Source organism: Xenopus tropicalis, chromosome 4 (genome assembly GCF_000004195.4).
Source record: "Xenopus tropicalis strain Nigerian chromosome 4, UCB_Xtro_10.0, whole genome shotgun sequence".
Taxonomy (NCBI): domain Eukaryota; kingdom Metazoa; phylum Chordata; class Amphibia; order Anura; family Pipidae; genus Xenopus; species Xenopus tropicalis.
The window spans coordinates 62550875-62622963 of record NC_030680.2 but is presented as its reverse complement, the minus strand read 5'-3'; the positions used below and the strand labels follow the sequence as shown (position 1 = coordinate 62622963).

General features: G+C 37.8%; 1 protein-coding gene across 2 annotated transcripts; it reads left to right on the top strand.

The window, feature by feature from the left end:
* Positions 1 to 12256: 12256 nt before the first annotated feature.
* slc66a2.2 (solute carrier family 66 member 2, gene 2) lies at positions 12257 to 50978 on the top strand. 2 transcript variants are annotated; one of them, XM_012960456.3, is made up of 5 exons: positions 12257 to 12531; positions 16726 to 16958; positions 22496 to 22629; positions 31768 to 31984; positions 47459 to 50978. In XM_012960456.3, the coding sequence occupies exons 2-5, from the start codon at positions 16765 to 16767 to the stop codon at positions 47628 to 47630; spliced, it is 717 nt and encodes a 238-aa protein (XP_012815910.1). In that variant the 5' UTR covers positions 12257 to 12531; positions 16726 to 16764; the 3' UTR covers positions 47631 to 50978.
* Positions 50979 to 72089: the final 21111 nt, after the last annotated feature.

Sequence of the window (72089 nt, the reverse complement as noted above, 5' to 3'; positions counted from 1 at the left end):
CCTGGGGGGTGTGTTCAGATACGATTGATTCATTAGGTGAGGGATGAAGTAGCGCATTAAATATGGAGAATAAGCGCCGCGGGTTTGATTTATTATTATTTATAAGTGTGTTATAGTATGCTTTCTTGGCCTGGGATAGGGCAGTATTGAGGCACACCATAAGAAATTTATAGTGGAGGAAGTCAGCTTTAACGCGTGATTTCCTCCAAATGCGCTCAGCAGATCGTGCACAGGAGCGCAGAAATCGCGTCTGAGGGTTAAGCCAGGGACGGGGATTGCGGGCACGACTGCGTTGGTGCTGCAGGGGGGCATGGGTGTTAATTGCAGATGATAAAATTTAATTGTAGGTATTTACCAGTGACTCAGGATCAGAGGAAGCACAGGAGGAGGAGAGGCTAGAACTAAGAGAGTTAGAGAGAGCAGTTATATCAACCATTCGCGTGTTGCGAATCAGGGTTTTAGGCTGAGAGTAAAGGTGGCCATACACCAGCAGATCCGCTCGCTTGGCGATGTCGCCAAGCGAGCGGATCTTCCCCCGATATCCCCACCTATGGGTGGGCGATATCGGGGAGCATTTAGGTAAAAAAAAAATAATCCGATCGTTTGGCCCTGGGGCCAAACGATCAGATTATGTGGGCGGCAATGGGGCAGTCGGATCGGGGACCGCATCAACGAGCCGATGCGGTCCCCGATCCGACCGGATTTTCTAACCTGGCCGATCGAGATCTGGCCAATTTCAGGCCAGATATCGGTCGGCCAGGCCGCTCTGCCCTGCCCATACACGGGCCGATTAGCTGCCGAATCGGTCCAAGGGACCGATATCGGCAGCTATAGTCGACCCGTGTATGGCCACCTTTAGAGGGAGAATGAGACACGTGCGAGATAGAAAAGGAGATAAGATGATGATCTGAAAGAGGAAAAGGCTCACTGTTAAATGTAGATAGATCTAGATTTTTAGAAAAGACCAGATCTAGAAAATGACCATCCTTATGGGTAGCTGTATTAGTCCATTGCCGGAGATCAAAGGAGGAGGTTAGATGGAGAAATTGAGAGGGCCAGGGCTGAGAGGGGTCATCTATATGGCAATTGAAGTCGCCTAAAATGATTGCAGGGGTGTCAGAGCATAGACAAAAAGAGAGCCAGGATTCAAAGTCAGAGAGAAAAGTAGCCAAGGATTTTGAAGAAGGAGGTCTGTAAACAACTGCCACCCGCACAGAGAGAGGGTGGAACAGCTGAACCGTATGCACCTCGAAAGAAGGAAACCTGAAAGTAGGGGGTATAGGGATTAGTTTAAACCGGCAATGAGGGGAGAGCAGAACCCCTACCCCTCCCCCACGGCCAGTAATGCGGGGAGTGTGAGAGAATGAAAGGCGGCCATAGGAGAGAGCTGCCTCAATAGCATTATCATTCTGAGAGAGCCAGGTCTCTGTTATGGCAAAAAGGTGAAAAGACTTGGAGCAAAACAGATCATGAATAAAAGCGGCTTTGTTAGTTACAGACTAACTCAGTGCGGAGGGGTGGGGGGGACAGGGTTATGTTGTTAAACACTTTCCTTGACAAGCTAGTTGGGGAAAAAAGATATTGAAAAATATATTAAAATATACTCGCTTTTGACATAAGATCATTCAGTGGGGCTTATGTACAAAAGATTCATAAACACTAACACTTCCATAACTAACATTTTATTTATTTATTTTACACAGACCTACCTGATAAACCATCCCAACTTCCCTTAGGCATAGTGTTTAAAATAAACTTGCACCATGTTCCATTGTAAAGTGATAGATTCTAGATAATGGGTTTGTTTGCTTTCCATAGTGGGTGGTGCACATATTCTCTAGAAAGGAAGTCCTAGAATCCATCGCTTCACAATGAAACAAAGTGAGGTAGGGGTTGCATGACACTATGGGTAAGGAAATGGTCCCTGGGAGCAGAGAAAGACTACCATTGTTTCCTTGTAGTCTTTTAATTAGGTCTGGGTAAAAATGCATATAAATTTATATATGGAAGTTCAGATAGTGCTTATGCTCAGTGTAAAACTGGGGTGTGTGGGGCCCACAGGGCCTGCAAACTCAGGGTGCCCCACCCCAGTTACACACTCTTCCAGCCTACACCACGTTCCCCAGCAGGGCACACACTATGTTACATTGAGTTCCTTGCAATGAAATGTTACTCCTATAGTATTTAAACTTCTACTACTGATTTACAAATTGGCATTCATCAAAAATAACACATTCCACCGAAATAATACACATTAAAATGACATGCCTTGAACATAGTTGAGTCCTAGGTCTTTAAAATCCAATTTTTCACATTTGTTTTCTTGTCATAATTTGTGTGTTTCATCACTGACATCTGCAAGGCACTTTATGAAATGCATATGAAAAAAAGCCTACTACCTAAAATGAGAAAACATTGTTTAATTAGGTCTGACTTCAGTGTGATAGTCGATGTTCATCAGGCTATTTGCATTGTAAAACCGAGCAGAATTCCACTGTATACATGAGTCATTCCTACTCATTGTGCTGTGATAGATAAGGGATGTGTAACATTCAAAGTGACAGTAAACTTAATTGAAAAATCTACGCATAGTGTGGCAAATTGTTTTCAGAATGGTTCATTATATGATTTAAAATACCAAAAGCCTCATTTACAAGTGCAGCGCAGTGTCCACTTTTCTAGTGCAAATCAACATGTTTTTCCCCATAATTTTAGCTAAGATGAAAGTGATATCTGCCGCAATTACACGCAACATGTGCTTTCTCATGAATCTCACGCAAGCTATTGCTAGCAAAGTGGGTTCAGCTCTTCTGCCATGTAGAATAATTCCATATGCATGGATTTGCTTGGTTATTGCTATTAGTCTATTGCTTCTATTTACCCAACCTGCTATTAGAACCATGGATTTTGTGGTGGTAATTGTAGGGTTTCTAGCATCAGTAGGTGCACTTGCACATCACTGGTAAGGGATCTGTTAAAAATGTTTGTAAACAATGTTTGTAAATCTGGTAAAAATGCATTATTATTTTCCTGCACTTCCTGCACAAATTATTCTACAGTTCAGAGAGAGTGTTCATCATTCATATTAGTCTCTGCATGAACACAGACTCTCTTGCACGCTCATACCTGACAAATAACGAGTTTAAGGAGGTAAAGTATATTGAATTTAATTTGAATTGTAAATAGCTCAGTAGTGCAATATACATTTCAGCCGGCAGGTGGCACCAGCCCTTAAGGTTGGCCTTTAGGGGAATTCCCCTTCAGAAGCCTGTATAAGAGAGTGAAGGAGCCAGACACTTAGGGGCCCATCCATTTCGCTGGTTAAAAGCACGATTGGAAAAAATTTAGATAACCACAATAATTTCTGATGTACGAAAATTCTTTTCTCTGTCGTAAGAAAATATTGTGGTTGAGATCTGAAAGTCACAAAATTTTCAGATCTGAACGATCGTAAAACGGCGCAAAAACCTTTCTGGCTTTGAAACTTCAATGCATGATTTTGGAAGCCTTCCATAGGACTCAATGGCACTCTGCAGCTCCAACCTGGCCAAAAGATAGTCACAATACCAAATCTTGAATGAATTCCGAAATGGTTGTAGTCTGCAAAAAATACAACTTTTTCGTGGAAGTTAACGAAAACCACGAAAAGTAATGCAGTTTTAACTATATTATTGTGGTCATTACAAAAAGTTCTAACAATTTGAAAAAATAAGATTTTTTCTGAAAAAAAAAATTGTGGTTTCATGAATAGGCCCCTTACTTTTTGGCTTGATAACATCAAAGGTAAGACAGACTGAAGAGCCAGACCAGGTGGGATGCTGCAACCTGCTAGGACTTGGTGAGTTAGTAAGGAGATCACTACTAGGTTACCTCAGAGGTGAAAGGTAGCTGGACTAGTTAGTAAGGGCAGCCTGTGGCCCCAACAAGGAGTTAGTTTTCAATGCAGGAACCCCGACAATTGTGAGATTAGAGTGTTATTGGAAACTTATGGTAGGTGTAGTGAGGCACCTGGGAAAAATCTTGTGAACTGTATGCTGGACACAACAGAGATGTGGGGAAACGTTTATAAGGAGATGAGGCACTTTTCTTGTTTACTTCCACATGACAGTGGCACTAGAGGCTTTTGGAAAGAACACTGACTTAAGTGGTAATTTTGTGTACCTGATTAATACTGAAATGTTCCGGTGTTTCTGTTCCTTGCCCTCCTTATAAGAAGCTGCTAAAAAGTCTGCCTTGGTTGATCACTTTCTTTGAGTCTGTTGGTAGCTATTAGTTACTGGTAGCCTCATTACATGTGTGTGTTATCCCTGGGGAGGTGGGGAGCCGAAGAGTAGTCAGGATAATTGAGCCCTTCTATCCAACAGCTTTCAGTTCAAACATTTTTTTAAAAAGTTGTAGAATTTTGAAAAAAGACATTGAAAACTTAAATAAACTTATAAGGATTCATTAATTTATTTTGAAATTCAGTTAAATAGGCAAACAACCAGGAGTTGTCTGTATCCCTTTATGACCAAAGTGGGGCTATTCCCTTAACCTTCTTTTCGCACTGTGGTTGGTTGAAATAATTAAAACAAACATAGGAGGGCTATTTACAAAATAGTAATGCGTTGACAGACACACAATAATTATTTTTCCTATAAATGGAATATAAGTGAACCATGCTTCTAGCATTTGTTTGCTTTTCAGTGCTGTGTAAAAACAGTATTTTCTCAGGCTGAGTTGCACACAATAATCATATATCACTCATCACAGCATTCACATCCATGGGATGAAAAACTTGGTACTACGAGTTAGGAATCACTTTTTCCACAAATAGTGAGTGAAAGTTACATTTGAAAACATATATGTATGAAGTATTTTTTGTGGCAGTGTCCCTTTCATCCCACTACATTTCTGGTCTACTTGAGATGCTGTCTATGAATTTGCACTGAAATCTTTTTCAGTGAGGTTTGTGTGTTTGTGAAGTCATAGTGGCGAAAATCATTTTTCAGTATTATAATCTAATATTCTGCACAAAATGTCCCATGTGTAGATTAGTGCTGTAATATTTATATTATTTCTTACTTTAACGTAAATGGTTTTATACTTACATGCAAATATAACATCCTCTGGAGTCAGGCTTGAGTTTATGTGTAAACTTGAAGAAGTGCAAGTGGCCTTCTTGCTCCCATAGCAGTGGTGTAACTAGATGTTGCTGGACCCCACAGCAAATTTAATTTAGGGCCCCCAAAACATTAGTAAATTGACCCGATCTACCAAGATATATTGAAATTGCTAATTTATTTAGGACCCTTCTTGGCTCATTAAACTCCAGGCCACCCAGCAAACTGCCATCAAGCTTAATATTTGCCAACCACGCTGGTAAAATGCCAGCCAAGTTTTCACCCTAGATGCTGCAAGCCAAAGTACAAAAATGTAGGCCTCTTGTTCTTCTTATGGCACCTTTCATTCTTTGTTGAGGTAATGTAAAATGGTTAGAAAACAGCACAGTATCACTCACTGTATTTGATAAACTGTGATAAAAAAGTAAGGCCTTGGTGAAAAATGAGAAGAACTTTAACCAATGGAAATCTATTTGTATGGTGTATAAAGCAGAATTCTAGGACCATTTGTCTTCTTTTTATGCTTTTTGATCCTTTGTTTTTCAGTGCATAGGCTTTGAATTGTAACTGGTTGCTAGGGGGTTAATTACTCTACCAGCCAGGGAGCAGGTTTAACATCCAAATAGAAGATGAATAGCAGATAACCTGAAAGAAAAGATAAGCAATATAAAATCACAGTTAAAGTAAAGCTGCACAATCAAACTGGTTTGGTTTTTGGGGTAAGTAGTCTTGACAATTAGATAGCATTATAGTAAGGCTAATTGATAAAAACATACACAATGAATAAAGAAGACCAGTTAGCAAGCTGCTTAGATTAGGTTTATCTTTAACATATTTAGTATAACTTAAAGCAAGGCTGAAATTCCCCTGTCAGTTGTAGGCATTCGAGTTGTTGTGGAATAAGAGCCATGAGATGCAGTTCTGCAACAGCCGAGGGCACATTGTTACTTAGCCATTAAATGTCTGCGTGGGTCAGTGCAGTCATGCTTATAGAGGTATATCTGATGTTAAAAGGCATTATTCATACTTTAATATATTCAGTTAATCTTCACAGTGCCTCACAGGGCTCATTTAAAACCACAGTCTCAATTGTGGGCTTGCTAAAATGGGTGCGATTGTTGCATGTATTGAACTATTTATTAAAGATCCTTCGCTCCTTGCACTTGTAGCATAGGTCTTTGCCAGACACAATTGCGCCTGTCACGTCTGTTATGATGAATCATACAAAAGCCTACTGATGCAGAGGAACCCTGGAGCTACCAAAAGCCATAGGTGGCGGTAATTACAGGGTTCCCACTGTGGGTTGCACAAATAGGCACTTGCAGAGGGACAGAAATGGTGCAATCCCCACTTTGACAAAGCTATGCACGGGTGCAGTGATACACCAGCACATATACATAACACTGTTTAGTAGCAGTTCAATTCTGCTAGACTGCTTTGTCAAGTTACTACAATAATCAAGCACCTTAAAAAGCACTATTTTGATATTTGACATGATGAACAAATCCATTTGTGCAGGTATGGGATTCGTTATCCGAAAACCTGTTATACAGAAAGCTCTGTATTACAGGAAGGCCATCTGCCATAGAATTCGTTATAATCATAAATTAAAATTTTTAAAAATCACTTCCTTTTTCTCTATAATAATAAAACAGTACCTTGATATAATTAACCCTTCTATTCATTCCTAGGGGATTATTAGAAGCATATTTATCAATGGGTGAAAGGTAGAACTCACCATTTGATAAATACACTTCTAAGAATCCTATAGGGATAAATAGAACAAAAAAAGGTAAGTTTTTATATAATAAGCTCTAATCTCACATTTTGATAAATCTGACCCCTAATGTGAGCTTGATAAATTCAGTGTTCGCTGTTGCCATTAGATGGTAAAATGATGATGTAAAATATAAGCCTGTAAGAATAATTTACTTGAGCCAAAAAGGTCCTGGTTATCGATAATCCATTTTAAAGCTGTCAGCATGTGAATGAAAGCTATTATTTTAAAGAACATGTATTTACTTTCAAGTGTTATTACGTTTTAACTTTGGCACTCTATCCCATGTAGCGGAAACCTATAATCCATCTAATCTGATAGGAACGATTATGTAAAGTCTCAAGTCGCTTTTGTCCTTGAGTTATAGTTAACAGTGTTCATGTCACTTTTACTAAAAAATACACAGAACATCTCACGAACAAAATAGTCAGAATTACATATTTCAGTAATCTTGCCAGTACCCAATTAAGACACCATTAAATGTTTTAAACGCCCACATGCAGAATGAGTAAGTGTATTCATTTGGCTTTACTGGCACCCTCTTCTAAAAACTTGAGAGGCATTTAATAAACCTTCTGATGGAAACCAAGAACCGTATATTTGCTTTCCACAGCTGTATTTCCATCAGGGCCCTATTAAACTGAATCTGATGTATCTGTAGGAGGTACATTATTCCTGCACAACATTAAGGTCACTCATAAAATGAAGACCGTGTTAGCTTTAATCTCCCATCTGCAGAAACAGGAAAAAATAATATATATACTCCACCTCTTAATCTGTTCTGTCAATTAAATGAATCTGGATAAAACATCAATAATTCATGTATAAGTGAAAGATGTAAGTAATATTTGCATAATTTGAAGGACTCGGTAGAATCTGGAAACATGCCTTGAATTCTAATAATGATACTAAGAGCCTAATGAATGGATAGTGCCTAGTGAAGTGATAATAGAACAAAAATTTAAAAAAAGGCTTTTACATCTTTGCATAGGCTCCCCTGTAGATTCGCCATTTGTTAAAATTAGATTTTTTTTCCCAGACTTTTTTACCCTGTTGGAAATAATAGGACTGAAGTGTTAAAAAACACAAAAAAAGCCAGTGGAGTGAATGGAAACATGCAAAATGTCAACAAAATCCCAAAATATCGAGAAAGGGTTAATGAATTTGATGAAAATTCAGACTACTGGGAACATGACAGTAATCCCAATACAAGCACAAAAAGCACCAAACTAAAGCTGGCCATACACTGGAAGATCCACACGTTTAACGAGGTCCCCAAATTAGCAGATCTTTCCCCACTATGCCTACCCTGAGGCGATATGAGATTGATCCAACCATTTGGCCCCAGGATAGAGGCCACTGGTATAAGGACTGCATCAACGCACCAGTGGTCCACTTCACTGGATTAGATTTACTACCCTAATACTCTGCTTGCCATTATAATTCTCAATATAAGATACAGGTAAGTGATCCCTTATTCATAAACCCATTATCTAGAAAGCTCAAAATTATGGGAAGTTTATATCCCATAGAATCCATTTGAAAATGATTTCCTTTTTTATGTGATAATAAAACAGCACCTTGTACATGATGGTAACTATAGGTGGCCATACACGTTGTGATCTGCTCATTTGGTGAGGCCCCAAACAAGCAGGTCTTCTCCTGATATGCCAACCTTAGGAGCGATATCAGGTTAATTTGATTATTTGACCCTAGGGCCAATGATTGAGTTAAAACTACGGGCATAGGTGCTGTTAGACAGAGAACAGAGCCTATGTGGTCCCTGATCCAGTGAAAAATCAAACCTGCCCGATCTGGCCAATTTTAGGCGAGATGTCGATTGGGTAGGCTTATTGGGGTGCCCATACATGGGCAGATAAGCTGATGAATCGGTCTAAAGGACTTAAATTGGCAGCTAAAATCTGCCTGTGTATGGCCATGTTTAGTTACATGAATCCATATTGGTGGCAAAACCACCCTATTGGGTTTATTTTATGTTTAAATGTCTTTTTAACAAACTTAAGGGATACAGATACAAATTAAAGAATGATCTCTTATCCAGAAAATACAGGTCAAACAATTTAGATAATAAATCCTATACCTTTCATATTTTTTAGTTCCTCTGGTGCAGCCCTCCATCCTAGTGTATGTACAGGGCACTGTCTCTAGGTATAGGGTATTTAATAAACAGGTGCATCAGTATCCTGCACACTATGTACCATACTACAGATGGTAACTGCAAGGTAAGGATTTTGTGGGGATTCTAAGTTGTTGATTTGTGACAAACAAATATATTTGGAAAATCATGTCAAGGGTCACCATTTGTTGGTATTGTTTCTAACCCAACATACCTTGTCATAAAACAAGACTCGGAGACAAGGTTCTCTCAGAAAGGCTGAGTTATTTATTAGTCATGCAAAATACAAGTCTTGTGGAAGTAGTCTCTATAGCACACCAACAGAGGCGACAGCATGTGATAGGAGAGGCTTCAAAACAATACAGTTACAGTCTGTACTTTTATACCCTTTCGTATATGACGATTTCCATCAGAAGCACAATATTCAGTTATTTCCATAAAAGGCAAATTATAGAAAACTTGTTAGTTGCAAAAAAAATCTATCATTATAAGCATACAACCGTATTAAACTTAAAGTTTCCTGTAAAAAAGAGGAACTTATTATCACCAAGGGGTGCGGGGTGTTTCTTTCAGCTATGATCTTAAAATAAGTATTAACCCATTTCTGCCTTTTACCATTCCAATTATTTCACCCTGCCTTAGGCCTATCTATACTGGGGACATAAACAGGTCTGTCTGAGGGTGAAAGTCTCTACAATAATCAACAAAGTGGCATGTTTGTGCTCACTAATGAAGGTGGTACAATTGCCCTTTCAATGTTTTGTTCTTTATTCTTATTTTTAAGTGCTCCGCCTTGCCATACTGTGAGCAATCACTTTATATTCACTTTGCATTTTAAAAACTTCATATCGGCAAAATACTAGTTCCTTTTTGGTTACTTGTTTCAGAAGCTGTCAGTTTTTGTTATTACAGTACTAAATGCAGTTTTCTTTCTTATTTCCTGTATTTGCTTAGGGCTAGAAGGAGCGCTTCACTAATTCCATGTTGGAGAGCATGACCGCTGATTCTTTACTGTTTTCAGCTACTACAGTGCTTCATTTCTTCCATCACTAACTATTTACTAATCACTGCCTTTTTGGGGGCATGGAGGGTCACTCCCAGTGTGATCCCAGCTTCTTGTAGAGTTTTCTACTGAATTGCATGTGTATAGCAAAAGAGTTCAAGTAGTTTTCAGCATGTCTTCTGGGATTACGTCTCTACATTACTCAAGAGCAAATTTCTGCCTCCTTAGGGGATCTACATTATATAAATAAATATATTTGTATGGTGTCAGAAAATGAAAATATAAGCATATCTTTCACTATGCTCTCTATGTACATAGTCCAATTTTGGACACAATCACTATTCTGCGTTTTTACCACAATGTAGTGTGAAGATGGCAGTAGCTCCAGGGTTCCCCTGGGTCAATCCTCGCACTTGCGTAAAATTTGTACCAGTATACAAGGCTAAGGCAGTGGCTCTGAGTAGAATTATATAAAAGGATCCTTTATCTGGAAACCCATTATCCAGAAAGTTCCAAATTACTGATTACAAATTTCACTTAGTAAGCAATATGATAAATCTGTGTTCTATGTTTTAGATTCGCAGCCATGTTTTAAAGACAAATTAGATATAGATATTAACTTTTTTTTGAATTATATATCTTGTGTCTCAACCTTTTTTCTCCTTGTAGATTGTAAGCTCTTTTGGGCAGGGCCCTCTTCACTTCTTGTATCGGTTATTGATTGCTTTATGAAACCCACTTATTGTACAGCGCTGTGGAATATATTGGCGCTTTATAAATAAATGTTAATAATAATATATACTCTGAAGTAGTCTAAGCAGCTTTACAACTGGTCTTTTCTCTTTTATTGTTTGTAAATTCTTTTCCTCTCTGTTTAGCCTCTTTATAACCATAAATCTATAAAGTGTCTTATTACTAAGTTCAGTGACCCCTGGCAGAATTACTGCTACAGTGCATTCTAATCCAGTTTAACCAATCCCTGCACAGTTTAGCTCAGTAGACAGCAAACTAGTACCTGTACCAGCAGACCTTCTGGCAAATATTAAGTGGCTGTGCCATCAAAGTCAGAGGCCCCTGCTTGCAAAGCATGGATCTGAAAAGCGGGGACAGAAACCTGGTTGGTCTTCCTGTGATGAGGAATTCAATGTAAGAGAAGGCAAAATACAAAGTAGAGAGCTTAAGGAAGAGAGTGTAAAAGATAAAAGAAGAGATGAGTGACATAAAAGGGGGCAAGAGGACACAGTAATGCTTTCGAGGGTAAGAACTCTGGGGAAAAACAATCTCTGCTTAAGTAAGGATTGCAAGCTCTTCAGGGCAGAGACGTATTGTGGCCAAATAACTGTGTGTACAGCTCTGCATATAACATATTAAAATAACAATAAAGTTAATATTCTGGTGCAGAAATATGACTTGTGCAGCACAGAATACTGTCAGTGTTTAAGCTATGGGACCATTATGCTTTGAAAGTGCCATCATTAAACATCACCACTCCACAACTATATGCTTCGACACTGATTAATGGAATTTTCTAATTACAGAAAGATTCACTGGGTGGTTTGTCAGTCACCAGCATGTCTTTTTAAAAGCGTTGCCTTCTCTGTTACATAATAGAGTGGCAGGTGTCACTACATGACAGAAGGTGAGATATCAAAGGGGAGTTCTGAGGTAGCATGTAACTTTCGTGATCACTTATAAAATCAGGGAAAAAAAGTGGAAGTAAGGGCATGTATTAAAGTATTCAGATACATTAACGATTTAATAGCCTGCAAAAACACATTTTTTTTAAAGCATAACATTTAAGAAACAGAAGTAATGTACTAAGGCTGTAAGACAGCAGACTGGGAGAAGTTACCTATTTTAACTAAAGCACTTAATAGCACAAAACTCTGATTTAGTAATCGTAAATTTGGCTCTTTAAGTTACCAGGAGCGGCTTTACTGCACATGCACTAGTCTAGCTAGGTGGGATTTATTACTCTGTGCAGTTGGGGGGGGGGGGTAGTGCCAACATATTGGCATCCCCTAGGTTACCATGATTTCCATCATCCCAACCTGCACTAATTTGGGTGTTATTCATTATTATCTGGTAAACTGAATTTATGGCACGATTTCTGCTTGCCAATATAAGTAAACGTATTACTGATTAAGCTAAAGAGAGTCTCAATCTATATCTAGGTTGTTTTCATTGTTAGAAAGTCATGGTTTAATAATTAGCAGAACAAGGTACATTCTTCTGCAGTAACTAGAACAGATGCCTAAACATACAATCTGCATTCAGCGTGTGCAGCATCATAGTGAATAATACCTTTGGGGCATCCCTAGGTGCCGGTGCTCTACCTCTTTTTTGTTGTGCTTCAGATCTGAGCCAGTAAGTTCTGTAATTCCATCCTAAGCAGGAAGTTCTGCAGCCAGCTGTTTACATTTGCAGCCCGGTCTCCTCCTCTTTTTCAGCCCCAGACCTGGTTCACTTTGAAAACTGCATTCCCTGCACCCTGCGTGAGCCAACAGCCCTGGTGAGTATCTGCCCCATGTGGGTACAATGAGATTCCAAGTCCATGCACTGTAGCAACAAGATATTCTTACTACACACACACAGTATGGGAGACTGGCTGTCATACCTGTATGTTGTGTTTGTATGGACCAAAGATTTAGTGAAAGCTTCCCATTACCTAATGAAGGGGAGAGGATGCATTATGGAGTTTCTAAGAGATAAATAGAAACAAATATTGATTATTTCCAATTTAATAGCATCTTGTGTTTTAATAACAGCATGGTTACAAAATGATCACTCTGGCAGTGTAGCCATAAATAAATATGCCTAATTCTTGAGTATTTATAGAAAAACTACAGAGAAAAAGAACTTTCATTTTGACTTTTATACAAAAAAAGTCTAAAGTACTGTAAGTAAAACAAAACTCTTTTTTTAACAAAGAATCTACTGTTATGGCAATACAGTTACTGGCACACCATGCTAGCCCTGGCTGCTGGGAATTGCAGTTCAGGAATGCTACAGTTAAGTGTCTGATAGCGTGCAAGCTTTTCCCAGAAGGAAAAAATAGTTGTTTTAGCTGTTCTCTTTGTATGCAACAGTTTGAACTTTCCCCTAGCTAGGATATCATTCGTGAAAGTTTCCATATGCCTAAGAAATAAACATACGGCGTGTTAAATACAGATAAAGGGTAATTGTGATAGGTCTGCAGCAAAATGTTAGGTATGAAGACATTTATTCGGTATGCTCTGTTCATGGAAGAAGTATCAGCTCTCTTTAACTTTGGTGTATGATCACATATGCTATGGTAAAAAAAAGTTCAGAACAAATTTTATTACAGAATCTACTGTTCTTGTATGAATTGAATAAGTATGGCACTTGTCCCCTTCTAAAAGAGCAGTGTGTTACACTAGTGACTGCAGCAATAAGAGATACAGAGAGCTGCTTTATTTTCACAAGCAGATCAGGAAGCTCTCAATTGCAGCCCTTCCCTTCCCTTCTGTATAAATGTGTCAGAACTTGTTTTCAAGGAAGGATCATAGAAAGAACGAGTTTGTTATCAGCCCTTCCTGTCAGTATGTATAATGTGCTTTTCAAAGAATTTAGCAATATGCTGAAACCTGCGCTTATGTACTTTAAAGAAAACACAGCCTAGAAACATACAGTAAATGATCAAAAGTGTCCAGATGTCACTTCTAAATTCACATGTCATTTGTTGGAATACTCACTGCCTAAAGCAATGTCAGCTTAAGAAGAATCCGAAGGGATTGTGGGGTTTTTAATGGACGAGCAACCGCAATGAGCACACACAAGGCAAACTTCATAACGTACAATAGCCTTGCTAACTTCATCACGGATTTGTTGTAAAGGTTGGTACCATTGGACTATGGAGCAGCAGATCTGCATTTTCTGGAGAGATGAATGCTGTTCAATTCACCATCTGGAAATCTAATGGACAGGTCTCATTGTGGTGTGGAGAACTGCCTACCTGAATTGGTAATGCTAACTGTGAATTGGTGAAGAAATAATGGTCTGGTCCTGTTTATTATTGTTTGGGTTAAGGCCCCTGGTTTCAGTGATAACAAATCTCAATTATGCATTCTTAAGATTTTTGTGCTTTTTCCTTTATGGTATCCATTTGAGGAAGGATGCATATTTTTCAAGAAAGAATACATTCTGTAAAAAGAATTTGATTGGCCAGCACAGAATGCTGACATCATTCCAAAGAAAACATCTGTGGGATGAATTGGAACACTAACTGAGAACCAGAGCTGATTGCTCAACCTTGCTAATTCTCTTGCGGCTGCCAAATGACAAGAGGCAGTAATAGCAGCTTCATATTAATAACCTTTGTTTCAGAGTGAAATGTTTGATACAGTATGTGGGTTTCTGGATGCTTTTGGTAATATGTAAATAAAAATGAATCATATGTAAAATTTAAATTTGCCATTACCTGTTTTGTAGTAGTGTCAAGTGCACAAGTGAGACATGCCTCTTTGTTTGTGCAAATGTAATGTAAAATGCTGGATGACAACAAAGTACAAACACAAGTGCCAAGCACACAAATCCTAACGTTTTTATACCCACAATGCGGTGTTCTTTCTCAGAATCCCAGCTTCAGTGCATGCACCTGCCAAACAGCAGGAACTCTAACTTATTTACAATTTACCAATACAGATACTAACATGCATCTGCATTTCTAAATTGTTGACATGTTGTGGCACCAGTTTTAATAAAAATGAATTAGGGTCAATCCTTGGGAAAAAAATCAAATATATATCATAGACATATACAGTAAATCCATAGCATCAGTGCAGAATATGCTTTAGAAGAATAACTATTAAATATAATTATGCACCAATGCTTAGCTTAAAAAAAATATATCTTTATTACAATCCATCAAAAAATATTAATACCCCATGCATATGGCCTAACACATTTCATGGTTACACAACACTTAATCATAGGCTACAAGGGACAGAATAATTTACATATATATATAATACTATTATCTAAAATTGCATTTAATACCCCTGACTGAGGGTTTCCTGCAAACTCTACCATCCATTATTTACTTTTTTCTATTTAGACTGAATGTTCTATTTTTGCTTATTTTTGAGCATTGCATACACCATCCATTCTTATAATTTTTGATTTTCAATACTAATCCCACACCAATTGTTTAAAACCAATCCGCATGTAACACAAAACTGATTATGTCACAAACTCTCTGGATCCACAGAGCTAACCATGTCTAGTAAAGCAAAAATCCAATCAAGAGTTAATACAAAAAATACATATCACAGGGTTAATCCTAACATCCAAGTAGTCCAAAAATATATAGGATTAAAGTAAAATACATCTCATCACACAAAACATGTCACATCAAAAGTAAAATTCATACCCAATGGTAAGCATGTATGCAGATAAAAAAATCCCCCAAATTTCTCAATTATGTAAGAGTAAGGGTATCTCCTCCTCTCACTGCAGTTTTTATTCGTTCTATTGCCTGAACTGAAAAAAATATTTTATCGCTATTGTTACATTCTGCAAAATGTCTAGTGACATTACTTTTGTGTGAATATTTTGTCTTAATAAATCACTTTTGCACACAAATTATTACACTAGCTGCTAATCCCAAAACAAAAACTGTAGTACCGTGTTATCCAATAGCAAATTAATAAATAAAATACACAAATAAAGAAGTATTGTAGAAATGATACCAATAAAAATACATTGCAAGCTTTCGGAGCAAAGAAAATACAAATGAAAGCCAGCGAAAACTAATCATTCATGTTTCTATATGATGTTATGTTTGGAAATAAAATGTAAATCACAAAATTGTTTGGAATGTTGTCTGTGTGATGAGGCCTACATTTTATTTGAAATTCACTTATGTCTTATTTCAACAGGTGAAAGTCTTATTTTTGGGAATTATTTTTATCTGCTTGAGGAATCACCAATCAGTGGAAACATTGGGCACTGCTTCCTAAACCTTTCGCTTCTCGGAATTTTTGTATTTTGTTCACCATAGCCGTACCAGTGATGCCCTGATCACCATTGAAAAAGCACACAAAATATATATATATATATATTTACAGTATATATATATAGATAATATATTAATGCAGTATTTTGAATTCTTCTTTTTACGATGTGTAACTAAAAAAAAAAAAAAAAGCAAAATAATACTGAACAAATTAACTGCATATATCAATGTAGCACACAAATGTAGCTTTCTTTTTGACCCAGTACAATAGCCAATAAGCTTTCAACACAAGATTTTAATGGTCACACTACTTATGCTGGTTATATTGTAAATGGTCAAGACTGAGTCATTTTTCTATTTCCCCTCATGCCATTCTCAGGTTGGGAAAATAGATTATGTCAATGAGATGAGCAAAAAGGGAATTGTCTAATTATGGAAAAACTTACAATACCAGTAATGATCTGCTTTTTTTTTTTTAAATCCAGTCATGTTTCATTTGACATCTATTTAGCGTTAAACCAAATAAATGTCTTTTATTTTTTCCTGTATTAAACCCCATGTCAGTACAGAGACAGATCACTAATTGCAAGTGTAGATATTGATAAATAATAATGGATTTTAAACACAACACAGTCAACACAGTTAAATTAGACTTTGCAAATTAAAGTAATTATGATAAATTGTGCCCTATAAACAATAAGCTGACAGCACCTGCAATTACATTTCCAGGGCAAAGAAGTTGAAAAGGCTTTAGAATATTGATTCAAAATGGAACAGATAGAGGTTTCTGATGATTCCTGGCCGTGGTTTTCATGGATTTCTTCATCTCTCATCGTCTTCGGTGGTGTGGTCCCATATATCCCACAGTATCAAGAGATTAAAAGGACTTCCAACCCTGATGGATTTTCTACTTGGGTATGTTTGGTCTTGCTGGTGGCTAATATCCTCAGGATATTTTTTTGGTAAGTAAAAATAAATGCGATTGAAACACTATACAGAGTTTTTTTTTAATGCACTAGTAAATGCAGCAACAAGAGCAATTTCTAAATGTAGATTAGGGATTCTTAACATAAGAGTGTATAGGCTGGTCCTCATGATGTCTTTTAATACAGTAGTTTTACCTAGTTTACATAATAGAATTTAAAAATGGTCTATTCATAACTCATTGTAAACAATGATTGGGTCACCATAAAAGCTGGTCCTATGATTAAAAATGAAACAAACAAAAAAAGACTAGGAAACCCTGGTGTAAATGATAAGAATTTAATCTGGAAATAGCAGAAGACAACCTCCAGTGTTCCTGGAAATTGTACTGCTCCTAGTTCGTATATACGAAAATAAGAGAATTTCTTAGAACAAGCCAAACAATCACCACATATCTCTCTAACTCTTTTACTTTTGCTTCTGCTCAGGTTCTAAAAGCATAGGGTTACATAATACTGTAGCTGCATGAGTTTGTTTCTATGAAAATATAGAAGGGTTTACAAACTGAATTGTATAATGTAATCAGACATAATGTTTGCACAGGCAGCATATACTGGTCACCTGTCATTGGCATAGGTTACTTTACACACGGATAGTTATGTTTATTCATATGAACAGGGCCTCCCATTTCCAATGGATCAGCACATTAAAATCAGATCGGCAGTCCATGTTTCATTAGCACCATGCTTTGGGCAAATTAAGTCAAGGGGAGCCATTAGTGAAAATCCTGCCTACTGTGTTTACAATTTGCAGTTTAGTCTTCTTAGTTTCAAACCCTTATCACAAAAATCATTTTTTACTAGCATCCTTTCAATGTCTGATTACAATGTAATACTTTCAAGCAAAGTTCCACAATGATTTTAGTATTTTAGATATCAGTATATTAGATCAGAGCAATCAGATGACTGACATAGCATTAGTAGGGAAGATTCTCGGCGGAGAGTCCTTTTCATCCATAAAAACATTTGGGATGCTTTAAATATATATGGTGTACAAAATATACAGTTTCATATCTGTTTAAAGAGAATGTAAACTCTACATAGAACCCTATAACTGAACTCTTCAGCTCTTCAAAGTAGACAGGTCATGGTTAACTAGAGATGCATGATATTACACTAATAAGAGATGTAGCTTGCAATGATTAAGGGTGAAGACACATGACGCTGCTAGCAGCAGCTACTTTTTCACAGCTGCTAAACTCTAAAAAATACCCTGACATAGACAATACTGAGAATTGCTTCTGCTAAAAAACACATAAAGACATTTAGCTGTAAATGATCAGCATTGTCTATTTTAGTAGCCACGACAAGTAGCTGCTACTAGTAGCTCCATGTGTCTTCACCCTAATTGGTCAAGTCACCATTAACTAACATTGGGAGATTACCGTACAGTTTTTGCTCGCTGATTTTATACCCTAATCAAACTTCAGAAGGATGGACATAGTGCTGTCAACTGGTTGGCACTAGAAAGAATATAGGATTGTATGTTTAAAGGAAGAGTAACATAAAAAAATAAAAGTGTATCAAAGTAATTAATATATTATGTACTGTTGCCCTGCACTGGTAAACACTACTATAGTTTATATAAACAATTTGCTGTGTAGCCTTGGGGACAGCCATTCAAGCTGTAAAAAGAGGAAAGGCACAGGTTACATAGCAGATAACAAGCAAGTTGCTTAGACTCCCTTTGTATTCTAAAGAGTTTATCTACAATGTAACCTGTGCCTTTTCAGATTAAATGGCTGCCCCCATGGCTACACATTAGCTTATTTATATAAACTATAGTTTTATTTCTAAAATAATCACACAAAGTTTATCAGTGCAGGGCAACTGTACATTATATTTTGATTACTTTAAAACATTTTTATTTTTTTGGTGTTACTGTTCCTTTAAAGGGACCATAAACCTTCAGTGTTGTTCCATTCATATATTGCTAGACTAAAACTTGCAGCATATTGTCAAGAGTTAAGGTGTGGTGCATGCTATATTCTAGCAACCATAGCAATGGACCACTAAAGCCCGAAAATGTTAATTCTTCAGTTAAACACAGCAGTTAATGGTGACATTAGTATGAAGAAACAGTTACTGGCATAGTATTAGAGTAACTATCTGACAATGTAAACACAACAAGGGACTTTTCTTGTCCTTTAAAGAATGGTGCTCCAGTTATAGAAATTCTCAGAAAAAAACACTTTTCTCAATCATTCCGGAGCATAGATCCCACATAGATCCCACATAGATCCCACATATAGATATGAAAAGTTCCCTGTACAAAGCAAGTTGATATGGTGGTAAAGAGTAATCTGTAGAAGCCATAGCCATACATTTTAATCTGAGATGGCAATTTTCTTTTTTTATAAGAAGTGAGAATGTAATTTATTAAATAAAATAATAATTATATGTAACTGGTTAGAATCAACTGTAGTCTATTTGTCTATGCACAGAGTTACTGCAGTCATACTCCTCAGTTTGTGAAAAACAGAGCATGTGTAACAGAGACAATAAACTCTGTCCAATCTCATTGATAGAAAAAGTGCTCATAATAGATCCCCACAGTGATTCTACATGAAGCCTTACAGAGAACCAGGATCCCCTACATTGATTTTTCTCTGAAATTGTTTCAACCGCAATGCTGATATTGTATGTAAGCTCAAAAGTATAATAAGCCTCTACATAACAAACATGTTGTGTTAACATGTTTGCAGTAAACGCATCAGTCAAACACTAGATTCGTGTTAGACTGGGACAAAAGATAGCTGAGTGGGAATTTATAGACAGGAATTGGATGAACTTTGACAAAGGGTTATAAGGAAAGCAACATGCTTTATATATTTAGGATTTGAACAAAGTGAGTTTGTGCTTTCCCTGTAATAAATAGAAAGTGCATTAATTCAGTGTTCCAAGTACTCCTATTTGGAAGGAGGTGCATCATGTATAATATATTTCAACAAGGAATGATGCATCTTAAAGGTCTTAGGGGCAATTTACGACAACATTAAACCCCATACTTGCATCAAAACGCTTTCTTTGCACTTCTTTATAATTGCACTTGGCGCCACCCAGTCCTTTATACCTTCCATTCTGAACTGAGCAATGCTGTGCCCATTAATGCAAGGCTATTAATGCAAGGGAACCCTGGAGCTACTGCAACCCCCTGACCAGGTGGCAGCCCCAGGGTTCCCTTCATGACCAGTGTCAATAGGTGCAGCATACTTGCACCTAGAGAATCAAGCACAAATGTTGCTTGCACCATAAACACTGGAATTTATGCCTACCAGACTTCCATGCAATTGTGCCCCATTTGCGGTAAAATGTGTGCAGTGCATTGCTGACTAGGAGGGCAGTGCAAGGCGCAACTCCCCCTTTAACCTGCAGTGATGATGAAATTCTGAGGAAATTCTGGAAAAAATTACTTGAAATTGCACTTTGCGCGCTGTACTTGCAGATATATATATGAACCCTCTTACCCCTTTCTGTTAAAAGTAAAGTTAACTCATCTTTTTGTACTTTGGGTTTGACCTGATACAAAATAAAAAATCATTAGAAAACTCTTCTAACTTGCCAAAAAATTCAAATCAAACTAAATACATACATTTTTGTCGTCGTTTAAAGCTACACTTGAAAAAGAAAACTTTTTGTAAGTCTTTAAGCCAGGGCCAGTGGTGTAAAATTATATAAAAAAAAATATATATATATATATGACAGAGTTTTGTGTCATCTGCAAACACAGATACATTGCTTATAATACCCATCTCTAAGTCATTTATGAACAAGTTAAACAAAAGTGGACCCAGTACAGAACCCTGAGGGACCCCACTGAGAATGTACCATTAACAACCACCCTCTGTACCCGATCCTGTAGCCAGTTTTCTATCCATGTGCAAACGACTTCACTAAGACCAATAGACCTTAGTTTAGAAAGCAATCGTTTGTGGGGAACGGTATCAAAAGGCAGGTTATATATAGGCATTATGGTTGAACGTGATGGACGTACGTCTTTTCTCAACATAACTTTGAACTATGTTACTATATATGTTACTATAAATGTTATATATATATATATATATATATAGTTTTCAAAGTTTTTCAAAGACTGATTTGTAATAATACTACCATAGTAAAAACAACTACATTTTTCTGTATGATATTTGTCTGGTAAGGAATCAAATAAATGAATGCAATAACTTTAACAAAGTGACTTTCAGTAATGTGAGAATAATTCCATGCTAGTAATTAGAAAGTTGATTTAGACTCTCTGGTTGTTATATCTTCTTTCTATTAATATATACTGTAATCATTAAACCTGATGGCATGTATATTCATTCATTCGTAACAGTTTCAGTTATGACATTGCAAAGATTTGCTTCTTGTTAGACAGCCCCTAATTAAATCCAATACTTCTAACTGGCTTAACTCTTTGAACTTTCAGTTCATTCCCCCAAATCATTTGTGCCCTCTAAACGTGTTTAGAATTAATAGAAGCTGCATTAATGAGTGGTTTGGTTTTTAGAATAGCAATGTACCAGAGAAACATCAACCTGCATGTATAGTATATACAGGCAAGTTCCACTGTAGTAAGGTCACATTCAAACCTTTCAGAAAGACATGTCAATGATGTGCCATAATAAACCATTTTAGAAGTTTAGAATTTATGCAGAAAAAAAAATATCAGATTTGTTAAGATACATAACTATGCTAAAATACTGAATTTCAATTGACTATAACAGCAGCATAAAACGAAAGCAAAGGTTAGTCATCTAGAGTGGTTCCTTAGCTAAAGTTAGACCTATAGAACAACTTGACTGGCCTGCACAAAGCCCTCAATCCAAATGATTTGCTGGATGAATGGGAATGTCAACTGCATGCCAGGCCTGAGTGCGTGACATCAGTGCCTACCTGCAGCAATGGCCACCTGGCTGATTGGAAGCAAACCCTACCAACACTGTTCTAACATCTAGCGAGAAGCCTTACCAGAAAAGTAGAGTTCAGCAGAAGTAAATAATTTTCAAAAAAAAAAACCACTTCCTCATAAAATACTTTTTAAAAGGAAAGTTTTTACACTTATATCCTTCTGAGTATATGAATAAATGTAAACATGTACATTTTGGCATTGGTGTCCCTTTAACTGACAATAAACTTACAGTGTATATGTACTGTAGTTATAGCATAGCTTGGATCCCAAAAGAATTTATAGTACAGTATGAGCTTCTTTATCTCCTGGGTCAGCCATTCTGTGTAGTGGAAGTGTCTATTCACATCTGCTTTGCATGGATTTACTTCAAGTTATTCAAACTTTTTGCACCCCCGTTCCATATGTGGTGTGAAACACTTTTTGGTGCAACAAAAAACTTCAGATTTCCAAATCACATAAATTGCTTTTTTTTCCGATCCTCTTGCAACAGGCTACTTGTGTCACAGGCATTTACAATACATTTTAATAGGTAACATTGTAAAGTGTTAGCTTGTAACTGAACCTAATGAACTGCTCTTTAATTTTCCCATTATTATTTCCTTAGGTTTGGGAAGTTTTTTGAATTCCCCCTCCTATTGCAGAGTATCATGATGATCCTCACTATGTTAACCATGCTGCACTTGTGTTGCTCACTAAAGACTATGAACAGAGTTTCCACTAAGAAGCATTGCTTTACTGGTAAGAGGGACTATTTCTAAACTCTGCTTATAAAGCATCGCCATATTGTGCAGAAGTCAATGATGGCAAGATTTAACAAACATAAACTGGGTTTTGGAACAGGAACATACATTGCAATTTTAATATAAGATGTGATATTATGTAATTATTTAGTCCAGAATGGGTCAGCCACTAGTGATGAGCGAATCTGTCCCTTTTCACTTTGCAGAAAAATTTGCGAAACTGCTAAAAAAAAAAAATTGACACCTGCAACTGTTTCTGATGCACCCTTTGACACGATGGCCGCTTTTTCCTTGCTTGGTGAATTTTTGCAGAAGTTTCACAAAAAACATTGGCAATGGCAAAATGCCCAGATACAAAAATAAACGGACATACAGTATTTTCCAACATGTTTGCAAATCGCCTGGCACATCCTATTCCTCTTATATCAGTTTAAGGTACAGGTATGGGATCCGTTTTCCGGAAACCCGTTATCCAGAAATTTCCAAATTACGGAAAGCCTGTCTCTCATAGACTCCATTTTAATTAAATAATTCTGATTTTTAAAATGGATTTCCGTTTCTCTGTAAAAATAAAACAGTATCTTGTATTTGATCCCAACTAAGATATAATTAATTCTTATTGGATGCAAAACAATACTATTGGGTTTAATTAATGTTTTATTGTTTTTTTAGTAGACTTAAGGTATGAAGATCCAAATTACGGAAATACCCCTTATCCAGAATACCCTTGGTCCTGAGCATTCTGGATAATGGGTACTGTGCCAGAGTACTGTGCCAAAACAGTGGGCAAAATGGGTGTGTATCTAAAGAAAAGAGAAGATTAGCAGGTCTTTTAGATCGCTATGTGTATGCATGCAGTCCTCAGGATTTTGGGACAACAAGGCTTTTAAACTAAGACTAAGTTTATTAAGACAACCTACCACATTACAATGATTGTGCCAAACAGAGGGGGCATTTGGAAACCCAATTCAATTTTATCTCATGTATATGACATTATATGATCACCATATGACTGTTCATCCTATTACCTTCTTCAATTATTATCAGTCTCTACAATTACATTTATCTAAGCAGAAGCAATGGAGGATATATGACTATTATTAACTGAATTTTATTGCATATCGATTTCTGGGGACTTCGTGTTGGGTACCACATACATCTCATCTTCTCACTATCTACTAATAAAATTGGTTTGTTAAAGCAAAAGGAAAATGTCTTGACACCAAAATAGTATGCCTTATAAGTATACTAGATTTCCCCCATTTGAAGTCCAAAACACTACTCTTTTCAGGCGCAGTGATTCATGGCCCTGTGGAAGCCATATGATTTATTATATGTGTTGATGAAGCACACCAGAAAGTTTTTGTGCAATCTTTTAGGCCAATATCTTTCTGTTATACTGAGATATAAACTTTCATGGTAATGTAGAGTGTCAGATACAGGCATCAATGGGAAAAATATTTACACCATCCTCCAGAGAATTACTACTTGGTGCACAGCTTAGAGAGTTGGCACTCTCCACACAGTCCGGTCAAAATATTTCAGCCAGCACAACAAGTAAAGATACAGGCATCAAAACATGTTCTTTGCATACATTGTATTTACAGGAAATCTGACTAGTCTTGGTCTCGCCACTTGAATGTAATGTTATTATTGGGGTACAAAGGGAGCATATGAGACTTCTTCGTCACCTGGTTATGGGTCATTGATTATCAGTTATTAGCACATATTTGTTTACAGTATGAAACAATGTGGCTTGAGGTGGTGGATTTGTAGGAAGAAACAGGTTTATGTTGCCTACAGGCCCAGATTTTGCTAAGCTGGTCAAAGAATCAAAATTAAAAAACTAACCTGTCTTCCAGCTCTCAGAGGATTAAACCTGTAGCTGTTCTGCTTGATTATCCAGCAAATCAATATAAGAAGAGCATGCATTTTGTAAAAACATCATGGAAGACTTTTAAGATGAGACTATTTACTCTAATGTTGCTGAAATGAATCAATAAGCCTTCCTTAACCTACAGTACAAAGAAAGAATCTTTACAAACAAGGGTCAGTGGGGTCACGTTAAAGTGTTTCTTCCTTATTGATCCTTAAATAATAGTCCTGCATTAGTGTGCTGCACAGCCCAGAGACATCGCATCATTCATAGAAATGTGCAAGGGAATAAATCTAGTTCATGATCTTTTTTTATTCACTTCTAAATTCATTATCTTAAGCACACCAGCGTTGCTTTATTATTTTTGTAATTGATCCATGTACAACCTGGTTCCAATGTGCCTTTTCATGTAGGCTTTCTACTATTAGCCAACCTGGCATTCATCCTGATGCTTTACCCTTGTAAGAGGTCTGCTTTTTTTTTAAGAAAAAGTACTATGTCAGGAAGTGTGTATTCTTACAAGGAGTCATAACAAAGTTGGTGCAAATGATGACATTTTGGAGCAGAACGCTATAACTGTTGACCAGGGGAAAGGTGACTCTCAAAACAGAAGTTATGCACTAAACAATGTTATATATATATATCACGCATTATCGTGTGAGTAGAGGCAAAATAAAAAACGAATTTGTTGTATTTTACAGCAGTTCCAGAATAGTATAGTAAGGGTATGGGATCTATTATCCAGTATGCTTGGGGTTTTTTCTCATGAGGGTTTTTTTTGTCATTTGACTTACCATACCTTAAGTCTACTAAAAACAATGAAAATGTAAACATTATCGAAATTCAATAGGATTGTGTTGCCACCAGTATGAATTTATGCAGCTTAGTGACCAACAAATATAAAGTATTGTTTTATGCTTACAGAGAAAAAGAAAATAATTTTAAAAAATAGTTATTTGTTAAAATGGACTCTATGGAAGATGGCCTTCCCGTAGTTTGGAGCTATTTCAAAAATGGGTTTATGGATAAGGGGTCCCATAACTGTATAAGGAGCCCTCCTCCCCTATATGGCGCCAACAAGTAGAGGAAGTATATTGGTAGATAGTATGGAAAATAGTAGGGGTCATGTACCGTTGCGTGTGTTTATCTTCACGCAAACATACAGTACATACATGTATATGTGTCTGTGCATATACATCAATCTACTTAGAGATACATCGAGATAGGGCATGTATTTCTACATGTAAAGTGTTCCTGCTATGCAACTATGTTTACTTTGTTGGAAATTATTGTCTCCAGATCTGTTTTAATCTTGCTGTACTTGTGCAAGAACTTATACTAACAATATTGGCACTTTCCATGGGATTTTCACATTTAGTATTGTTTTATATTGTGTTGTATTGTGGCTTGTGATGCTATTAAGTTGTGCAACAAACAAAGCTAGGAAAGCCTTTACTGAAAATCACAGCTTCTAGTAAGAAATGCACACTGTGAGCCTCAAGGACATTTATATTTTACTGATAGTTTTCATTTATTTCTTCATAATATGGACAGTGGAGTTTTGTGTGAAAGTAGCATGCTCTTTGTTTATAGCCTGTAATATATTGCTTTTTGTTTGTAACCAGTATGGTGCATTAATGCATGGTTTGATTCTTTGCCAGGATTTAATGCTATAATTAGGCATGTACTTATTCTTGGCTCACTTCCATTCCTTAGAATGTAATATTTTATTCTTTTAAATAAACCAAAGCAATGTCACGCTCTACCTTTTCCCTTCATTGTTAGAAAGCTGAAATCCATCTAGGCTGTGTCTAGCTTACTCTTTAAATCCATTTAACCTACTGTACAATAATGAGTGGAAGCAATTTAATCACACACAATGAATGTAAAATGCAGATGTTGCTGTCATACAGGAATGAATTAGTGCATAAATCACAAGTCTTTGGTTAAAGGGGCCCTTGGTTTTTATTCATATTGAAGATTCTGATCGCCCCTTTGGTGATTTACCTTGCAGAATGCATTCAACTCATCTTGAATTTCCAATTTCCCCAAAAATGCATTAACAGCACTATTGGTAAGGGGATAGAGGTAGGTTCCCTTCAATCACTCCCTATCTGCCCCCTAACTAAAGGGTTGTTTAATTACAAATTAAGGAGTATCAAAAGGCACAGGCTGTAACAGGGCCCTGTACTCTGTTATGGTCCCCATACACGGGCCGATTATAGCTGCCGATATCGGTCCTTTGGACCGATTCGGCTGCTAATCGGCCCGTGTATGGGCAGAACCGAGCCGCCTGGCCGACTGATATCTGGCCTGAAATTGGCCAGTCTCGATCGGCCAGGTTAGAAAATCCAGTCGGATCGGGGACCGCACTGCCCCATGGCCACAAATGTAATCCCCAGGGCCAAACGATCGGATTATTTTTTTTTTTTTTAAGGTACTTGCTACACGATATCGCCCACCCGTAGGTGGGGATATTGGGTGAAGATCTGCTCGCTTGCCAAGCGACTGGATCTTATAGTGTATGGGCACCTTAACACTGCTCTCTACAACAAGGGCCAGAATTTTCATTTGCCACTTTTCAGATAGCAGCATCTTTTGGTGTGCAAGCTCTGGTTAAATGAGCACTAAGGGGCTTCCCTTGCAAAATTCCTGTTGGTGCATGTGCAGTAGAGTGAACAAATGTAAGGGGATGCCAGCACAGCACTAAGGTGGTTTTTTCACAGCCCAGTGCAGTTTACTTTTAACAGGAGCACCAGCCGTGAGAAAAAGTTAGTAATCTATCTCACTGGGGTTGCCTAACATTTTGGAATCCTTAAGTGAAATAAGGTTTACATGTCCTTAAAGTCTTACTGTTTATTCCTATGTATAAAGTCCTTAAACACCTGCTTAACCCTGTAAGTGACATAGAATGTAGCAACTACGTTCTGTGGATAAAAGTACCTAAGTGCAACAGATTGCAGATTCTATGTTATGCAGCTTTTAAAGGAACACTATTCCCCCAAACAATGTAGGTGTAAGGAAAAGTGCCTTACCGGCACGGCGGGGACGCCCGCCGCGCTGCCATCGGCGGGGACGCCCGCCGCGCCGTCTGCTCCCTGTGCCGGCTCTCTCCTAGGTGCGCGCGCGCGCGCACTTCCGCATCTTAAAGGCACATGCGCGCTGACGTCATGACGTCAGCGCGCAAAGGCGCGAAATTCAAAATATTTAAAGGGCCATTTGTATTAGATTCATTGCCCGTGATAGGATTTGATCCTGGTGCTTTTCTGAGCCTTGTACACTTCGTTTCTGTATCCTGCCTTGTTGCCTTCCTGTGTTTTGACCCGGCTTGCTCCTGACTATTCTGATTATCCATACCTGACCCCGGCTTGTACTTTGACTACGATTTCGTCTCATCCTGCTGTATTGATTACCCGGTTTGACCCTTGCCTGTCTGACTATCCTTGATTGCTGCCCGCCCCGACCTAGCCTGCCTGACGACGACCTTGTTTAAACCCTATTTTGTACCGTGATCTTTGGCCTAACTGACTTTCTACAGTCGTGCCCCATTGCTAGCCAGAACTCCTGCTTTGCACCTCTCGTATAAGTCCAGGTGGCATCCGAGTAGCTGAGGGCTCCTCCCGAAGCCAAAGGCGGTCACGCTACTGGTGAAGCACGAGCTGAGACCAGGGTGCTTGGCACTAGCTCTGGTATTGGGTGCCGACCGTGACAGTAGGTTTCTATAAAAATATATTGCATAAATAAGCAGTAAGTAAAACCCTGCTTCAGCTAGATGAACCGTTTTCATAAAAATTTACTTTTTAGTAGTATGTACTGTTGGGTACTGCTAAATAGAAATTTGCCATTTTAAGAATTAAGGGCCGCAATTTATTAGAATTTTCATAATTTTTATTGAAACGGCTGAGTTCAGAAAAGCATTGCTGTTTGGTACTTAGGTTTGAAAGACATGGCTACCCATTTTGGATTTGGAAGAATCTATGGTTTCCTGATGTAAACATAATGTTCCTGGATTTTTGGCTTTGGAATCTAGTATGCATTCTTCCATTTTTATTTTTGGTATTTAGAGCTCTAAATCTTGTTCCAGAAGTGGAAATACACAAGCTCAGGTTCTCCTGAAAAAAAGTATAGGTAAATTAAAAATCCCCCCCAGGAAAAGTGAGAAAAACCATAAAATGTTCAACAAACATCTGGCATCTAGTGCAAATGAAAAGGTATTAAAGAGAACACTAAACTTTTAACAACCCAAGCTCCCATTAACAAAGCTCCATCCTGACCTGCACCACTAGCAACTTACCAACAACAGCACAGCAGGATTGGCATCTTCCTTCTCATGTCACTCAAGTCCTCTTCACTACAATCTTCACCACAGAAGCATGTATAGTTGAAGCCACTCTGGGCCTGGCTTCATGTTGACAACTGTAGTGAAGAGGACCCAGAGGTGTAGTTTGTGAGGTTTGTGCAGGGAGTGTGGGTTGTCTTAAGGGTTTTGTCTCCTTTAGTAAGGTCAGAAATAACAACCAAGTCTGCTAACTGAGGTGCACACAAGGGGCTGCCTAATTTGGTTGGTTGCATAGTTCAGAGGGCATGGATACAAGAGAATTAACATACAATATGCCTTAATGGATCATTATCACCCAGGCTCTCTTTGCAAGTTGCTCAAACACACAACTGACTTCCTAAAGCAGCTCCACAACTTATATTGTATACAGCATGCACTACTCAGCAGGCACCTGCTATTACATTGTTATTCTAAGAAGAAACACTGCATTGTTGGTAATAAAAAAAAAACATGGTCATTTGTCTTCATTTCAGTTCATTTTATTTTCTTCATTAAAATGACCATGTTATCCTGGTAATATTTGAAATTCTACATGGAAATCAAATTCATATAAATTCTATCAATAGTAATGATAAAATGTATCTTTAATAAGCTAACCTTCAATCATATTTAAACTTAGTTCCCTGCGTTGTTATTAACTAGCAAACAGCAAGTATTATTTCTAAAATCTTGCTCCATCTGTGCAGTGAAATCTGCTGGAATTACGTAATTGCAGGATGTGTGTTTTTCGCCTCACATGTTTATCCCTTACTAACAGACTCTACTCACAAATCAGTTTTAATTGGCAAAAAGCTGTCATTTTACTTGTTTGGCTTCTTTTAACTTCATCCCTTTTTTTTCCATCATTGTTTGCACTGCAAAGAACCATTGGCCCTTGGGGTAGAGGAGGTATTGAATGTATCAGACTTTCATCTGTCCGAACTGCAGCCATCAAAACAGCATGCTCTTGTATTCTGTGCAGATGATTTATACCTCCAGTAGTCACTGAGGCAGCCGCCTAGAAACTTTTGCTAAAAGAATCCTTTGGCAAGTTCTGGTAGACAATACATGTATTATGCTGGGCCTCTTGTAGCAGCAATGACAACAGTATATTATATATATTAGGATAGCGGTGTTCAAACTTTAGCCCTTAACTGTTGTTAGACCACAACTCCCATCATGCTAAGCTAACCAACAGATATATTTGAAAATCACTGTTTTAAAGCCATAATGAGTGGCTTGTCGAAATCCAGCTGTTTCCAAACTACAACTTCTAATATCCCCTAACATCATTCATTTATGTCTGTTAAAAGCTGGAGACTTAATTTAGTACTACAACTGTTTAGGGTACCCCTTATTGTTATTAACGATAGGTAAACCTTAAAAAAATTATGTAACATTTCTCAGCGTGCTTTTCTAGGCACTTTTGGGATTTGCATTCATTATTTATTTTTGTCAGTTTCAGAGCTATTTTAGTTTTTAAAGGAGAACTAAAGGTAAAAACTGAGTTCTCTGTCAAAAGAAACAGGATTTGTTGTCTCTTTGTTTTCCTGTGCCAGAGACATGCAGATCTCTCCTCTCTCCCCTCTCCTGTTCCCCCCTCCCTCAAGAATGCTAAGAACTCCCTCCCTGCCCTTAGGAATGTGTGATCTGAGCCAATCAGCAGGAAGTTCCCTCATAGTCTAACAAACTGAGCATGTACACCGGTCTTGGTGCAGGAGTGTGGCATTATGGGAACTTTCTTTACACAGCTCAGCCTCCTATGAGGCTTCTGATCATCTGAACCGGAGAAATATGGCACCACTTGCTGGTCAGTTCCTGTTATTGTACAGTTAAAGAAATATAGCTTCTGAAGCAAAACACAGAAGTGTTCTGATATTGCTCTGCTCAGGAAAGAGATCAGAAGTCTCAGATGCCCTTTCCCATCCTTATTCTGAGCAAGGCATCATGAGAACACTTCTCTGTTTTTTTTAGTGTTTACTTATCCTTTAATGCTAAACTGCTACGTTGCATTAGGACTATTGTACCAATATTTAAGTTTAATACTGAAGGTTTGTCCATGCTCAGCTGAGGTTTATGGCCTAGTGGAATAATGCAATAAAAGTTGCAGAGTTTTTACCTGGTTTGGTAGCCCATAGCAACCAATTATATATTTGCTTTCTGACAGTTGACTGGTAAGTACTACTTGGCATGTGGTTGCTATGGGTTGTCATTCAAGGTGCAAGCTTTTCAATTTTTGTTAACCTAACCACCTTATACCTGCACAAGAAGCAAGGATATACTAGGGTGAGTTTTATTAGAAATGTAGATTTTTTTGACTGTGTGTGAGGAAACCATTATGGCAAGAACACAGAGGGCCTTATTACAGATACTCTGGACCACATAGGGTAATAACACATAAAACATGACCCCAAAGCCCCCAGAAGTGTGTTCAAACTTTACATAACCTGCCACGTTTTGTAAAATGTGAGTGGTATTTAGGGGCTGTGGCCACAAAAATGGTCATGGTCAAAAATATCTGTGCAGCATTTCTTTTTGTCCCTCCTCGCATTTTTCAAATGTTAGGAGGTATGCTTGCATTCCATTCTGGAGTACAAGGATTTGCACCCACAGCCACTAACAGCAGGGTGCAACGTGCCAATAAAATTGTGTTTTGTTTTTTTTTCCCTTCATCTATAAATGAGCCCAAAAAGGTCAATGGTCAAAATCAAACCCGGGACCACTATGCTGTGAAACAGTAATGCCAACTATTGTAATGACCACTGTATCCCCCATACAGCTTTGATGGCATAGTTCTAACTGTGCATAAAGCTGATATGTTGTTATATGTTAATTGGCACATCAGCTATTGCAAAAGCCCCATAAACAGTGTAGGAATATACACAGAAATATATGTATACCCATGTGCACAATATGTTTAGGTTGTATCTGTATACTTATAGATTTTGAAGCTGCATACTTTTGGAAGTGGAGTCGATTTGAAGATTATCTCCAATTTTGCCTGTGCCTGACCATCATTGCTGCCCTGGTGACCTTTGTTTTTCTGGATGTCTTGGTGTTTGTGGAAGGAATGGGGCTACTGGCTCTACTCACTGAGGCTATGCTGGGGATGCCCCAACTTCTGAGGAATTATAAGAACAGATCCACACACGGAATGAGGTATAGTGTAAATTATAGGGTTTTTTTGGTACTGGTAGAATGTAAATGATTGTTTTGCCACATATCATGTATAATAACTGTAGGAATAAAACCCAGACTATTGCATTTATTTCTGTATTGATAATGGGTAGTTTTTACTCCCAATAAGGATTTTCTTCCAATAAGGATTAATTATATCCTAGTTGGGATCAAGTACAAGCTACCGTTTTATTATTGCAGAGAAAAAGGAAATCAGTTTTAAAATTCTGAATTATTTGATTAAAATGGAGTCTATGGGAGACGGGCTTTCCGTAATTCGGAGCTTTCGGGATAACGGGTTTCCAGATAAGGGATCCCATACCTGTACAATAAAGCAGACGCAGAGGAACCTAGGGGGAGGATAAGGAGGCCCTGACTGCAGGGTCTGCTATATGGTACCCTGCTCCTCAGTCCCTTCTACCATATTAATTTTGCTCACTTGCTACAGAGGGGTGACTTGCAAGGAGAGACTGTGTGCACTAGGATTTCCCAAAGATTATACAGTTATGGGATGCAATATCTGGAAACCTGTTATCCAGAAAGCAACAACTTATGGGAACTCCATCACCCACAGACTCTGTTAATCATTAAAAATGAATTCCTTTTTCCCTGTAATAATAAAATAGCGCCTTGTACTTGATCCCAACTAAGATATAATTAATCCTTATTGGTGGAAAAACAATCCTATTGGGTTTATTTAATGCTTACATGATTAGTAGACTTACTAGATCTTATGGAGATCCAAGTTACGGAAAAAATTATTAAGATGTTTAGATGCAGGTCAGTGAGAGTACGCCGACATTCAGAATTGACTTTCAGAATAAATTCCATTTAAAGGGCTTTTGCCTGGTGGAATCTGTAAAAGATATACTGGGCAAGCATCACTTGATCAGAATGAATAATTATTTTCTAATCTAACAGGCTATTTTGATTGATCAGTTTGGGTCCATTGCACAGATAGATTTTGTAGCTGATTTGGTACACTGCTACTGCAGTCCTAATCTGCCCATGTATCATTTACTTAATGCTTATCCTACAAATTTGCTCACAGCTTGCAGCAAGGAAAAATCCGTACAAATGCTGCTAACATAAAGTGCTCTCACTTTTTGCTGGGAGGATGATTGCAGTAATTAGAGCTTATTCGTACATCAGCTATGTTCATTAAAATATGGAATTCTCACCTTATGCTTTTCCTTTTGCACAGCAATATGTCATCATAAGCCAACAGGCTAGTAAATGACTAATTAGTACACATTTCACCTTTGGCATAAAACTAATAATTTCCTGGTAAAAATCTGTTGTGATGATCAAATTAAATAGCATAGCTTATACTGCAACATTCATAAAGTGCACGCAAATCATTAATAACCATGTGCACTACACTGCCAAAACCTCATACCAAAACCTCATATCTAAACTAGTGATGAGTGAATTTTATCATCAGGCATGGACATGTTCCACTTTGCCATTTTGCCATGGACTTGAATGGATTTGGAGTAAGAAAAAGTCATGTGTAAAAAATGTTGCGCATAAAAATTGTTGCATGGAAAAAAAGTCACCTCTAGACTTCAGTGTGTTTTGCAAATTTTTCACTGAAGCCAAACGGGACAGATTCACTCATCACTAACCCAAACCTGCTTCTCTAACACCTCATACCCAAACCAAGGTTATTAATATAGTTGCTCTTCCCCTTGCTGCTATAATAGCTCTACCCTTCTGGGAAGGTTTCCTGTATTAAAGGAACAGTTCAGTGTAAAAATGAAACTGGGTAAAATAGACAGACTGCACAAAATAAAAAATATTTGTAATATAGTTATTTAGGCAAAAATGTAATCTATAAAGGCTGGAGTGAGCAGATATCTAACATAATGGCCAAAACACCACTTCCTGCTTTAACCTCTTAGTTAGTCAGAGTTCCATATGACCCCTTCCTCAAGTCACTGATTGGTTACTGACTGCTAACATCTTGGAAAGCTGTAAAGGAGGAAATAGTGTTTTGGCCATTATGATAGACATCTGCCCACTCTAGCCTTTATAGATTACATTTTTGGCTAACTAACTTTATTGAAAACATTTTATATTTTGTGCAATCTATATACTTTACCCAGTTTCAATTTTACACTGAACTGCTCCGTTAAAATGCCCTGTCCTTCCCTAAGAACTTTATGCAGACAGCTTATCTGTGGACTGGTCAGCTTTAATAATTGTCCACTTCTCCTCTTCCTGACTCAGCAGAACCAGAAATTTAGAGCAGAATGTGCTTTCAATTTCCAGTTTAGTACAAGTAATTATTTCCATGGTACAAGTGATTATTCTGGCAAATAGTTACAAATAATCAGAGTGCCCAGTTATTAAATCCATATCAAAAATAGTATCCCAAACTCAAGACAAAGTCTTAATTTAAAAAATTATGTTTTTATTCAAAATATCCACATTAAAAGCAGTATTCTGTGGGTTCTGTATGCTTTTCATATGGATATTTTGAATGGAAACATAATTTTTTAAGTCAAGACATTGTATTGAGTTTGGCATACTATTTTTGATATGGACTTTAGATATGCGGTTTAATCTGGGGGCTGTATCCCACCAACTTTGGCCCTTTTGTAGGACCTTCATTTCTAGTAAATTGTGAACTACCCAGTTATTAAGCCAAGCACTCCTGTTGCTTACTAGAAACAAACAATATGGGCAATAACCCTCCAAGTAGAATGATTCCAAGTGATTATGACTGGCAGCACTAATCTGTTGTGTCAAAGCAAAGCATTTCACTGAGAAAATAAACCTGAACGAATAACATTTATTTTACTCTAGTGCTTGAGGCGTATCTCATGAGAAATATAAAGGTGCGTAGAGCAGCCTCATAAATGTCATTTTTTAAGAACATAAATATGAATAAAAACACGGCAGCATGCAAAACCACATACAAGTCCCTAATAGATTTGTGGCGCCTAGGTAAGTCATTAGTTAAATTCCCCATGATTTGCCGCAGTGGTTGGCAGTACCTGTGCTGGATGGTTTTAATGAAGCTTTGTGACAGTTCGAAAAATTGTGATTTCCTTCCGTGTCTGGTGCTGGATCCTGGCTTTCAATGCAGTCGCTCTGAATCTGTAGCACAAAGGGAGTCGGTGCCTCAGAGGTTTTTTTAACATCTTCAAATATACAAATATAGGATTTCTTGGAATTCATGATTATGAAGGAGTATAATAAATATTAGATTAAAAAATATTAGTCTTTGATGAACTCTCTAAGCATTTAGCAATATCTGAAAAGGAAAGACTTAAGGGGTCATATACTGTTATGAAGGCTGGGTGTAATGGGCCCTTTTATTGCACTTTGCTCACTGCTTTTCTTGATTAAAAGGTATCATATATTGCCTACCTCTATGCTTCTGGCACAGAAATCTCTTTTTTACTTTCCATTCTTCACTTCCCAGATGTCACTGCACTCCTCACATACAGGGTAGGATTTAAAGCTGGTACACCCCTATTTTGCTTGTACCCCTTGCCCCCCGCTTGCAGGGCCGGATTTGTGGAGAGGCCACAAAGGCCCGGGCCTAGGGCGGCAATTACGGTGGGGCGGCATGCCGCCCCGCCGTAATTAAATTTTTAAATTTTGCTCCTATATGGTGCAATGGGGACCTCTCCCCACTGCTCCATATGGGAGATGAAATGTATGCGCATGCGCAGCTGACGCGGAGGGCGGGTTCGCGCATGCACTCGCTGTGTGGGGGCGGGGTTGGCAATTCGCGCATGCGCACAGGGGGAGGCCGGAGGGGGGGCCTCGGGGCGCCCGCGTCACAAATCCGGCACTGCCCGCTTGCACACCCCTCACCTACTCCCCGCTGCTACTACTGCCTTTCCCTGTATTGCTAGAACTTGGTCTTGGGTGGGTGAGAGATTTTGAAATTGTCTGAGTCTCTTGCTTGCCCAGTCCTAAGTTCAGATGCAGACAGTTGGTGGCATGCTGCCCCCAGATACTTGCCACCTTAGGCCTGGGCCTTTGTGGCCTGCCCAAAAAAAATCTGGGCCTTCTCACTCTTCACTTTCTATAGTTAAATCATTTATGTAGTGTAAATAAAGTATATTTTGCTCAGCTATCAGAACAGAATAGGATTTGGACTTATTTCCTAGGGTGGCAGGTCCCTATTAAAGAATTGCTGTAGGCCTCTATGTTTCAGAGGGCAGAAACCTGTGGCTACCCTGTTGAATACAATACTGCCTGGGGACGTAACCTCCACACATTCATTTGGTTTACAGCAATGGATGGCAGTTCTAGTCTAATGGATGTTGTAATAGTGCCTATACAAAACTATAAGCACTTATGAAACAAAAAAAAAGAACAGATTACATTTTCTGTATTGCTAATAGGGTGCCTTTATCTGAGCTGTAGCTGTGTAACAGTAACCCCATGAACAGGAGGTCAAAGCTATTTGCCCAAGATGATGTTGAAGACTGTAATTGAAGTGAGCAATCAAAATCAGAGCCATTGTTTTTTTAGTGAACTGTAGTGTTATTGATTATGCTATGGACTAACAACAATCAAACAGCAAACAAAAATTCTCTACAGGTACCTGCAATGGGGCCTGTTGATTGTACTATAAAATCTCTTCAGTGCCTGATAAATCAAGCAGAGAAAAAGTGCTAACTCATTCATTGCTGTTACATCGCCCTACAGAGGTAATTGAATTGAAAGGTATTTATACTTTATTAAAAAATTCACCAAAAATTGCCACAGTACTGCAACAGGGCACACATATGAAAAAAGCTGTGTATGTGTTTGTGAAAAAAATCTGTTTTGGTGTTAAAAGAAATGTTACCTTGAGCTGTAAGTATGCTCTATAATGTCAAAACCTCAAGGAAGATATAAAATGACAATTGCTCATGTTCCTCAATTTCTCCATAAATCTTTGGTAGGTAACACTGTGCCTCACAGCTTCAGAAAGAATGAGCAAATCAATGGCTCCTGCCACACAGGACACACCCCAATACATTGCGTCGGCCTGGGTGCAAACATGCAGAGCAGATTCCAATTAGTATGCATTTTTTGCACCGAAATCCGCTTTGTGCATTTGCACCCAGGCAGCAGTGTCTCAGAGTGCAGACACACCATAAAGCGGCTCAGAAACCACCCTGTATGACAGTAGCCTATTTATAGTCTTATATTACATACTAAATACTAAATTTTACATACTATAATGTCCTAGTACTGGAGCAGGAGTGTGCCAAAGGCTAAGGGGGCAGTTAATATTTCAGATAATCAGTGATATTGTGGTGTGGAGTCTTCAGGAACAACTTGGGCTCCAGGTTCACAAGCCCCAGACCATTAGCTAGTTGGAGGTAAACCATACACTTCCTCAAGACCGCAGATGAAACTGGTGCAGTTAAAACCTTTTATTTAGGAAAAAAGCATCCCAAAAACACAAGCCTTGCTCTGTGCCCTAGGGAGCCCTTAATCAGTAACAAGGAATTGTGATTTATGGAAGGACTATGATCCAATGCCTGTAACTGGTAGAGATTAAATTGTGCAGCTAACCCCACTCTCCAAGAAGTATAGGTGCAGACCCCTTCAGTGATCATGTCATAAGGTAATTTCATGGTCCAATAAGCACAATAGCATAAAGGGCTATTTTGGATGCTTTGCCAGCTGTGTATATATGTAGCTCAAGAAGTGGTCCAAAATGCTGAAATTGCCTCACCTTAAACCACTTTTTGATGCTCCTTTCAGCTTACTGGAGCTTGTCAAGTGCCTTGTAAGGAGATTCACATGGGGGCAATTTCTTTATTTTGGTATCATACATTTGGGCTACTATTTAGCACCTTAAACCTCAGACCCTTTTAAGATGGACCACCAGAGAGATGGAGTGTGATTGGAAAAACAAAGTTCATTTGAAGGGATAACATCTGAGGTACATCTCCACACAATGAATCACCTTATTCCTTTTCATGCCAAAAAAAAGGCAATTAATAATAAGCTTAGCCTTTGAACTTGTTCCTGGAAGCCAAGCTAGCCAATTCTATTAGAATTAAGCTCCTAGTATTGTAGTTACATGGAATATGAGGGTTTGGGTTTGAGTGTGCAAACTTAAGAGACGTTCTAATAGAAATGGCAACCTATTTAAGCTTTTAGAAGGCTGTTTGAAATGGGTTGCGTCTAACTGCTTTTTCAAGGCACTGTACAACTCATAAATAAGGTATTCCAGCATACATTTGCTTACTCATGATACGTAATAACCACAACCTGCAGTACATACATAAAACATGCCACACATATGTAACGTGAATGTGTCGTCTGAAACTCCACACCACAACCAAATCATTTTGCATTTTTAATTTGTCTAATGTATTATTAAAAACAAGGTGATCCCCCACACGAGGTTAAACTGACCAATTCTCATTATTAGGCACAGCATTATTGATAAACAGCAATAATTAAAGCAGCTGATTACCGTTATGTGACTGGCCAAGAATAACTCAAATAATATTCCTTTTTAGCTTTAGGTGCTGGGTATCTTTGTGGTGTGGTTTGCAGAATATTCATGACACATCACAAGCTTATGTATCACATGAAAGGCAAGCTCCAGTCTTATTTTTTACTGCAGTCATTTTGAAGATACTTCCTACAGAACCACATTCAAAGCTTTCATGTCCAAAAAAAGGAGGGACGGGGGAATATATACTGTACATAGCATCTTCTTTTTCTTATTTTCCACTTTCTTAATAACACTGAGGAATTCACTGAAATCTAATTTCAATTTCTAAAATGAAAAAGCATTGCATGGGACACCGAAGGCATAGAAATAATCTCAGTGCATATGAACAGAGGGCCGTTCCTGGGAAGCAAATCTGTCACTCACAGGCAATGCTCAGGGACATGCGTTGATGATTGTGAGATTTGCCTCTTGCAGAAACATGTTTGTCAACTTACTCGGGTAAATTCATTTTTATATGCTTGTATCTGATATACTGTGTGAAGAAAGATGGCTTCTGACAGTTCGCCAATCTGATAATGTACTTTAACTCCTACAATACTGTCAGCCCTCTGTATACTAAAGACTATGGAATTGGGAGCCAGATATCTCCAAACTGCTGCACACATTTCCATGTTCAACTACATTTACGTGGGTAAAACTGCATCTAAGGGCTCTGGTACACGGGGCGACTTACATGTTCGCCGGTGGGATGGCAGAGGGAAGGCAACTCGGGGAGATTAGTCGCCCGCGAGCAGGGAGTTTTGCCGCGGGCGACTAATCTCCCCGTGTACCAGAGCCCTAATAGGGCCAGTTGTAGAACAAAACATTCAGTAATTAACTTATCTTCACAAAAATGGGTTGCTCACTTTTAAGTTGACTAATATTATGATGTAGACGTTGATATTCTAATATAAATTGCAATTGGTCTTTATTTTTATGGTTTTTCAGATATTTAGCTTTTTGTTCAGCAACTCTCCAGTTTGCTATTTCAGCAGCTATCTAGTTGCTAGGGTCTTATTTACTCTTTATTTATTTATATAAAAAGCAAAAATAGCAATACAATTGTAGCCTGAGAGAGCAATAGTTCATGGCGGACCCCCATTTGAGAGCTTGAAAGAGCCAGAAGAAGAAGGCAAATAATTTAAAAACTATCAAGAAATGAATATCAATTGCAGTTCCAGATTAGTTAATCAGCTGGCTTCAGGAGTCTGAACTGAAAGTGCATAAGAATAACACAGATAATGCTTTTTAACAGCATTTGCATTTACAAAAAAAATTAAAGTCAAGTCACATTATGTAAAAAACAGTTTGGGGGGTGGAGACCCTCTTTAAAAAGAATGCTGGTTCTATTTAGTAGCATCAATTAAAATATAGATGAAGTGCTGAGTGGAACAGAGAACAGGGGGTGCTCCCCTTCCCACAGCCATCATTGGTAGCATTCTAGCATGCATTTAATTATAACAGTATAGGCACTCTCCAGAAAGGGCCCAAAATTACATGTATAATATATATACTGTAATACCTTAATGATACGTGCTACAAATCACAAAGCTGTACTTAGGGCATTTTTCACTGAAAAATCATATTTTTAGATTCCTGTTTCTTTTGTAAATGGTAAAAGTATACTGATGGATATCACGCATTGATAAAATAGCCTGACTGAAAAGATAGATCAATAAAATTGATTTCGATAACTTAATAGAATATACAAATAGATATGCATTGATTAGATAGATGACAGATAGATAGATAGATAGATAGATAGATAGATGATAGATCGATACAGTAGATGATAGAAAATAGAAAGGGGAGATTTGCTGCCTACGGTAGACCAGATTTAACCGTGAGTGACAAATCTCCCTGTGTGGCAAAAGCCTTATCTATTCATTTTCAGAAATTCAATTTACTGTATAAAATACCACATTATTTAGTGAAGTAGCAATAAATATAATACTAGTAGTACTTTACAAATGGGCACAGAAGCACCCATAATGTGCATGATAAGTTAGGCCTCTAGAACTAGAGTTCATAATATACATCAATGTTTGTAATATATATTTTAATGGAGTAAACCAGTGGACATGCCAACTGTCACTATCTGTTTATGGGCCGTAAATCTTTGTAGGAGAGGTTACCATTTTATATACAGTAGATCTGGTGGTTTGGCATACTTGAGTGACATGTGAAATTTCTTATGGGCTCACTTCGTGGGTCCTTATTCTTATGAATATCTCTGGAGGGTTGCTGCGGGCCTTTCCAATTGGCCCTATAAGTCCAGGTCCTTTTTGAAGGCGGTTTGCATTAACTAGAATTGGACACGTGAGAGTTGTAGTTGCGCCCAGACGTGCTCTCCACCACTCCGTGTAACACCTCCAACAAATAATTATCCTCTATAATCTTTTGCTCCTAGCAACTAAGGCATTCATCACTTAGCACAGTGAAATGCTTTACTGGGAACATTCTCTGTATAGTTTTTAACATATTTTTGCAACATATATCTTTTGCAACATGTATCCATTACGCGCTACTTTTCACGCGCATGCCATATTAGCCATACACAGCATTACGTTCGCAAAACTTTTTTTGAAAATGACCATTTCCCTGCAAACTGGAGGATGCATCACTCTAGGGCCAACACATACTTGAATAAATCACACTGCAAAGTCCATATTGTGTTGCCAAAAGCTCATGAACTGTACTTTTCAATAATTACCGCCTGCTCCAATTAGGTGTTAATTTTCGCATAGACTAATGCGATATTTAGCGCGTCTAGGGGGCTGATTTACTAACCCACGAATCCGACCCGAATTGGAAAAGTTCCGACTTGAAAACGAACATTTTGCGACTTTTTCGTATGTTTTGCGATTTTTTCGGATTCTGTACGAATTTTTCGTTACCAATACGATTTTTGCGTAAAAACGCGAGTTTTTCGTATCCATTACGAAAGTTGCGTAAAAAGTTGCGCATTTTGCGTAGCGTTAAAACTTACGCGAAAAATGCGCAACTTTTCGCGTAAGTTTTAACGCTACGCAAAATGCGCAACTTTTTACGCAACTTTCGTAATGGATAGGAAAACTCGCGTTTTTACGCAAAAATCGTATTGGATCCGAAAAATTCGTAAAGAATCCGAAAAAATCGCAAAAAATACGAAAAAATCGCAAAGTACCGATCATTACGAAAAAAACGCAATCGGACTCCATTCGACCCGTTCGTGGGTAAGTAAATCAGCCCCTAAGTGTTTGTGAATCATGCGTTAGTATTATTTCTGCGCGCTAATTAACACAATGCGGCAAAATTAATGCATGCGGTTGCACGCTATTTAACACACGCGATATGCGACTTAATGCATGCGAATCACGCATTTTTTTGCGCATCAATTTTAATGCAAAAAAGCATGCAATAAGCGTTATCGCACTTTAGTGAATCAACCCTACAGTGTCTAAAAAGCACACAGTGGTGGAAAAAAATGGAGATGACATCACTCTACGTCACCAGGCAGAGACAGCATAACAGGAATAAACAAATAATAAAAACACACAATAAAAACATAAAACTAAGTGGACAAAATAGAAAGTACAAGAGAATAACCACAAGGTCTAAGTAAAGTAACTCTTTTATAAAATAGAAACAAAGTATCAAAGCACACTGCTGGAGCTACATGTCAGGGATGTATCGTGAAAGTAACAGATTTGTATCAATCCAATCCTTATAGAAATCTTAACCCCATGAGTTATATATATACAGTATATATGTACAGTGCTTATAAAATCAATTATTTCTTCAGGGCAAAAGTACAGAGAATAAACACAAAGCCAGCCATTAAAATCACTTTGATTTAATTCATGCTGTGAAGAAGTCTATTTCTGCAGCCAAATTATTTTTAATGAAGTGTTTTTTTAAATGTGACATGATGTATTGTGTTTACGGATTATATTAGCTAAGAAGATATTGCATAATATATGATTAGGTGTTGTGCATATGTTGTCACATATTTTTATGTTTTGTCTCTAATACATTTATTATTTATTCCACTGGGTACCAAATAGTAGAAACTGTTATCACAGAGAGTGTGCATTACATTTATCATGTCTGTCACTGGGTTCACATTGCACAAGGGCTGTTGGCTTGTCAGTGCAGTACATGTACATATTGTTGCTATATAATTAACCCTTTTATTCCCATATTGACAGGCAACTTCACTGCATCACTCTTTAGATAGAAATACATTATTGTGCCCACTAAATAAACAAATACTAGGATTCAATGTAACAGGGCAACCAAGCCCATAAACCCATCTACTTATACCTAAATTATAGCTGACTCTACCTAGACTAGAGGTTTTTGAAATTTATATGTTTATTATTATTTGTCCAGGTCCACCCTTAGCTCATAACAACAGAGCTGGCAATATCTCCATATAGTATCAGAATAGTCACCCTACTATAGTATTCAAAAAGTATTTAGATCATAGTCTCATGTAGCAGAGGTTCTTAGTGGTGTGTGTATCTTTATCATCACCAGAAATTGTAACTGTCGATAATTTAATGGTAATATTTTGTGTAATGCACTATACTCAGAGCACAAGAGAAGGGCCAGCAAAACTTTCAGTGCATAATTTATAAACTATGGTTGTTGCAAATATCTCTTTACATCAGCAAATTCACTGCAAGTTTTTACACCAAGGACAACCTGTGAAATGTCTTTTTGCAAGAAAACGACCATTAAAAAGATCCCTTAAACAGCTCATTATAATGTAACCTACAAATTATTTCTTATGATTACAAATTCTTTTTACATTCTACCATTTTGTTTGTAAAGCAGTTTGAGACTGTTAAATGCCATGTGGCTGTTTAAATGCCATGTGGCCTGGTGGCCTAGATTTAGGGTACCAAATCACTTAAGATACCATTAACAAGCACTTTAATGGGCTGATTTTAAAACAAGGTGCCCATAGGCTGCCCCCCCCCCCAGATTGCGCATTTTTTTTATCTCCAGTGTGCCTAGACCCCAGTGCTTCAGATGTAAGCAAAGTTCAGATGCGGCTGCCGCTCCTATATGTGTACCTCCCTAAACCTGGGCCTTTGTGGCCTAGCCTGGGGCTTTACCAACTGCAGATAAATTAAATTAACATTAAATGTAATCTGTGCAGCCCTTCTATCTGGGTTTTCTAGAAGTGTCCCTGATCTTTCTATGGTATACTTAGTGCAGTTGTGGTTACTATGTGTCCACTTTCAAGAAACATTATGCACCCCATTTCTATATGAGATAGGACTTGTGCTGAACATTATTTTTGCCTATTGTTTTAATTAATACACTTCCTGTTATTTCCTGGCCCTGCAGAGCACAGAATGAGCTGAAAAAAACATTATCTACCACTGAGAGGCCCCTTGATAACGAGCTGCTCAAATGCTGCTGCTTATAGCAGGGAGGGGTTTGCATTTTCAAGGCTGATACAGAGCTCTGAAGAAACTGACCCATTTATAAATGGAGGTGGGAGGATGTTCAGTGAAAAACATTTTTCAAATTAGTGCTTTAGAATGGTAAAAAAAAAAGAAAATATGGATTTTTTTTCAATCACAAGCCCTGTTTATTGTGCTCAGTTTTAGAAAAGATGTTTTTAGGTGTATACTGTCCTTTTAAAGGAAACTTACTGTACAAGTTCCGTGGCAGTGTTGCTTCGCCCACATGTTGCTGAACTACTCTATAACTCTGCATTCTTAATCATATTATAAAGGGTTACATGGGAGCTGTTGTCTAGCAACCATACAAATACTGTAGATTCTTAACACTCAATTGATGCAGGAGGATCCTCCAGTGAGTATTCTCGAATGACTCTTTCTTTTTGGTTTCATGTGTTATCTACAAATGTTTAGTAATAACTAGAGGACTAACAGGGATGATTTTCATTGCATAATCCTCTTGCGTCTCTATTTCATTTTGGAATGCCTACACTGAAGATCTTGGGGTTCAAAAAGTTTTAAGGGAAAGTTTACAACCCCTTTAACCATCTAATTACACCTCCTGAATGAAAAAACAAAAGTGTCTGTGGGCAACATGGTGGTGCAGTTAACATTGCTGCTTTATGGCTGATTCCAATTAGGGCACAATTTCCGTTTCCACTCACACCCAAAAAACATGCTGAAAGTGTGTGTGACTTAGTAGGTGCCACTGCAATGTATAATATGCCCCTAGTGTGGCAGCCCCATAATTTAAACAAGGATTCTTAACCTATTGAGTCATGCTGTTAACAATAGTTTTCCCTGATCACATTTAAATGTATAATTTCTTCAAACAATAGAAAATAATAATAAAAATAAGGTATGTAACTACTGTTGTGAATAAACTATTATTGAAAATTACCACTTTTGTTGGTATCTGCCTGGAGGAGGTAAGTTCACTACTACCTCCTCTGAATTACCCATTGGGTTTTTAAGTGTTTTTAGCTAATTTTATCCTTTTGGCGCCTCTGTTTTGTCTTATCAAGGTATGTAACTAGTTCTAAAACTATTTTGTGTTGATTTAACATCTTAATTAGTGATGAGTGAATCTGTTTGGTTTGGCTTCGCCGGAAAATTCGCGAATCTTTCAAAAGATCCGCTAAATGGCGAAAAAATTGCTAAACGGCAAAAATGCTGTGCGGCAAAAAAAAATTGTTGCCCACGACTATTCTTTTGTCGCCCCCGGCTATTATTTTTTCGCACGGCTATTATTTTGTCGATTGTGGCTATTATTTTGTCGCACGGCTATTCTTTTGTCGCACGCAGCTATTATTTTGTCCTGCGGCTATTCTTTTGATGCCGCAACTATTCTTTTTTGACGCCGGCGACAATTTTTTGACGTGTGCCGAATTTTTTCATCCGTTTCGTGAAACAATCCGCCAATGGCGAAATGCGGAAATTCGCCGTAAATCCATGCCTGGTGAAACATTTCGCCTATCACTAATCTTAATTAGTGATGAGTGAATCTGTCCCATTTTGCTTTGCCAAAAAATTCAGCAAAATGTGGGTACCAAGCTTCTTTCACTAAGATTTTGGCATGGACAAGACCTTTTCCCCCTTATTCCCTATTTACAAATATGGGATTTGTTATCCAGAAAGTTTCAAATTAAGGAAAGGCCACTCCCATAGACTTCATTATAAGCAAATACATTCTAATTTTTAAAAATGATTTCCTTTTTCTCTGTAATAATAAAACAGTACCTTGTACTTGATCCCAACTAAGATATAATTACTCCTTATTGAAGGCAAAACAACCCTATTGGTTTTATTTAATGTGTAAATGATTTTTTAGTAGACTTAAGGTATGGAAAGCCAAATTATAGAAAGATTCCTTACTCATTTTGTGTATGTTAAAGAGATAATGTCACCAAAATTAAAAGGGTTTATTGTAAATGAAAACTGTAATAATTTGAATTTATGGGGAACAACTGACTGTAATGTAGAAATATTCCAGGGGTTCTATATACTGACTCAGAATAGCAATCTCACAGGACTCAGAAGGCAGAATCGATTTTTCTGAAGTGAAAGGCTAATTTATATTCAAAGCAGAGAGAGAATTTCACTAGGGATATTGGGCAGATAAACTGATTAGCTGACGCAAAGCAAATGAAGACACAGAACTAGTAGGCAATGGTAGAATGGAAAGTTTGTCCATGCTAAAGAAACAGTAAACCAATGGAAATAATTAGGAAATATTACCTACTAAATATAATGGCCGCAGACTGGCAAAAGCTTGGCATTGTCATGAGAAAGCATCTCATATCTGTGCATAGGAGAGCACCAATCTATTGTGCCCCTGTTGATGCATTATTTAGTTTAATGGTTTACATATTACCCTGGGAAACAGGGTAATATGTATTTGAACCAGACCTGATACTTGACATGTGACAACTAGAGATAGTACAAAGTTAAAAGCAAATATATCAAAACAGCAACAAGAGGGTCTCTGCACTCACCCATTATAAATATATATAGGACATAATGTGCATGAAGCTACCAAGAGTTGCCCTCCCCTATTTCTTAGTAGCTTAATTGCCTATATATATTGGTAATGTGGTAATGAGTGCAGAGGGCCTCTTGTTGCTGTGTGTATGGATTTTGTGGTCACATGTGGTTTAATGGCCTAAAATCTAGTGCTGAGCACAACTTTCCCTTGTTTGTTAAAAGTATATATATATAGATACTTTTAACAAACAAGGGAAAGTCGTCATCAGGATGATAGACAGGATGATCGTCTATCATCCTGATGACGATCCTGTGGTGATCGAAACGCGTAGATGGTATGCTGAAATAAATCACTGACCTGATTGATGCTGTAGCTGTGAGTGCTTTCTACTGTTGAGTTTGATGCATTATTTTTGTCAGCACCCAGCCTTTGCCCCGATATTGGTGAGTGTCGATTCTTTACAAGACTATATATATATATATATGTAAAAAATGCTGATGCACACCAGGAAAATTTTATCAAAAAAAAGATACTTAGTTTATTTAGATCGACGTTTCGGTCCTCACCCGGGACCGACGTTTCGGTGAGGACCGAAACGTCGATCTAAATAAACTATCTTTTTTTTGATAAAATTTTCCTGGTGTGCATCAGCATTTTTTACATATTTACATTGTTTATCTGATTTGCACCCAGGTTGTTATCCCTATAAGTGTGTGCCTCAGCCTTTTTCTATATATATATATATATATATATATATATATATATATATATATATATATAGTATATAAAATAGTCCATAGGGTGCACACCATTTGGAGCAAAAAAATGCACTGGAACAAGGACAGCACTCCTAGGATTTAAAGAATTGTGAGCAAAATGTAAATGCAAAAATAGAAAGGTTTATTACTCAACGTTTCAGTCTCACACAGAAACCTTCATCTGGAGTGAAAAACAAACCCAATATATAACAATATATGTTGTTGCTGTATACACAATTGATTTGTTGGTCTAACTGTTACTCTGTGGTGTTTTTCTCTCACCAGTGTGACGATGGTCTTGCTGTGGACAACGGGGGACTGTTTTAAAACTGCCTATTTTATTATTAAAGAAACTCCTGCTCAGTTCTGGCTTTGTGGAACAATACAAATATGTATAGACATTGCTATACTTCTGCAGGTGCACTACTATAATAAGGAGCATTCCAAGCATGGATAATGGAGATGACCTTCACAAAAACCTGGTGCCATGGTTACTGAATTACCATTTTGGATATACAAAGTATATGTTGTTCATTGTGGGGTATTTTATTGCTTAGGTTTTTTGAATCGGTCAATGTACCAAGCTGCGTGTTACTAAAAATTTTTAAGACTCCTTTTGATCCTTTTAAATAATATATAGATGTGCAGGCACAGTGGGTCAAGGAAATGTGGAGGCTACATACTGATTCCAAGTTTGCACTGGTGTCCTTTGCCTTAAATATGTATTTGTAAATATAAGAGGGGATACTTTTTACCCATACGGGGATCTGAGAATAAAGCCCAGACTGCTCCCCACAGGCACATTATAGGTCTATGGCAGCTTGCAGCGATCCCTCTGGCAATTACTATAATATCCAGATTGCTAGTCTGGGCCTGCTTGTATCTCCTACATGAAAAATTGGGTAGAGGTGATTCTCCTGATGTTACATAAAATATATATACTAAATAGAGATTCTCTTAATATAAATATATTTATATATACCGGTATATATATATTTTTTAAATATTTATAAACATTGTGGTATTGCAAGTAGCTGCAATGCAGTGCTAAGTGGAGAGCTGACATATTTTAATAAAGAAATGTAATTAACAAATTATCGTGAAAAATAGCCAAATACATTTTTAGGTGCTTTAACTGTAGAACCTATATCGCTACTATGGAATTTCCTTGTCCAGGTTTTTTTTACTCAAGGTAGCAAGACAGAGTTCTGTTCATTAAGCCCTTGGTAAATTAAGTCTCAGTAGTGAAGATATTGTTGGTACTGAAGGAGAACAGCATATGAGAACACATATGTGAGTAGTACACAGTAATATATATATATTATATATATATACAGTACATTGTTATTTTGTATTTCATTATTTCTTTAGACTTTACTTAGGGTATGTTTTTAGCTGTGCGCTCTGACTCATTCTGCTTCACTCCCTCCTTCCAGTTCTTCCCCAGATGGCAGCTTGTGGGATAGAAGCGATTTGCGCCAAAAACCAAAGAAAACATCTTAGGAGACAAATGTCACAGCAGAAAATGGCAAAGTGAATAGCAATCAGTTCAACTGAGTTGCAGGGTTCGGGGTTAATTAGAGCCTATTGGCCAAATATATACAGAAACTGTGTTTTATTCTAGGGCAGTGCAATAGTTGACACTAGCGGCAAAATGTATTAAAAAATAAATTTGTTATTTCTATAAAACCTTGACCTGGGACAACAGAATAGAATGAAAATAAACCGAAGGCATACATTTATTTGTGTTCTGTTGCTGCATTCTGTTTTAATATGAATACATTGTGCTGTTTTCTGAGAACTTTCCCCAACAACCACAATATCATTACTTAATGAGATTAACTGCCCTGGCAGTGATGCATTTGTATATATAAAGAATCTGCCCCCATAGCTCTATTTGATTGTAAAATACTATAATTTAGCATTTTATGCTTTTGACATTTTTTACGCAAAACAAGCAATTAGTACATTTGTTTCCCAGCACTTTTATTTTGTATTACCAATGCCTCTTGTCTGCCACAGGATAACAAAGGATTTAATCAGTCAGTTTGTTAGATACACCTCAGTAATTATAATCTTTTACCTTGAACCCCTAGGCGGCACTGCCCTTTACCAAAAACACACCAATCCCTACACTATTCTAGTAAGAGCGGCTCATCTGTCCCAGCAATCCCTTAAGGCCAGTCTAGGCTATGCACAGTAGAGTAAAATTGCAACCTATATGTAAAAAGCTGCACAGACCAGGGCCACAGCAAAGATCCGCAGGACAAGAAGAAGCTTACAATAGTACCCCAGTTAATAGGAGCCCTGGGCAAAGTTGTGCATTCATCTCCCTGTGTTAGATAAAGGCAAAATGGATGATATAGCTCTGGCAGCCTTAATTCCAACTGGTGTATCTCCTAACATCTGTACAACATGGTTTTTCCAAATATTGCTGGACTACCAGTCCCAGCATTCTGCCATGTACTGCAAATTATCAAAGGTAACAGCATCATGGGAGCTCTAGTCCAGCAGCCATAGAGATGGATTATTAAAGCAATACTACATAATAAATCTTCCCTCCAGGGCCAGTGGCCCAGTTGCTGCAAGGTGGTCTTTCAGAGAATCCTTCCTCTTCTGTTTGCACTTGACTCTTTGTGCACCCCTCAAAATGCAGCACCATGCTCCTGCCATTTGACAGAACCCCATGCTTGACAGCGATTCATATTCTTTTTGAATGGAATGGACAGTTTTGAGCACATTGTACCCCTGTGCACAGGCAACAAAGGAGACCTGTGTTACATTACAAAATGTATGTCTCCTTAAAAGTGCATTAACATCTGGAGACTCACGAGATTGCTATCTTCATACTACAGTATGTTATTGGCAACTAAATGTAATATTATCTATGTCTAAGTGATAATTAGTGTTTTCTCTTGACCCAGAGGCAACAAGCAGTGATCATGTGATAGTCTCTCTTTGAATCCCATCTTAGCATGGAGGTCCTTAGGTGGAAGTAGGCCTCAGTAATAAAGGAGAAAATCAAGCCCTAAAGTAATAATTCATTAGAGAAGTACTCAACTAAGGAAAAATGGTGTGAAGGTAGCAATCCCCAGGTAGCACACATGTGTAAGTGTAGGGGAGGGAAGAGTTCTGGAAAGGGACCCAGGCTTCCACTGTAGGGAAATTATTACACCTTTTGTCAGGTTACAAAGAAAAGGTTCATGTCATAAAAGAATGATATATGAGAACAAAACAGCAGATATTTGTTATCCCATACATATTTTGTACAACAGACTCCAGAACACTCCCGTTTGCTTCAGTTTGTTCACAGCTGGGTTCCTCCTCAGGCAGATTTACAAAGAGACAAATAAAGTGCATATTAATATGTATGCCCTTTAAATATTAATTTTTTTCTAGGTATAGAGAAGCTACTCAACACGGGGAGTTATTTTAAAATTATTACAGACATCATATTAATGTGAGTTGGCACTTACAACAGTGCTTGCAATATCTGATGTAAATGTGTATAATATTCTTTGATTGTTGTTCCGTTGGTTTAGTGGGAAGGGCTGGGAGCAATTCTTATGTTTAATAAACATGTAGCCCCGATGATGCTTTTCATATTAGAAGTATTACCAAAGAAATTACCACTTCAAGACATTGTTGGCTAGAATTTCTAAGTAGTGTTATGAAATACACTGCGAATATGTATATCAAATAAAAGCAACAGAATATACAGGGTAATATAGGTGCAAATGAACAATATTTAAAATATGTAATTTGATACCAAATTCTGAAAAAATACATTGCTGGTTAAACTGCATTTGCTTCTCTGACGAATTTGCCTTTGTCTATTATTGTGCCTGTGTTTTACAATGTTTAATGAAATCTAGCACCCAAGTGATTGTCTTGCAACACTTATATTTACAATAATTTCTAGTGCCACCCTGGTATTATTTGAACTAACGTAGTGGGTCATTTTTAATATGACCTATGTCCAATAGTAATTCTAACTGGGAAGGAAATATATGAATGTATAATTAGTTAATTAAATGATAATACAGATGTAGGACCTGTTATCCAAAATGCTCGGGACCTTGGATCTTATGGATAAGGGGTCTTTCAGTAATTTGAATCTCCATATTTAAGGTTGACTATGACATGTATATATTCAATATTTATTATTCAACAGCACTCACGACTCTTAAGAGCATGACTTGGCTTCCTCAGGCTCTCCCAGAACTGACCGGCCATGGAGCAAACTATCCTCCATTGGGTCCTGTAGCATCCAGCTGTAAGCATTGTCAAGAAGATGCTGATCCATTGAGGCAGTATTTCAAGTTAAAGATCCCTTTATTTGTTCATCTTTAAAAACAGTAAGGGGCACATTTACTAACCCACGAACGGGCCGAATGCGTCCGAATGCGTTTTTTTCGTAATGATCGGTATTTTGCGATTTTTCGCAAAATTTTCGCGACTTTTTCGTAGCCATTCCGAATGTTTCGCAAAATGTTGCGACTTTTTCGTAGCGTTACGACTTGCGCGAATTGTCGCGACTTTTTCGCAGCTTTCGTGCCGAGTACGAAAGTTTCGGATTCATTCAAGCTTCAGTATGGTGACTTTTTTTGGGCCAGGTTGGAGCTGCAGAGTGCCATTGAGTCCTATGGGAGGCTTCCAAAATCATGCTAAGTCTGAAAGTTTCACCCGCCGCTTACGAGCACTCAATACGAAAAAGTCGCGACAAGATACGAGCAAATTGTAACGGTTACGAAAAAGTCGCGTCAATTTACGAAAAGTCGTAACGGCAACGAAAAAATCGCAAAGAATACGAAAAAGTCGCAAAATGTTCGTTTTCCAATCGGAATTTTTCCAATTCGGATTCGAATTCGTGTCTTAGTAAATCAGCCCCTAAGTGTTAGACAACATATAGAGCCACCGCATAGGGATATACTCAGTCACCTGACACATTTCAAGCCTCCATATGGCTCTTCATCAGAGGTGGAGTTACTTTTAGCAGATTGTCTTATATATCCCTGTGAGGGGTTAACATGGGGTTATATAAGACTATCTGATGCAAGTAATTCCATGTCTAATGGAGGCTTTAAACCTGTTAGGTGACATTGTGTACATTGTTACTCTATATAGTGACTGACATTACTCTTTTTAAAGATGAAAAAGTAAAGGAATTTTTAACTTGGAATACTGCTTTGTGACAATGCTTTACAACGGTTTCATTATTGCAGAGAGAAATGAAATATATTTTTAAAAAATTGTACTATTTCATTTAAATGGAATTTAAGGGAGATGGCCCTCCAGTAATTTAGAGCTTTCTAGATAATGGGTTTCTGGATAACGGATCCCATACCTGTACTTAGTATAAATCACAATTAATAATTAATCATGAATTGATTTGATAATACATTTATACATTGGTTGCTTTATTAATAACCACCATTATGGGCTGCTTTTAAGTAACATGAAGTGTGTGCATGTGTAAAGGGAAACTGTTGTATGAGGCATTAAAGCTCAAAGGCAGTCATCTAGCACCTCTCAGAATCATTAATACTCAATATAAATCGCTAGGGGGATTTAATATTCGACTACTCTTCCTCACTGGGAATCCTGAGAGTTGCTAGATCTGCAACAATCAGTAAATAACAATCACTGTTAAATTGATAATGACTTCAACGAAGGCAACATGCGGAAACAATACATGTATTGACTAGCAGTACATTATTAATATACTGTTAAAAGACAGTCATGAAGGTTTCATTAAGTATTGCTGTGATAGAGAAAAACAATTTAATTCTTTCAGGAGATAAGTAGTATTAGTAATGGATCAGTCATGGCATTATGGTACATTTAGAAAACAGCTCATTAAGTGGAAGAGAACTATTTTTACATGAATAGATAACCTGTTTTAGCCCCACATAAGTGGTTTCGTTGCAACTCTAGACAGTAACAAGAAAAATAAACAAATAGCCCAGAAAATACAGTTAGTAATGGTTATTGTGACTGAATAAGAAAGGAGCCAATCACTTACCAAGCAATTATAGAGACCACAATACTGTTAAATCAGTGATGCTTCGGCATTCATGGTGAATGGAGTTACTCTTATGCCGGAATAATTCCACTCCAAGCAGAAAATCACTTTTGAGCAAATTCAAATCAGTTTACAGAAAGCAACAATGGACATTGCAGGCATATTATAAAGACGTTCTGGGACATACTACTAATCTCTTAAATGGACTTTTAAAGAGATTTTTATGTATAGGAATGACAAAAACCGCAGAAATGGAGATCACTTTTGATCACAGAGTACTAAAAAAATCAATTATATGTCTGCTCTAAGAGTGGGTAATATTTCCTACCTTTCTTTTCTTCTCAAGTTTAGCAATAGTTAAGTTAATATACAGAGAGAACTTTACAAAGATAAGAGCAATAACACAGGGAAAAATACCTTCTTTTTCTTTATTATAAAGAACTTTACATGCAACACAAGGTACTGGTGTATTATTACAGGGGTAAATTACATTATTTAAAAAAAATAAAAATGGATTGGGAGATGGCCTTCAGTAACTCAAAACTTTCTGGATATCAGATTTCTAGATAAGAGGTGCCATACTTGCATTGTACTGCTGTTTTCTATACAAGTCGGAAACCTCCATTAAACTGTAAATATTTAGCATTGTGCCATTGGGAAGATCTTCCAAATGCCAAATCAGATGTATTTTTGTGCATATAATAAAATATGTTTCAATTATATTTCTCAATATTATGAAAAAATTATTTTAAGGAAAACTATACCCCCAAAAATGATTACCTAAGCAACAGATAGTTTATATTATATAATATAATATTTATATTATATAAACTGACCTATTAAAGAATTTTGCAAACTGGAACATATAAATATATATCAGTAAATATTGCCCTTTTACATCTCTATGCAGCTCTATCTGTAACAGGAAGTAGTGTGGAAGCAAAAGGCAGAGCTCTGTCCATTCATTGGCTGATGGGGCCTAGCATGTATGTGTGCCTTGGCTTGTTTGTGTGCACTGTGAATCTTATGATCCCAGGGGGCGACCCTTAATTCTTAAAATGGCAATTTTGTATTTAGGAGTACCCAATAGCACATACTACTAAAAAAGTATATTTATATGAAAATGGATTATTTAGATGAAGCGGGGTTTTACATATGGGCTTGTTTATGCAATATATTTTTATATAAACCTACAAACCCCCGGTCGGGGGTATAGTTTTCCTTTAAAAGGCTTAGGTTGTTATAAGCCCTTGTCCACCGAGTGTCAATGAAAATGTTTTACACATATTTATTATTTATTATTAAAATTTATTTATAAAGCGCCAACATATTCCGCAGTGCTGTACAATAAGTGGGTTTCATACATTGGACATACAGAGTAACATATAAAGCAATCAGTAACCGACACAAGAGGTGAAGAGGGCCCTGCCCAAAAGAGCTTACAATCTACAAAGAGAAAGGGTTGAGACACAAGGTGTGGGAATGGGCATGACCAGAGTTGTGAGAGGTGTGGCACAGGGTATTGCTTTTAGCGGCACACTGAGGGTATGTTAAACTAGATTAGGGTAAGCTTCTCTAAATAAATGCGTTTTTGGAGATCTCTTGAAGGCAGAGAGATTGGGAGAAAGTCTGATAGTTTGTGGGAGCGAATTCCAGAGAAGGGGGGCAGCCCTTGCAAAGTCTTGAATGCGAGCGTGTGAGGAGGGAATGAGAGAGGAGTTGAGGAGCAGGTCAGTAGAGGAGCGTAACAAGCGGGTTGGATGGTACCTAGAGATAAGTTCAGAGATGTAGGGTGGGGCAGAGTTATGGACTGCTTTGTATGTAAGAGTCATTAGTTTGAATTTTATCCTGGATGGTAGGGGAAGCCAGTGCAGAGATTGGCAGAGTGGCATGGTATTTATGTCCTGATCCCAAAAATAAATAAATCTTAAGGAAACTATTCAGATATACACACTATACAAATATACAATTTCTACCAGGCGGAATAAAAATTGGGAAAAATGTGTATATCATGTAAGTTTTATTTATTCTACATTCTTAGATATTTATACACAAACAGCATGGCAGGTTACTTTGAGATGGCTGCGACTGGCTGACAAATAATTGCTATCTCCTGGCCTGGAAGGTTCTTCTGTTTGCACAGTGTATACTATATAGCATGTATGGCTGATGCCACACAGGCGTATTCTTGGCAAGCCGAAAAACACCTGCTGAGAATACTCCCCGCTCCTCTACATTTACCCTACCTTGTGCCTGCACCCGAATGAATGGAATACGCTTGGGTGCAGGCACATGTAGCTGACATCCGCCAAAATATCATATCTTTGGCGGATATCGGCTACATGTGCCTGCACCCAACTGTATTCCATTCATTCGGGTGTAGGCACAGGTAGGAGCATATGGCGGTATTTTCGGCAAGCGATTTTCGGCAATCGATTTTCGGCTTGCTGAATATATACACCATACGCTCAGTGTGGCATCAGCCTATAGGATTATTATTAATTCCTGGATTAGCAAATTCGTTTAAGAACTTTACTGTATAAACATGCATTGATGCAGGTTGGTTTTTAAGGTGTTTCCCTGCTCTAACAAATGGGGTACATAGAACTAAATTTAAAAAAAGCAGTTATGAACCCACTAATTAAAAGTATTTAAAAAATGTAAAAAAAAATAGGCCAGGCTGTAGCTGAGACTTTAGGACCCATTTATGAGCACTAAGCACAGTTGTGGTCAAGCAAAGTTTGCTGCATTTGGCATTAAAGGAGAATGCAAGTCAAAATTTAAAAAGCATACTGCCCAATAGTCCTCCTGTTGTTTAGTAAAAACACCACACTTTTGGGTCACCTAATCAAATATTTACTCAGTCACACTTACTTCACATTTTCTAGAACAGGCAGCCATCTCTAATAAGGTATTCTCCCTTCCTTTCCCTCCTTGCTTCATACTGCACATGTGTTTCATTCCCTCCCCCCCTCCCTCTGCCAGATCCACTTCTGATTGGCTGGTGGGCATGTGTAGCTCAGAACAGGAGACAGGATCAAGTTACACACATGCTCAGAGAATAGGAAGGCTGCCGCTGGCACCTACAGGAAGGGGAGAGAGATTTCAGTGATGTCACTGTAGTCTTCACACTGCTGTAGGCTGCCAGCACCATATCTCAGAGAAGCAAGCAGGGATCTGGGAATTTAGATATGCAGTAAGTACTTAAAAAGAATGCCTTTAGACTTACTTTTAATTTATATTAACCTTTCATTGTCCTTTAATTAAAGGTACTTGCACTCAGCACTGCTGTTTCCATCCTGTCTCCTCTTCCACTGTGTGTCCAAATCACACACAGTGAGCCTATTCCAGCATAGGAAACCTGGAGCTCCAGGGTTTCCCACAGTGGCCTGCATCAGCTAAAAGGGTGCAGGCATTATTTTGACAGAAAACACTAGAAATGACAACAATTATTTTCAGATTCATGGCAATGAGCACACTAGTGATGCATGGGCTGCCTGAAAACCACAGGACCTGCGGGTCAGGTAAGTTCGTGCCACCATCCACCACCCAGTAGGGGTTGGCCTCCCTCCCTGCCTGTGATGTAACTAAGCCCCACTTCTAGCTCTGGCACCATCTATTTATAACCATGTGCCTGCCCTACACCATCCCCTCCATAACATCAGAGATGGGTTGTACTTGGCTGTGAATACACTTCAGTTGTGCCTGCATTGTAGATAACCTGAATACAAAATTGCAATTTTCATGTTGCACTTTTTTAAGCAAAAACCTCACAATGTTCAGCAAACCTTTGATATGAAACGCTAATACATTTCAATTGTGTCAGTAATTCTTAACCTGTGGATCAGGAACAGAATTGGACCTTCATTTTGCTTAGGGTGGGGTTTGAATTCATCTATTTAATGATGTTTAAGTATTGGGTTGCAAAGTTGAATTCCACAGGGAGTAGGGCTAATGAGCCCTGTCATACATGTATACAGGTGGTAGCCTGCTGCTGAAGAACATAACCAATAACCAATGAATTATATACAGAGCATTTCACTAGGGGTCCTGTATTTTTATCCATTCTTACAGAGTTTATATAATCTAGATTATTAGTCAAATTTTATAGCAAGAACCCACACTACGCAAACTATTCCCTTTCCTTAAAGGAACAGTAACACTAAAAAATGAAAGAGCTTTAAAGTAATAAAAATATAATGCACTGTTGCCCTGCACTGGTAAAACTGGTGTGTTTGCTACAGTAACACTACTATAATTTATATAATAAGCTGCTGTGTAGCCACGGGGGCAGCCATTCAAGCTGGAAAAAAGGAGAAAAGGCACAGGTTACATAGCAGATAACAGATAAGCTCTGTGGAATACAATAGTGTTTTATCTGTTATCTGCTATGTGCCTGTGCCTTTTCTCCTTTGAATGGCTGCCCCCATGGCTACATAGCAGCTTATTTATATAAATTATAGTAGACTTTCTGAAGTAAACACACAACTTTTACCAGTGCAGGGCAGCAGCACATTATATTTTAGATACTTTTATACATTTTTATTTTTTGGTGTTACTGTTCCTTTAAACATCCATCATACAAACGGAAACACATTAACAATTTATAGAAACATCTATAGGGTCAGCACAATATCCACAACATCACTAAAGTTCACATACACTGGAAGAGAGACCCACATCCTTTCTACTGTAACTATAAAGAGCCCAGTCTTCTGGTGGTTGTGAAACCTTGTTTCCTCCGCTTTCATGTCAGTCATTATTCATTGCCTGTGGGACACAAAGTTAAAACTAAAGATCTATGTATTGACCCCGCATATCATATACCTCTTTGATGTCTCTTTTCAAAAAGAACAGTATTAAATTGGAAATATATATTTATTTTAATAAGTATATATCCCTCAGCCTAAGAGGTTGTGTCCTCAGGTGTCACTTGAAGCCCAAGGTGATAATTCATCACAAGTAGAAAAAATGATTGATGTAACTCATCCTTCAGGAGTCTTTGTCCTTCTGATAAATAAGCACCTTAGGGACTCATTTTAGAATTCTCAAGTAACCTCCTGTTTCAGAATGGAGAAGCTCAAGTTACATTGCTTCTCCTCTATTTAATAGACGGCTGTGCCTTGTCTACTGCAATAATTATTTCATTTTAATTCCATTGCTGTTATAATCACGCATTACTGTTTGGTAAAACACATTTGTTTCTAGTTGTATTAGAATGGCATGAGCTATTACAAAAAAATAGAATAATGTGTCATTTTAAGACTGCTAATAATTGCAAAAAAGCTTAAAGCCTCAGTAAATGGAGAGTGTTCATCAAGCGGGATATTATACCATGTAAAATAAAGTAAGCTATTTCTGTGCTGCCAAGACAGACTGATTCTTTAAAATAGCAAGATTAAGTGAGTGCATTATGAGTTTATTCAAATGGGTTATATTATAGCATTAAGTACATTAATGTCCTGGTTTCCATTAGCGCTTGTGTTACAGCATATACACTCAGGGCAAAGGCTGTGAAGTAAGTAATAAAACATTTCATGAATGGCCTTCAAAATAGACATGTCAGAATGTATTGCAAGGTACTTGTATAATAATTACCCAGTTATATTTCCATGGCAGTGGTGAACAAGTCCTTGCCTCAGGTCCCACTATATCAGGCTTTTAGAGATCTCCCTGTCTGAACACAAATATGTCAAATTGCTGTTTAGTTATTTTTGACAGATGCACCTGCATTCTGTAATACCTACAGGCCAACTTAGCTCATCCATATTCAATTAAGCTAGCAATTCAGAGTCAGCCCCAGCCTTTGACTGGCTGGCTGACCATTAAGTGGGGGCTGGTCTTCTGTGTGAAAGCATAATCCGAACTGGCTGCCATGTGTTACAAGACCTAGAAAAAAATGATACAATTCATTCACTGTCACTACACCCAAAACTACAACACCTAGGGGCTGATTTACTTACCCACGAACGGGTCGAATGGAGTCCGATTGCGTTTTTTTCGTAATGATCGGTATTTTGCGATTTTTTCGTATGTTTTGCGATTTTTTCGGATTCTTTACGAATTTTTCGTTACCAATACGATTTTTGCGTAAAAACGCGAGTTTTCCTATCCATTACGAAAGTTGTGTAAAAAGTTGCGCATTTTTCGTAGCGGTAAAACTTATGCGAAAAATGCGCAACTTTTCGCGTAAATTTTTAACGCTACGAAAAATGCACAACTTTTTACGCAACTTTCGTAATGGATACGAAAAACTCGCGTTTTTACGCAAAAATCGTATTGGTAACGAAAAATTCGTACAGAATCCGAAAAAATCGCAAAACATACGAAAAAGTCGCAAAATGTTCGTTTTCAAGTCGGAACTTTTCCAATTCGGGTCGGATTCGTGGGTTAGTAAATCAGCCCCCTAGATTTCTCCATCACAGTATATGTTGATGTAAGCTGTAGTCCATCTACCACAGAGATGGTAACTACACAGAAAATTTCTTCCATGTCCTCTAGGGCCATCAGCCTAATCGGTGCAAAAGGTTCTTGTCTGCTCTGTTTATATTTTAATTTTCTTATTGGTTTCATGTGGCTGCCACTGAAGGCATGAATTTTTTTTTTCTAATTTTTTCTAATTCTAAACTCTAAACTAATTCTAACACCTAAACAAATAACTTCCCTTGAGATGTCTCATTATAGTTTAATATTGACAAGCTGTCAGGAACCCCCTTGTTGCACAATACAATACAATTTTGTGCCACACAATATACCGTATAGATAGACAGACAGATGATAGATAAATATCCAAACCTTGCTGAAATGCAAATGTACTTTCTTTGGTGATAGGGAATTGCACTAACTGCCCTTCCAATGAAAATCCTTCTAGTGCTGATGGCGAGCTTGCTTTCCTCCAGTCTCAATGGATGTCCTCTTGTCAAAAGATGCCTGCAAAGTCATTCAGATAAATGGATTACATTGCGTTGTATGTATTTCATACAACGCAAGCAATCATTAAAACATATTACAGACCAACTGCATATCTTAAACTGTGCAGGTGACCAATCTACTGCATATTACATATGACAAAAGGATGGCAATTATAGTGGTGAAGTGCTGGAAATTGCTGGAGAATTAAATCTCATTACACATCCTTTAGAGCCATAAGACCAAAGTAAGACCAGCGCCGGTTTTCTACTGGGGTCGCCCCGAGGCCACCCCCATTCTGTGCCCCTCCACCCCCCCAACCCCTGCGAGCGTGCATGCACATGCACCAACGTTAAAACCCCCATACGGAGCAGTGGGGAGAGGACCCCATTGATCCGTATGGGAGCAAAATTTTAAAATTTTGCTGCGGTGGGGCGGCATGCCGCCCCTAAGTTTGTGCCACCCTAGGCCCGGGCCTCTGTGGCCTCGCCACAAATCCGGGCCTGTGTATGGCAGAATCTCAGTTCCATTAGCACCCCAGCAGCATTCAAGCATAAGTTTGAATGCTCAAAGTTATATGCTCTCTCACTGCCCGATGAGGAAACACTGCATAGCAATTACATCAAAATATCTATTGCTATCTACCATAAAGTCATAAACCATAGTGAGGCCAGAATCACATTTACATGTAATGTAACATATCCCATCAGCCCCAGTCTGGTGGGTGGAAGGAGCTTGTGGTGGAATGTGGAGGTTTATGGCATCTGGTTGCACTGTATAAAGTGTTCATCTCATGACATATAGTACTGTGTGTTAGTACAAAGCATCTGCTTTACTAAGCCTGTGCCCTGTACCCTATGCAAGGTGGTAATTAGAATGAGTCCTATGAATATTAGGTGCTGTCTTAATATTGGATTAATGTTAATATATTTTTATATTACTGTTCTGGGAGTGAATTCCAAACTCTTAAAAAAATCCCATTTACATGGGTTTATCCTATAGGCTACAGCTCACCCACTGGGTTTGAAGCTGAAGCCAGGACAATAGCTTTTGTCTGTATGAGGCAGTCTCCTCAACCTAATTTATTTGTTTGTAGAACCACATGGTGACTCTACCTAAGCTGATCAGAAAACCCTACACTACACTGATGAGCCCCCAAGAAGGGCGAAACCGGTCTGTAGTTGGGAATCTGATCAGCTATTGTCCTGGCTTCTGCTTCAAACCCAGTGGGTGAGCTGTAGCCTATAGGATAAACCCATGTAAATGGGATTTTTTTAAGAGTTTGGAATTCATTCCCAGAATTCCTTTTGTTTGCTTTTGTCTGTATGAGGCAGTCTCCTCAACCTAATTTATTTGTTTATATTACTGTTGCATTTTTTACAAACAAAATATAGATTTTAGAATTCTACAATACTGTCGTGTAACTGCCTCACTTGAATAACTGATGTTTCTTGTCTGTTTCCTAGTAATTACATTGTACCCAGGATGTTCAATCCAATTAACTGTACATAACCGTTTCATTATGCCTTTCTTCACTGCTCTGTGCTGAGGGAATCTATGGAAATGGGATACTTTCAATGTCAGTGCAACAATTCAATTGGGAGACTGTAACTTTTTTTGTGAACACAAAATCAATGATAAAGTGGAACTTTCGCTTCTGAACCAAAATTTGTTAAAGAGCCACACACAACACAGAAACTCCTTTTATACATGTTACTGTAATCTGTTCCTTCAAAATAATAAGTAAATACCATTTCTATATGCTGAAATCCAGCTGCATAACAGTTCTTTTTTTCTGCATCATAACAATTCTGGCAGAGGAGGAGGGACTAGAACCTTTTAATGTTACAAATTGTAACAGCTTCTTCACAGCTTTCATACAGCATAAAGGAACTACATAACCCACAATCAGTGTGCGCACCACAATTTCTTGTGTGCACTGGTCTCACAATTTTTGTGCACGCACAGCTTAAGAGGGAACTTTGCCCACAATGCATTGAACTGTGATATTCCTTTTAATATTGACATCACATGTACATGGAATTGTGGGGTTTGGAGGATGCAGGCTGAAGGCAGGCTGAGGACAGTAAACTAGTCTTACATTTCATATGAGTCTCAAAGTAGTCAGCCAGATCAGCAGGAGAACAGGGGCCAGTGGGTCTTAGGTAACTGTTCCAAACCATATAGTTGCTTGAAATTATGTTTAGTTTTTAAAAAGCTCAAGTTGTGTAGGGTGTTAAGCTTTCTATAATACTGAGCCTTCTTGTAGCATATTTACGGTATTTTATATATAATCTCTGTGCTATATTCAAACTGGGAAACTGTGTGTCCCATGAATGAATGAATGTGTGTCTGTGCAAGTTTCTTCCCCTTCATATAATAACGCTGCAGAAATGCAGACTGTTGGACTGTTTGCAACATTGACTCCCAAGGCCACCATCTCTGCGTGCCATGCTTAGCAATTTAACATGAAATGTTTTAATTTGAAAGTGAATGAAACATAAAATTCCTTACCTAGCAATATGGAACTAAATTTGACAAATTTTAGTGGGTGAAAGTACATTGGCATCTGTTCACAGAGCCATGGATAGAAAGCATTAAACTTAAATTAAATGATTCCCATAAGAAGAGAGTTGTGCTAAAAGAGCTGATCTGTTTTATCAGCGAAGCATTGTACTCAGTGAGCACTGGAATCCTGTAAATGATATTGCCACAGTGGATTGAGCTACAATAGTTTTAGTAAGGATATAAAAGTTTTTATTCTTTAGTGGCTTAAAGTATATGCTATGCAGTCTGTCTCTTTACTGTAGTTTAAAAGATTTCACTGCTATTTAATATACATATTACATTTTCCACTATCTAGACAATTTTTATCATCAATCTTTTAAATCCTTAAAGGAGAAAGAAAGGTAAAAACTAAGTAAGCTTTATCAGAAAGGTCTATGTAAATACAGCCATAAGCACTTATAGTAATGCTGCACTGACTTCTCTGTGAAAAGATTTCTTGTGTCTGTAATTCCTGTGCCAGAGACACGCAGCTTTCTGTTCTCTGCTCTTTCCTGCTCCCCCCTCCCTCAAGAATACTAAGAACTCACTCCCCCCCTTAGGAATGTGGATTTGAGCCAATCAGCAGGAAGCTGACTCATAGTCTAACTAACTGAGCATGATCAGTTGGTCTGCATGTCTGTGCAGCAGTGAGGCATTATGGGAACTTTCTTTACACAGCTCAGCGTTTTTTCTTCCTGTTTGGCTTCAGATCTTCTGAACAGGTGAAATATGGGGAGACTTAAGGGCACTATTGAGAGAACTGAAGGTATGCCTGCAGCTTGAGATTAACTCTTTATTAGCCTTTCCTTCTCCTTGAAAAGAGAAGGAAAGGTAAAGACTAAGTAAGCTTTATCAGAAAGGTCTATGTAAATACAGCCATAAGCACTTACAGTAATGCAGTCCTCTATATGAGTGAGGTATTTCCCTGTATCTAGGAAAGAATTGTATCTTTGTTGTTACAGAGCTACACTTACTAAAAACTGGGGGCTTAAACTTGTTTAAAGGACAATGAAAGGTTAATATAAATTAAAAGTAAGTCTAAAGGCATTCTTTTGAAGTACTTACTGCATATCTAAATTCCCAGATCCCTGCTTGCTTCTCTGAGATATGGTGCTGGCAGCCAACAGCAGTGTGAAGACTACAGTGACATCACTGAAATCTCTCTTCCCTTCCTGTAGGTGCCAGCGGCAGCCTTCCTATTCTCTGAGTATGTGTGTAACTTGATCCTGTCTCCTGTTCTGAGCTACACATGCCCACCAGCCAATCAGAAGCGGATCTGGCAGAGGGAAGGGGGGGAGGGAATGAAACACATGTGCAGTATGAAGCAAGGAGGGAAAGGAAGGGAGAATACCTTATTAGAGATGGCTGCCTGTTCTAGAAAATGTGAAGTAAGTGTGACTGAGTAAATATTTGATTAGGTGAGCCAAAAGTGTGGCGTTTTTACTAAACTAACTTTACCAGTGGTATCAACAGATAGCACTAGGGAAAACTTTACTTTTGGACTTAACAATTTGTATTCTGCACTTGCACAAATACATATAGTCAGGAAGGTATTGATAAATGGGTAAATACCTCAAAGCCATTGGATTTTTCACAATTCTGCCCTATTTTTCCATCCTGAGTCATAGTAACTTGCATGGATATGCTTTCCTACAATTATAAAACTGTTTAAAATCTCTTCTTAGAGGCGCATTTTGTCTCTTCTTCTTGGATTCACCCCATGGTTTTAAACCAGTAACTATACAGCACATTTTTAAAACAATGAAAGCTTCAAACTGATACAAATGCTTTGGGACAGAGTAGCAGAAAACACATATGCTGTCCAAATGAATCCTGCCTGCTGGACTCAAAAAGCCCAGAGTACTGGTGACAGATAGATGCTCCTTTTTCCTACAGACACTTCTGCACATTACATATACACAACACCTAAAGCAAGTTTCAAGTTTACTATGAAATGTAGACTGACAGCATTTATACAGGCCAATTGGGACCTCATTAAAAGGTTGTACAGCCCTTAAGGGGCTCTTCTGGCTATTTCTAGAGACAGAGAGGTAAACAGGCAATGAGTCTGGCCATACTTAGGTTTATTTGCAGTCCTTGTAAACCTGATTCAGGAAATCGAAGAGCATGATGCAGGAGTTTACATTTGAAAGCATATTTCTTGTTGCACTGATCTAGTGTTTAACTTAATTATTTCAAAGAAATTAATCTTGTAGTAAATTATAGTTTGTCAGTTGTATTTATTTTAACGGAATGTACAGCCTTTGGTCTTTTAACTAATTCTAACTAAGAGCTCATTTATTACTGTAGGTGTGTAGGTGTTAGCTTTCACTCATGTAGTTCACATTAGCAACAAATCAGGTGATTGAATAAACACTAACTTGTAATAGGTTTTTCAGTTGTTTACTGGTTGCTGTTGGAAACTGCACTTTTCACCAGTTTTATCATTTTGCATCTTTAAATTAATGTTTATAAATCATGCCCATAGTTTCTTTTGTAACTTTTCATCTTGAGACCTGGTCACACATGTTGTGTGTTCTCTTTATGTCTGTATGGGTTTCCCCCGGGTACTCTCTAAAAACATACAGACAGGTTCATTGGCTCCTGATGAAACTGACCCTTTGTGTGTGTCAGTGTGTGTGGGACAGGGACTGATATAAATGATGAACAATCTCTGTAATGCTCAGTACAGACATGGCAGAGCTGAATAAATAAAAACTAATAAATACATAAGTTTTAATCAATGGTTAAATAATGTATACATTGTATCAGGGGCCATGCTAGTCCCACTTCTAAAAAACCCATAAAAACTATTTGCTGAACACTGAGATGCACTTTGACCTGGGTTTAGCTATGGTAAAGCCTTCTCTCTGATACACACGAGAATAATTACATAAAACCCTGAACAGCTTAATAGAATTTTTTATCATTCCCTCTACAGCAGCAACTGGTTTATTTTCAGAAATGAAAGATATGACTTTGATATAGAGGAAATAGAACTATATCTCAGAATAAATGAGAGTGTCATAAAGTAATTTTTTTTTCTACTTTTTATCACTTCTACATGAGGGTGGTGGTAATAGTAGCTGAGAGCTGTGTTTATTGCAGTCTGTTTCTGTACAATTTATGGCAGGATAATAAACTGTACAGCAAGGCTGTTGCTAGCAGCTGGATGACAGGAGTCTCTTTTTGGGACAAGAAGGGAACATGATTTTGTGAGTTCCATATACTGCCAACACTAATGACATATCTCTGCTTTTCCTCAAGTCTCAAATCATATAGAGGGCTTTATTCAGTTTATGTCATGGGCCATATTTAAGTTTGCAAAAAAAAGTTGCACAGAAATACAACTCCCTGTGCCTTTTTTGTACAAATGAATCAAGTATCAATCATGTACATCCAGCAGAACTCTGGTGTGTGCATTTTTATAGCTTTTAAATTGGAATTTACACTAAAATTGGAAGCTTGGTGTAAAATTAAATATCATTTTTTATACTGTCCCTATGTGTTTCCAGTTTGTAATAGCACAGTTCCAAACAAAGCAAGCAAATTGTTTCAATAGTTACTTTCTTTGTGGGACTAACAGAGGGCACAAAGTCCCATAACAATACAGCCATTTTGCTCTTGATTGTTGTGCTTTAGGCAATGCTTTTCGTAACCAGTTTATAGTGAGAGCAGGCGCTGAGAAACAAATTCTGATCAAAACATGACTGTAGTTTTTTTTGTGAACCTGATCAGTTTTAAATATCAGAGACAATTAAGATGGAGAACTTGAACTTCCCATAAAAACAGAAATGGACTATGTTATACCTTTTCCACATGTTCAGTAGCAGCTCATAAAACAGCTTCTGCTGAATTGTGCCAGATATAAGGGAAATGGCACAATTTATTTCTGCACAGGCTATGGGCAAACTGAAGCCAATATCTCAGTATCATTTTAATCAACATGGAGACTACTTGGCACAGACTACTTGGCCCTTGATCCACACTAAACTTCTAAAAACTACTAAACTACTAAAAACAAGCTGGTACAATGATATAAATGGAAATCCACAGGAGTGACAGTGCCTCTGTTTCTTTTTCTGCAAAATTCCGGATTTGCTAATATTTTAATTCAGGTGATACAGACTACTTTCAATGTTACCGCTAATGATGGGCAAAATTTTTCACCATGTTTCATGTGAAAAAATGCCCATAGACTTCAGTGAAACAACCTAAATAGCATTCTTTTGGAAGCAATCAACACTGCTCTGTAAAACATTTTCCCAGGACACCAGGGCCACCAGAGTATCCTGTCCTGTATCCATATTCTGAAGCACTATTATTTTCTAATACATTTGTAAACAATGAGTTGTGAAATATGGCAATACCAGTGTTTGTTTTAAAAATAAAATGTTTAGGTTTTCTGGTTGATGGGTCCTTGGTGCCCCAGTCTCTACACTGGGCAGAAAATTTAGAGGCAAGTTTATTTTGCTCTGTTAATATGATAGTTAAGGATTTAGAGTGAAAGGTCCTCTTTAATGTAGGACCATCCAATCCATCTAACCATGTGTGCCACTTCAATGAAGGATTGGCAATTTGATTACAACATACTGTATGTCTTTTTGGAAAGGTTTAATACAATAAACTTGGTTCTTCATAATGAACCATCTGTCTACCACTTTAAGGGTGTGGTGTTTAAAGGAGTTGATTTTATTTTTCAAAACAATTTGGCTACTAGATGGCAGCTCAATGAGGTCTATGCGAAACATTTTAAACACAGATACCACAGCAACCAGTGTGGCAGCTTCTAATAAGACTAATTCTGAGAGGGCAGCTGTGCCCTTCGGTACATTCTGCTTGTTGCATTGCTGCTAGTACAAGCTGTTTGAGAGCACAGAGCAATGCATTGGATACTTACAGATTGCAGAGGATAGCACAGGCAAACAGTGTGCAGACTGAACATCTCTATCATGGACCTGTTTACAGCCCAAATTATATGATTGTTAGGGCAATATATTAGGTCTTGCTCTCCCATTTACACTGTACAAATTTTTCCTGAGAAACTTCCCCTGCCAGCTTTGTATAACTTACAGCCTCCCTGGATTTTCCTGCTTATCAGTGGCAATACGTTTGGCTTCAGTCTTTTCCCTGATCCCCTCATAGAGTTCTAAATATATCTCTCCCACTGCTGGGAATAAATGAAAACACAAGTAGAGCCCGAAAAAGCTAAAAAAGATTCATGCGCCAGAAAGTGCAAAAGGCTCACTCAGGTCCAGGCCCTTGGTCATGGTCCTTGGCAGACCAGTCCAACATTGGCTAAGGTTTACCTCACAACCATTAGATGCAAGTGTCATTCTTGTTTTTTTAAGCAAAAAAAAAATGAAATTGAATTGCATTTGCCTTAATATTTAACAACATAACAGTTTTTGTCTTTAAACCTACTATATTACCATGTCTTTACTAAAATCTTACTACCAGCTTCTGTTTCTGTAAAGGTCAGGCTGCCTCCTTGGCTGGATAACCAAAAAATAGGAGACTGACAAAAGAGGCTACTATGTATTGTGCAGGACCACAGGAAACCAAAATATGTTTAAATTCAGACAAGTACACTCGGAATGCTTGGAATATGGAGTTTTACAGATCTCTAGAATTGTGTCTAAGTATTACTGCACTGGTCCAAATTTGCCCAATAAATTAAACTGTTGCCTTAATTTTATAACAGAGAAAAAAGCATTATTATTTTAAAATGATTAGCCTTTATTTTAATAGTACCATCATATTCCACAGTGAGAAAGAGGTTATACTCATTCACATCAGTTCTTTACAAAGTCCCTATCACATTCACATACACTATAGCCAGTATTATCAGTGATACACCATGGGCATGGCAGTAGTTTTAGAGCTTTCAGGACAATGGGTGTTCAGATAATACATCCAGTTGCTATAGGTTATACAAGTTTCAAACCCACAACAAATTTTCAGAAAGAAATGTGTGTGAAAAAACACAAGGATGCAGGTGTGAAAAAAGTAAGTAGCTGGATATCCAAACATTCTGCTCTCAGAATGTATTAGGGAGAATACTTTTCACCCAGTGTGATTCTCTATAAATAGAAGAAGTGTGCTAAAAAGCGGGAAAATAAGTTTTCAGGCAAAAAAATGCATTTCCCATTTTTGTGATAAATAGGCAGCTCTCTTACTGATTCTTGTGGGCAATGTAAAGCAATAACAACAGTCCTTATCAGGCAGGGGGACCTTGCATCCCCCCTGATATTGCACTACTTGCACCCACTGCTTTTGGTGAAAATAAGATGTTTGATGGGGATCTGTTTTGGTTACCCTTTTAATTTAACTTACCTCCCGTCACAAAGCCCAGGACAGAGAGGACATAGTGACAGTAGTGTAACCTGTCTTGCCCAGGCCTGGGTGCAGGATGTACTTTAAAGTAGCATGCCTGGGGAACAATCACTTACCAGGGGCGCAGGGGGTGCGGGCCTGGGTGCAATATAGCCCTCTGTTCCCCTGGTAGTTACACCACTGAATAAAGGGCATAACTGTAATCGGTTTACTAAGGCCCCTTAATGCTGGTTTGGGGATCATATCTTCCCATGCAATAGGAGGCAGCCTGTCAGTCTGTCACCGAATTACAGTTAGAAATAAAGGTTTTCATATTTTTATCCACAGCGTTATGTATTATTACTATGAATAATCCAGCTACCAGGCTTGGATACTGGTATAAAAAGTATTTTGCAGTCATTCACAGTAACTATTCTCTTTTATTGTCAGATAAAGATACTTTCCTTTTCTATAAAAAAAAACAAGTCCCTAGCTGAAAAGAAATAGAAATAATCCATTGTGCCAAAGGGAGGTATTCCTTAACATCTCATTACATGGAACCCTGTGTGATCATTGGAGAGTTATGGAAAATATCACCCCATAAATCTGTCGTCTAAATCTGATGTAGATGTCTTTGGCTTTTTAAAGTTGTTGCAGCCATTGATTCCTCAAAAACATAGCCTTTAGCAAAGAAAGAATTATATTTTTTTGTGCTGCCCTTACCCATGCCTGCTGTGCAAATGATTGGCCTTATACACTGCTAATAATTATAGTACGTTTTGGCAGTGACTTGCTAAGAATGTTAAGGTGACTGTACACATCTTTATATCACAAGTGGGCATTGAAATAAAGAAACAATATGAAAAAAGCTGAGGTTTAATTGAAAGAGAGAGTGTGGGAAGCCATTCAGCCGGCACATATTTCTGCGTGTATTTTGTTCTGTAATGAAAAGAACATTTATCTCTGAAAACAAACTAATAATGGCAAAACCTTTGAACAGATTTCATGTCATTCAGACCTGGCAAAACATCTGCTTACTGAGTTTAATCAAATATGTAGGAGGCAACCTTACCAGAACAAGCATAGTTTATGTTAGAATAATACAGTATAATAAAGATTGGGCTTTTATACAGCCAATAGGTAGTGGACAGTTTTTAGTCTATTATACCTGCCAGGTTTGGGCTTCAAAATAGACCATGCCATTTTATCATAAAGCCCTCCATCAGCCCAAAAATAGTGACTGTCTATGGCATGTTACTGCAGCCCCTCTGGCATTTGCCAGAAACCAAAGATTGCCAGTCCTGGCCTGATACGTGCAAACCTATTTCTGAATCTTGAGCTTGGGCAGGCTACAAATTATATGTTGGGAAATAACTTAATTATACAAGCCCAACACATATCAATGTGCTTGCACAAATAATACTTTAACCATTTTGGGCTCTTCATAAACAGACCCTTTGGTTCTCTATGACATGAAAAGAAGATAAAAACACCAATGAACTGATGTTCTAACTACATACAAAAACAAGTGCAATAGTATGAAGATAATAACTGCAAAAACTGCTTTCACATAATGCTAATGTGTTGGTTTACAGTGGGAATGGGTGCAATTTAGCTTTGGAATTAAAATACACTTTCATTATATCAGTGATCCCCAACCAGTAGTTTGTAAGCAACATGTCTCTTTCCGAGCACTTGGATGTTGCCGTAAAGGAGATGCTTATTTTATAAATTCCTGGCTTGGTTGCGTAAAAAACAGGTGTACAGGTATGGGATGCCTTATCTGGAAACCCGCTATCCAGAAAGTTCCGAATTACGGAAAGGCCATCTCCCATAGACTCCATTATATGCAAATAATTCTTACTTTTAAAAATGTTTTCCTTTTTCTCTGTAATAATAAAAAAGTACCTTGTACTTGATCCCAACTAAGGTTTAATTAATCCTTATTGGAGACAAAACAATCCTATTCAATATTTCATTGATTTTTAGCAGACTTGAGTTATGGAGATCCAAATTAAGGAAAGATCCCTTATCCGGAAATTCCCGAGCATTCAGGATAACAGGTCCCTGTATTGCCAAACAGAGCCTCCTGTAGGCTGCCGGTCCACATAGGTTAGGGTTACTTTTCACATTGAATGTGGCTCACAGGTAAGAAGTGTTGGGGACCCCACCTTATAAGGTTGTGTCTACACATACATATAGCCTGCACCAAGTGTAACTCTGTAACCAACGCCTACCTTGATTAGGCAGTAAATATACAGTCGTCTTTGTGCACTGCACCTATGGGCATTGAAGTGCATGTAAGGGCACACCAATGTGACACCTCTTGCCTTGCATGTGCAAGATATGCTCATTTTGCTCATTTTGTGCTAATTTACAGTTTACTGCAAGGCTTATGTTTGCTTATAAGGTGTAAAGACTGCTATCAGATGCTGTGATTCTAGGAATGCATTGTTCCTGGTGCAGTGGTTAATAAAGGAGTCGTATAGTCCCAACACAGTTTCTGAGCCACTAAAAACAATATTTAGAGTTAAATAAACTATATTTGGCCATAAATTCTAGAGGGATGCAAGTAAAGCTGTCATTTCTTCGATTCCACCGGATATTTTTCCTTACAAAGATACACTGAATGTTACTCTAATTGGTTAGTAATTATTTAAAATTGAAAGAGAGCAGCCCAGGTAGTTTGCTTGTAATGTCAGACTAATGTAGAGCTCTTTAATAATTGATCGATGATTTACATGTAACACAGTTATAATACACCTGAGACTGGATTCGATCCATCCTATTAGGTTAGAAAACTCATTAGCCAATTAAAGCAGAAACATTAACCAGCGGTCATTTGACTTTCTAATACAGTAATGGCTATCTGTATGCTGAGTACATAGACCTACTGCTGCCGCTTAAATCTAAGGGCCTTAATTAATCTCTTTACAATGTAAATAGTTATAACCTAGGCCAATACCACCATCACCCTTAGAAGCAGAGCGCTTGCTATTTTATTGCTTTTCCATTCATGTCAGTAATATTCATCTCTATCCATCTATCTGTTATTCATAATTATAATATTAGATATTTTTTCAATAAGGTATATTCGGCACTTCATTAATTAGGAACACA

Coding starts and splice junctions, on each gene's coding strand:
- slc66a2.2 (XM_012960456.3), top strand. CDS start 16,765: ATGGAACAGATAGAGGTTTCTGATGATTCCTGGCCGTGGTTTTCATGG. Junction 22,630..31,767: donor TAAGAAGCATTGCTTTACTG/GTAAGAGGGACT, acceptor GTATACTTATAG/ATTTTGAAGCTGCATACTTT. Junction 31,985..47,458: donor AGATCCACACACGGAATGAG/GTATAGTGTAAA, acceptor TTCTCTCACCAG/TGTGACGATGGTCTTGCTGT.